The sequence below is a fragment of the Malus sylvestris genome, chromosome 5, assembly GCF_916048215.2.
Source record: "Malus sylvestris chromosome 5, drMalSylv7.2, whole genome shotgun sequence".
NCBI classification, from domain to species: Eukaryota; Viridiplantae; Streptophyta; class Magnoliopsida; order Rosales; family Rosaceae; genus Malus; species Malus sylvestris.
The window spans coordinates 8,634,036-8,706,124 of record NC_062264.1 but is presented as its reverse complement, the minus strand read 5'-3'; the positions used below and the strand labels follow the sequence as shown (position 1 = coordinate 8,706,124).

The 72,089-nt window shown below is 39.1% G+C and overlaps 1 protein-coding gene across 1 annotated transcript; it reads right to left on the bottom strand.

Moving 5' to 3' along the window:
• Positions 1-25,621: 25,621 nt before the first annotated feature.
• Positions 25,622-61,980, bottom strand: LOC126623714 (MADS-box transcription factor 23-like). Its single transcript, XM_050292697.1, has 9 exons — positions 61,893-61,980; positions 61,436-61,627; positions 41,167-41,245; positions 27,688-27,749; positions 26,882-26,981; positions 26,733-26,774; positions 26,553-26,636; positions 26,168-26,352; positions 25,622-25,973 (listed from the first exon to the last, which is right to left on the bottom strand). The coding sequence occupies exons 2-9, from the start codon at positions 61,615-61,617 to the stop codon at positions 25,958-25,960; spliced, it is 750 nt and encodes a 249-aa protein (XP_050148654.1). The 5' UTR covers positions 61,618-61,627; positions 61,893-61,980; the 3' UTR covers positions 25,622-25,957.
• Positions 61,981-72,089: the final 10,109 nt, after the last annotated feature.

Genomic DNA, 72,089 nt, shown 5'->3' with positions numbered 1-72,089 from the left:
ACGACTTGGACAACATTATGCTCTCCCACCTCCATGATTACATCCCTCAATAATTTGTAAATATACTTGTAATTCTTTATATGGTTTGAAGCATCAACAGACTTCAAAAAAATTGTCTTTCCCTTGGAGTATACCATGAAGTTGATGATAGACAATCTGGTCGGGCCAGTCTATTCGTCACACATGATTGTGCAACCATTAGTTTCCCATTTTGACCTCAACTTGTTAACATACTCGCCAATGTCTTTATACTCCATATCCAAATATTTGTTTCTTATCTCATAGGGAGTGGGAGGTTGTACTCTAACACCGGCCTGTTGACATCCCACTACCATATTTTTGAAATGATGTGATGATGCCTTCGCAGCAGGGACATTTTCATAGATAAAGAACTTGCTAATTAGACGCCCCATTCCCTCCTTCACATTACCTCCAATGAAATAACTCCAAACACTCTTTTGACGTGTTTTGGATGACTTATATAAACTTGGGGCTATTGGTGGTGTTGGTTGTGATTCTCTAAGACTGCCTCCCCGTCTCATTTGTGCACCACCACTTGTCCCAGAACCTTGTCCTCTATTAGGAATTTTATGCAGGTGTTCTCTTTCCCATGCTGACTGTTTGGAGGCACGTAATGCTTGTTTCAAACTGCGTCGTTCTTCAGGTCCCATGTCATCATCACATTCGTCCTCATCGTCATCATCATCACTGTCAAGCTCTTGGCCATAGACTTCTCCCCGTAGCGCAGCTCGAATATTTTCCATTCCCTGTGTTATCTTTTCCTTCTGCTGTTTTTTATTTTTTTAACAATGTGCTGATGAATGCCTTCACTTCTGGGGGGGACATTATCGCATCGTTGGACATTTTTTGCTGGATCTAATCCACTAAGATGGTACTTAAGTCGTGTCACTCCACCACTCTTCATTACCCGACCACAATATTTGTAAATTGTGCCATGTTTGTTTCCGTCTATTGGGTATCCATGTTCCCAAGCTGGATCACGTTTAGTAGCTCCACTGGACATCGTAAATGTACCTACATTTATTTTTCATGAAAATTAGACAAAAGAATTAAATAATAAAGTTATTTAAGAGAACCTAAATAATAAAGTTATTCTACAGAAGAATTAAATATGAAGTAAAGAAAATGATTGTAAAAATTTAAGTAATTAAAAAAATAATATGGAATAATAAAACCTAATATTAATGAATAATAATCCAATTTGATAAAAAAATAATCATAATATAAATGATGAATAATATTCCTTTTTGATAATAATCCTAATATAAATAATCCTACTATAAATGATGATAATTATGTTTCATGAAAATAATCCTAATATAAAACATAGTGATGAATAATATTCCTTTTTGATAATAATCCAATTTAATAATAATCCACTTTAATAATAATAATCCAATTTAATGAATAATCCAATAAATAATAAAAAAAACCTAATATTAATGAATAAAAAGCCAGACACCAAGTGAGACAATTTTGGAGGATATTTGAGAATACCCATCTGTTTTATTTTATTTTTTTTGCCTAAGTTTTGGACCTTTTGGTTCAACCCAACCCAACCCAAGTGTGGTTATATTTGAGATTTGGGCCTAAGGTCTAAGTTCAACAAACTCAAGTTTGGAGACTACATTGAGTGGGCTTTAATGAATAGTCCAATTTGATAATAAGCCAATTTAATGAATAATCCAATTTAATGAATAATAATCCAATTTGATAATAATCTAATTTAATGAATAATAATCCAATTTGATAATAAAAAAACCTAATATTAATGAATAATAATCATATTTGATAATAAAACCTAATATTAATAAAATAATAAATAACATTAAACATATTAAAATTATCCTAGGGAATAATTATACAACATTACTTACTTAAAAAAATTAACATGTAATTGTTAACATTACTTAACTACTTACAAAAATTAACATGCAAGTATTAATTACTTAAAAAAATTAACATACGAATCCACACAAATTTATTTGTTGTTGTATAAATTACAATAATATAAATATAAGTTTGTAAACTTACATTAAATATGGAACCCTTTGTGTTCAAGCTTTGGAATGGATCTGGAATGGCTTTGAAAATGGTAAGGGAAATAAAATAATAAATAACATTAAACATATTAAAATTATCCTAGGGAATAATTATACAACATTACTTAATTACTTAAAAAAAATTAACATGTAATTGTTAACATTACTTAATTACTTACAAAAACTAACGTGCAAGTATTAATTACTTAAAAAATTAACATGCAATTGTTAACATTACTTAATTACTTACAAAAACTAACATGCAAGTATTAACATTACTTAATTACTTACAAAAACTAACATGCAAGTATTAATTACTTAAAAAAAATTAACATGTAATTGTTAACATTACTTAATTACTTACAAAAACTAACATGCAAGTATTAATTACTTAAAAAAATTAACATGTAATTGTTAACATTACTTAATTACTTACAAAAACTAACATGCAAGTATTAATTACTTAAAAAAAATTAACATGTAATTGTTAACATTACTTAATTACTTACAAAAACTAACATGCAAGTATTAATTACTTAAAAAAATTAACATGTAATTGTTAACATTACTTAATTACTTACAAAAACTAACATGCAAGTATTAATTACTTAAAAAAATTAACATGTAATTGTGAACACGGAAAATTCCTGAAACGAAAGAGACAAGAACGACGTGCACAAACAAATATTTGTATTTAATAGTTTTGGGTTACAATCTCTCTCTATTTTGATCCTCTGATTCGATCTCCGTAAGGTGTTGATTTGTGGGATGTGCGATTGATCCAAGGGCCGTCGAGGCTTGATCTTGGATGAACGAGGATGAACGGATCTTTAAGGGCTTTTGGGCTTGATCTTGAAGAATGGTGATTGACGGATCTTCAAGGGCTTTTGGGCTTGATCTTGAAGAACAGTGATGAATGGATTTCCAAGGGCTTTTTGGGCTTGAACTCGAAGAACAGTGACGAACGGATCTTCGAGAGCTTTTGGGCTTGAACGGATCTTCGAGGGCTTTTGGGCTTGATCTCGAAGAACGGTGATGAACGATGAACGCTTTCTTCAAGGGCCGTCGAGGCTTGGACTTGATGAACAGAGATGAGCGGATTCGTTGATGTTGTCAATCCAAAGGGGCCGTTGGGGCTTGATCCTTGAGGATGAACAGTTGATGAACGATGAACACTTTCTCCAAGGGGCTGTTGAGGCTTGGGCTTGAAGGTGGATGATTGTTGATCCAAGGGCCGTCGGGGCTTGATCTTGGAAGAACGATGAACGAAGAACGAAGAAGGCTTTCTTGATTCTTCGGAAACCTGGATGCTTGAAAGCTTCGGAGTTTCAGAGCTTCAGAGCTTCCGAGCTTTAAGGTGTAATGTGAATTGGTCTTTCCTTATGAATGAAATGGGCTTGTATTTATAGAAATTTCCAAGGTCTAATTTTGAATATAATATTCCAGATGAAATAAGTCGTTTCTGCCAGGTGTTGACACGTGTCCTATTTGATGACTTTTCCAACTCATTTCAATTTTCGTTGAGTCACATGCTACGTGTAAAATTTATGTAATACATGAGCGTTGACACTTTGATTTATCGGTCAACATTTATGTACCGAAATTTCGATGTCTACAAATGCCCCCACTTCAAGGCACGTCGTATACATGTGCTTGTCACGTGTAAGAGATGCGTTTTGAAGTCCCTTACTGTAGATGTCGATCCAAGGGCCGTTGAGGCTTGATCTTGAACTTTTGTTTGAAATTTCTTCAAGGGCCGTCGAGGCTTGATCTTGAAGGTTGAAATTGGGCCACAAGGAGCTTCATGTGGTAGATGATATTTGGCTTTGGTAGTGGGTGAATCGGCACGTATTTTGTTGCGCTTGTTGATTTTCCACAGCTTTGATCTTGAACTGGGTTGGAGGGTTTTCTGGATTCCTCCAATCGTTGATTTTCCACAGCTTATTCTTGAACTAGGTTTTGATTCAAGAGTGGTAGACACTTGATCTTGAATCGGACTTGTGATTTCTTCCAGGGCCGTTAAGGCTTGATTTTGAATTTGGCTGGAAGCTTCTTCAAGGGCCATTGAGGCTTGATTCTTGAAGGTTGAATTGAACACATGGCAAGCAGGCACGAGGTAAATGTGGCGACTTATTGCTCTGTTCAATCTTTCTAATTCACACCTGAGCAGTTTGGTCAACGGTATGATCTTCAAGATTGACGGGCTATTCTTCCAGTTGGTGACTTGATCTTTTAAGGATTTGATTCAAGGTTGGTGAATCGGCACGTGTAGCCCACAACGCCTAGTAAGCCGACCCAAGAATTTGAGGGTCAAAACGAATTCACCGTCAGAGTGATTGCAACTTTGATGATATGAGATACTCTTGCTTTTGAAGAAGTAGCGGATGAATCAGCACGTGCTTGGTTGCACTTGTCTCCACATGCTTCAAGGTATCATCTTCATTTCCTTTATCTGTTCCTGAGGCAGATGTGGCATCTTCTCGAGTTCTTCATCTCAGACTTTTTCTGCTGAGTTGACTGTTCATGTTGCATTCTTCTCTGCTTGTTTCTTCAGGCAGATGTGGCAGCTTCTCGAGTTCCTCAGTTCGGACTCCTTCTGCTGAGTTGACTGTGCAGACCGCATTCTTCTCTGCTTGTTCCTTCCGCACGTTGTCTCCACATGCTTCAAGGTATCATTTTCACTTGCCTTATCTGTTCTCCGGGCAGATGTGGCAACTTCTTTGAAAGTACAGCAGCAGTGGGGGGGCGAGCACTCGAGAGCAGTGCCAGGTAGGCAATCAGGGAAGGGTTCCAAGCAGTCGGTTCCTTACCCGAGTTTGAGTGGAGGTTCCGGCATATTGTTTTCTTTATCCTTGTCTTTGTAAGTAAGAACAAGGACAAAGGAAAGGACAGGGAGAACGCATGATATGAGATACTCTTGCTTTCTACCCTAGTGATATGAGATACTTTTGCTTTGGTGTCATTTGTTTGCCGAGGTACCCCAAGGAATAAGGAACACTGAGTGACTCGAGAGGCTTCGTTGGGAAGGCATTCTCGGAGATGAAGAAAGGCTCTGTATGTCTGCCTTGCTATGGAAAGTGAAGGTGGACAGTTATAGGAAGTTCTTTAATACCTGTAGAGGTACTATTCTTTTACTCGTGTCGGCAACCGTTGGATGATTGAACAGTAAACTTCACGTGCTTTCTCCTTCACCCAAAAATCTTTCGACAAATTGTCCGTGATTTGCGCAAAGTTGAGTGTGCATATGACAGGTGATGACACGGCTGAAAAAGACTGGCGCCTCTTCGATATCTGGGATTGGCGATTCGACAAATTACCCGTGATTTCCGCAAAGCTGAGTTTGCGTGTGACGGGTGCCGACGGGTCTGGAAAAGCAAGATGCTTTTCCGATTTCTGAGCTTGCCTCTTCGATTTTTGAATGGCCGCTTCGAATTCTGAGCTCGCCTCTTCGATCTCTGAAATCCCGTCGAGTGCTGATTTTTTATAGAGGCACGCTGTTCGTTTCAAAGCACACTTGAATTTTCGCTTGTGAAAACTCCTTTCTTGCACTTCTAAGATCTTGATTTGTCCGATCTCTTCCTCCTTCAACACTTTGAAAATGTCTGGACCCTCCGACCGTCGTTTTGACTTGAATCTTGGTGAAGAGGCAGTTCCGCCTTCTCCAGACAACATATGGTGCCCATCATTCATATCCCCCACTGGTCCTCTTACCGTTGGGGATTCGGTGGTGAAGAATGATATGACCGCTGCGGTGGTGGCCCGAAACCTTGTCACTCCCAGAGATAACAGACTACTTTCCAAACGGTCTGATGAGTTGGCTGTTAAGGATTCTCTGGCTCTCAGTGTGCAGTGTGCAGGTTCTGTGTCTAACATGGCCCAACGCCTATTTGCTCGAACCCGTCAAGTTGAATCGTTGGCGGCTGAAGTGATGAGTCTCAAACAGGAGATTAGAGGGCTCAAGCATGAGAATAAACAGTTGCACAGGCTCGCACACGACTATGCCACGAACATGAAGAGGAAAATTGACCAGATGCAAGCATCTGATGGTGAGATTTTACTTGATCATCGGAGGTTTGTGGGTTTGTTCCAACAGCATTTGCCTTCGTCTTCTGAGGCTGTACCGCGTAGTGAAGCTCCGAATGACCAACCTCCGATACCTCCTCCTTCTGTGGCCCCGCCGACTGCTGAGGCTCCGCCCGAGCAAACTTTGTGAAGGCTCTCTCTCGTTTGTTTGTTTTTTTTTTTTTATTTTTTTATTTTTTTTTATTTTTTATGTCCATGTATATATTTGTAATTTATTGGAAACATTAATAAATGAGCTTTATTTCACTTAGTGTCTATATGCTTTTTTTTTTTTTTTTATTATTTTTTTTTATTAATTATTATTTTTTATTTTATTTTATTTTATTTTTTATTTATTTTATATATATATTTTTTTTTAATTTTATTTTTTGAAACTTTCTTCTCCTTGTTCTCGTCAAACTCTATCTCTTCTTGCCTACAATCTTTACTGCAAAATGGTGTGTTACCCGTGGTGATTATTCCGTCTCAAACATACAACTAAAGCTGTTGTCCATTTTCTCTCCCCAAATATGCTACTGGCAGTGTCAGGCGAATATGGGCGTTAAAGCTTCTCGCTTTAACAAAAGATTTTTTTTTTTTCTTTTCTTTTGCAGCTGCATGTGAGTATCATCATTCACGGCAAACATGGGCATTGCAGCTTTACCCGGCTTTAGCAAAACACGGCGAACATGGGCGTTAAGGCTTTTCCCAGCTTTAACAAATGCAGTTGTGTATAAGTAAGCCTTCCTGCAAGGCTTTTAGACATGTATCTGCTCCTCTCCATCTGCTTGAAAGTTTTAACCTAACAAGTGTAGTTTCATTTGCACCGAAGCTTGCTGCTCCATGCTTTGTCAGCTTCTTTGCACCATAACTGCACAGCCACCATCCTTGCTGCACTGCCTTTGTCACCCTTGCTGGTTGCCGCACCGCCTTACGTCCTTGTTGCACCGTCTGCTGCACACCATCGCACTGCCTGCCATCCTTGCATTGGTAGCCGCCGAGTACAGCGGGTCTTCAAGCAGCTGGAGGGCCGACGATGAAATGATGCCGACGTACGAGGTGTAGCCAGTGGAGCTTGGTAAAGACAACTTTTGCTGTGGACAGTTTCAACCTGGCGGAGAGTGGTGCAGCTTCCTCACTTTATGTAGTTCTTTTTATCTCAGTGACAAACTTCTTTTCTTCTAACTGCAGTGCTCTGATTTCCTTTTCCATCCCTCTAGCAGCAGGGGTCACTTCTTGCTTGTTCTCCCAAAGAGCCTCTTTGGCAGTGGGTTTCTTACTGAAGCTGTTCCTCGTGCAAAGGCTGTAGGAATCAGAGCACTCGGACTCGAGCAATATTCATATCAAGCCATGTTAGTAACTCATGGATCTCTTCCGCATTTCTCTTGTTGCTGGTTTGTGATGCGGCAAGAACATCATTCGTGCACCTAGTGACCTCTTGCCTCATGAAGGATATCTCATCATCCTGTCCTTGCAACTGTGATTGAAGCTTTTCCACCTCAGCAAGGAGGCTTGCAGCTAGCTGATGTAGCTCATCAAACTTACTGACAGTGACGGAAAGCCTTTTCATAACCTTCCCGCGGGAAGTTTCAAGGTTCTCCAAATCGAGATTCTCTTGTTCCACAACCTTTTCCAGTTCCTTCATCCTGGAAGTGTGACCTTGCATCTGCATGCATATATATATGGCAGGTAACTGCTTGTCCCGTCGCTTGCATATATATATATATATATATATATTTTTTTATTTGCTTTGTCTGTCTTGTTATCTGCATACATATATATATATATATATGTACTTTTATTCCTTTGTGGCGTCTTCTGCATGCATATATATATATATATATATATATGTTTGTTTGCTTGTCCCATCACTTGTCATCCGCATGCATATATATATATATATATATATATATATACATTTATTCCTTGTCCCACATTTATTCCTTGTTCCACCGTCTGCATGCATATGTATATATATATACATATTTGTTTGTCCCAGTCTGCACATATATAAAATTTCTTATAATGTGCGCACCTTCACTGATGGATTTCTTTGTCGTAATGCTAGGGATCTTTAATTACGAAGCTTTCAGAGGCGTGGTATTTGGAGTGCGCAGGGCGTGAGCATATTTGTGCCTTCTGCTGCCTAGGGTTTGCACAAGGGACTGCAACGGGGTTTCGTTGTGTAGTGCCTTTTGCTGTCGCTTGGAAGGACTGTCTTGTAGCTACCTGCTTTGCCGTGTTGCTGCTGATTTATTTATTTATTTTTTTTTTTCGAGGTCATGGTATTTTTTAAGTGCTTTAAGGGCGGCACCCTTACCATTCTTGCCCAGGCCGGTGACTTGCAAGACAGAGGAACGACGTTGAAGCTTTACGAGCCACTGACCGGTCCTAAAGCGCTTGCTCTTCCCGCGAAAGATAACTCCATGCATATTAAGTCGTGGTCTTCCGAAGTATCTTGGGAGGTGGTGGATTCTGTCCAAGCATATACGAAGAAGAAGGCGCGCATCTCGAAGATTCTTATCTTGAATCCGTCGCACCATGCCGGTGACAATCATTCGGCCTCATTTAAGCTTCTTGGTGATCACATCCGCATCGGAGCCAAGGCTTGGAATGGTACCTTGTCTACTGCTGGAGAGGTCGTTTTTGATGAGTTTTATTGGGAGTGGCTCGAAGATGTTTTAAGCCGATCTAAGGATGTGCTCACTAAGGTGGACCTTTACCACGCTGTGTATGCGTCTTTGTTTAGTTACGATCGCCATCCTTCCGTTATTCGTGCGTTCTTAGAGTGTTGGTGTTCGGCCACCAACACACTTCACACAGCGCAATGGGAGATGTCAATTTCACTTTGGGATCTTCACAGGATAGGAGGTTTGCCGATCCAAGGCAAGTTTTACGACGAGGTTGTTCCCAACGCAGAGGACCTTTCTCTTTGCAATAACCGAGGATTGCCTGCCAGTTGCCGCTATTTGTTTTGGGCGTATCACAGGCTTTTCCAGGATGCTCGAGGTAAATCAGGCGTGAGGATTTCCTCATGGATCCGATTCTGGTACTGGGAGGCCATGAGGTATAAGAAGCCTTTGAAGAGAATTGGTCGTAACAAGACCACTAGGCCAAAGGGCGACTCAGACCCGTCCGGTGTTATTGGCGCAACCAGGCGTCGCTCTTCTGACGAGTTGAGAGCATTTGAGGATCTCGGCATAGCACCAGAGCATGTGGAGGAGTCTTACCTGGCTGCTTTCTTAGCTTGTTGGCTTTGTAAATTTGTTTTCCCCGCAGGCGACGTCAACTTAGTTCGCCCTGGAGTTTTCAAAGTTGCTAGCAAGATGGCTGCAGGTGAATCTTTTAGCCTCGCTATTCCGGTCTTAGCCAGCATTTACAACGGCTTGAGCATGGTTTCTGACTCGGCAAGCACTGAAGATCGTGCTGCGGTGCTTCCTTACCACTATGTGTATGGTTGGTTGGGTGAATATTTTGGCACTCATTTTTCTCTGTCGACTTTGGATAAGTCAAGACCTTCCTCATCGACCGGAGCCAAGCTAGGGCCTTTGATGACGAAGTATTCTGGTGTGCTCTCCGCGAAGAGCCTTGACGATTTGCAAGCGCGAGCGCTATTTAAGAGTTGTGAAGATTTGAGGATGGACCCCTTAGTGAGAGTTGGCTCGGTGCGGCGAGGCATCGTAGACAACTCGCATCTCCGCTTCTCGGACTTGTCTTATCTTATAAGCCTTCGCTCGGGGTTTGTTTCTTTGCGGCAAGAAGACCGATGTATCATCCAGTCATATAGCCCCCACCGTTTCAGCAGGCAATTTGGTTTTGTCCAAAGCGAGCCAGGCAAGTTGAAGGAAAGGAACCCATCGGTATCCCTGCAAGCCGTGTACATGCATTGGGAGTCTTGTACCCGTTCATGCACAAATGCTGTTATTACGCTGCCGGCCAATGATGAGTTCAGAAGTAATCCAGTGACCCGTGTTTACGCACGTTGGTGGTCAAAGACACATTATGAGAACTCGGGGACGGCAAGTGGCGCCAATTCTTCTCACTTAAGTGATGATACGTCGAGAGAGGGTTGTCCTGTGGTTTCTATGCGAATGGTACTCCTTGGTCGCGCGAGTGCGGCTCCCTTACAAGATAGACCTGTAGCTTTAACTCTTCAACGTCCATGCTTGTCTCCTCGACATCCGGATGCTTCTGAAGAGGTGGGGGATGAAGGTGACTCGCACGAAGATGAATTTATTTTGCAGCAGCGTCCACGAGTTTCAAACAAGCGACCACTTGAGGATGCTCAGGCTGACAGTGATGTCAATTTCCGTCACAAGAAGAAAAAAGTGTTTAGAACTCCTCAATTCGATGACCGTGAGCCATTTGAGAGAGATGTATATCCTTTATTTTCTCTCATGATTTCTTCTGCTTTTTTCGCTTTGGCTTTTTATTTCTAACATCTTTCTTTGTCTTCTTTAGGTTGGGCCTTCCCGTCATTTTGATTTGGCAACTGCAGATGTTTATTCCTATACGGAGATGCTAGTTGCAGGTAACCTACCTACAGACGGGGATATCGGGGATCCTCCTGGTGTAGAGCTTGTTCCGAATCCGTCAAACTTCCCGAGTTTGCCACGTGTGGGTGGGGGTATGCAAGAACCCGTCATGCGTCCAACGCCTTTGCCAGCTAGCTCTGAGATCTCTTTGAGAGGACCGAATCTTAGCGGTACTGAGCGACTCATCCATCGCATAAGTCTTGGTGCAGCAATGGAGATCAAGGGCCATATTGAGGCGAGGATTTCTAAGTGTCCACTGGAAGACCTCCCGTTGCTTAATGAGGATTTGTCGAAGTTTGTTTCAGTGATTGACAACCTTAACGTTGATTCCTCCTCCTTGAAGATCAAGATTGCCGAACTTATGGCCGCCTCGACTGAATATTCTTCCTTGCGTGCTATTTCCTTAGAGAAGTTGAGTCCAGATGTCAGAGCTCATCAGCTAACCATGATAGACTCATCATTGGCTCAAGTCTGGTCATTTCAGCAAGCTGTTTCAGGAGATTATCAGGCCACGGAGGCTTCGTTAACTTCTGTCCAAGGGCGTCTAGATGCATTGGCGCGAGAGCGAGAGCAGTTGGTAGTCGAGGCATCACAACTCGACAGCGTCCTCGCAGAGCAGGGAACTGTACTTTCTCAGTACCAAGAAGAGATTTCACGCCTAGAACGAGAGAAAAACACGACTATAGAGTTACCCGTCTTGTCTCCCACCGAGGTAGAGACTTTGAAGACCTTGGAAGGCTCGCTTGGAGATCGCCTTGGTAGTTTTAGAGACATAGTTTTCAAGTAATATTTCTTGTAATAAGGCCTTGGAGCCAACTTCTTCTTTCAAAGAAATAAAGCATTTATGTTCTTGAATTTGCTCCTCGATCCTCAAAGTGTTTACTTATTATTATTATTATTTCTTTTAAATGATGTGACTGTACTTGAAGTTTTGACACTTCGAGTTGCCTACGTACCCTTTGTTGAGGAGGGATCAAGTCATAACGTAGTTCAAAATACATTTATTATTATTTTTTTTTATATATATATATATTTTTTTTTTTTTGCCGTTTGCAGTTTCAGCTCATGCAGACCAGGAGCGTTGTGCCATGCAATTTAGGCTCGTGCAGGCGAGGAGCCTTGTGTCCTACAGTTTAGGCTCGTGCGGACAAGGAGCTGGAATTTGTTGCCTTTCAGGGGTAGTAGCGCTTCAAGAATCTACCGTTGATAGGGCCGATCTTCAAGCCGTCCTCCGCCATGATTAAGTAGGCGCCATTGGTGTAGACTTCTTGTACTACGTATGGTCCATCCCATTTTGACGTGAACTTGCTTTTTGTCTTGTGAGTTGTGATGATAGGCCTACGCAATGAAAGGACGAGATCTCCCATTTGAAAAGACGAGGGAGAACTTTCTTGTTGAAGGCTTTAGAAAGTCGCGCTTGATAACACTCCAGGTGTTGCTGGGCTTCGAGTCTTTTCTCATCCAGTGCCTCCAGTTCTTGAAGACGTAGCTTTGCATTCTCTTCATCAGTCAAGCTTTCTTGTATAGCCATCCTTAGCGAGGGGATTTGACTTTCGAGCGGTAGAACAGCTTCTACGCCATATACAAGGGAATAAGGTGTGGCTTGGGTAGGCGTTCTATATGTTGTCCTGTATGCCCATAGGGCTTCGCCTATTCTTTCATGCCAGTCTTTCTTTGTTCTACCGATTACCTTCTTCAGGAGGTTGCACAATGTCTTGTTGAATGCTTCTGCAAGACCGTTGGCCGGAGCATGATACATGGAGGATTTGTGCTGCTTGAACCTGTATTTCTCGCAGAGCTCGTCCATGAGTCGGTTTGAGAACTGCTTTCCGTTGTCGGTGACAATGTAGCGCGGCACCCCATATCGATGGATGATATGTCCCTTGATGAAACAAACGACAGTTTCCTTCTTGACTTCCTTCAGGGGTATGGCCTCAGCCCACTTAGAGAAGTAATCTGTTGCAGCCAGGATGTAAGCCTCTCCTGTAGATGACTTTGGCGCAATTGGTCCTACGACATCCAATCCCCATGCATCGAACGGCCATGAAGTAGCTGTGGGGTGTAATGGTTCAGGCGGTTGATGTATGAAGTTGGCGTGAAATTGGCAGGCTTGGCACCTTTTGGCGTATTCTAGGCAGTCCTTTACCATGCTTGGCCAGTAATAACCCATTCTTTTGAGCTGGAAATGAAGCTTTGGTCCGGACTGGTGCGCTCCACATATTCCTGAGTGTGCTTCTTCCATGGCTTGATTGGCTTCTTCCTCGCCTAGGCATCTCAGAAGTACCCCTTCAAACGATCGCCGGTAGAGTGTTCCTTTGTAATAGAGGAAGCGGTGTGCTCGTCGACGTATTTCAGAGCGGTGTTTCGGATCATCTGGAAGCATTCCGTGCTCCAAGTAGTTGATCAGAGGCTGTCTCCACTCTTCAACGTTGACCGGAAGTATTGAAATAACGTTTGTATCACTTAATACCATTTCGGTGACAAGCGGGATTACCCATCTTTGGCAGACTGGCACGTTTGTAGCTTCGTCTTCTCCTAATGTCATGCTCGAGGCTAGGTTGGCGAGAGCGTCTGCCATTTGATTCTCTTTTCTTGGCACGTGTTCTAGTGTTACGGCCTCAAACCTTTGTAGCAACTGCGTTGCCAGCCGGAAGTATGGGACAAGGTCATCTTTCCTCACCTCATATTCAGTCAGGAGTTGATTGATTATGAGCTTGGAGTCGCCGTATATCTCAAGGGCTGCGATTTCCATGTTGATTGCCATTTGGAGCCCGAGGATCAGTGCTTGGTACTCAGCGACATTGTTGGAGCATAATTCGATTAGCTGGAATGAATAAGGTAGTACTTGCCTTTGTGGCGACATGAATACTACTCCTGCCCCCGCTCCGTCTGCTCGTGCAGATCCGTCGAAGAACATCGTCCATGTCGGGAATATGTCGATGCAGAACACCTCTTCGTCGGGCAAGTCGTCTGAGATTTTCCAATCGGCCGGGATTGGATGGTCAACAAGGAAGTCTGCTAGCGCTTGTCCTTTGATGGCTTTAGCTGAGACGTAGATGATCTCGTATTGATTGAGAAGTAATGCCCATTTAGCTAATCGCCCTGTCAAAACTGGCTTAGACATGACGTATTTGACCGGGTCAGCTTTAGCAACCAAGTGGATGGTGTAAGCATGCATGTAATGTCTGAGCTTCTGGATGGAAAACATCAAGGCTAGGCACATTTTTTCTATTGGGGAATAGTTCAATTCAGCGCCGGTAAGCGTTCGACTGAGGTAGTAGAGCGCTCCTTCTTTCTGGGCCTCGTTTTCCTGTGCCAAGAGTGCTCCAACTGAACTTTCCTGAGCAGCAATGTACAATATGAGCGGTTTCCCTGGTACAGGTGCCCCCAGGACAGGTGGACTTGATAAATACTTCTTTATGCTTTCAAAAGCATTGTTGCATGCTTTGTCCCATACGAACGGAACATCTTTCTTCATGAGTCGACTGAACGGTTGACAACGCCCTGCAAGGTTGGAGATGAAGCGTCTAATGAAGGCTAGCCGACCTTGTAGACTTTTCAACTCGTGCAGGTTTCTTGGCTCGGGCATGCTTTGAATGGCCTTGATCTTTGATTGGTCCACTTCAATGCCACGATGCTTGACGATGAAGCCAAGGAACTTTCCAGATGTGACGCCAAATGCACACTTTAATGGGTTCATCTTGAGGTTGTATTTTCGCAACCTTTCGAACACTACTCGCAAATCCTTCAAGTGATTTGATCTTTTCTTTGTCTTGACCACCACATCGTCTACATAGCATTCTACATTCTTATGTAGCATGTCATTGAAGATCTTCTGCATTGCGCGTTGATATGTAGCTCCAGCATTCTTCAGACCAAAGGGCATTACCTTGTAGCAGTAAATACCTTTTGGAGTGCGGAAGGCTGTTAGTTCCTCATCTTCAAGAGCCATGCGAATTTGATTGTATCCAGAAGAGCCGTCCATGAATGATAGTGCCTCATGGCCAGTGGTTGCGTCCACCATGATCTCAATGATTGGCAAGGGGAAGTCATCCTTCGGGCAAGCATTATTGAGGTCTCGAAAGTCCACGCAAACACGTATTTGTCCAGATTTCTTAAGGACTATGACGATGTTGGAGATCCACTTGGGGTATTGCACCTCTCGAATGAAGCCTACTTCGATCAACTTGTCAATCTCGGCCTCGATTTGTGGGATGAGCTCGGATCGATAGCGTCTTTGAGTTTGCTTTACTGGTCGCGTTCCAGGCTTGACTGCAAGATGATGCACAGCAATGATAGGGTCGAGGCCGGGCATTTCCTTGTAGGTCCAAGCAAAGACGTCCTTGAACTCTAATAGCAGCTGGTAATACTTCTCTATCTCGCCTGCACTTAGTAATGCGCTTACGAAGATAGGCTTCGGTTCCTCACTTGTGCCTAAGTTGAGTTCTTTGAGATCGTCAACTGTGGCTTGCCCCCCATCTTCGAGTTGTGACGGTGCCGCAATGACATCTTCTTCGAGGCTTTCATCTTCTTCACCTTCTTGGATTGTGATGTGGAAGACGCCTTGGGCTTCTTCTTCGGTGTTAACCTCCCGAGCTAGTTGGCATGAAGATTGTCCAGTGTGAATGATGGTGCGCCTTTTCACTTTCAGTGATCCAACTGTGTCAACCTCCAATATTGCTTGGCGCTTCATTCTTGAAGGAATGGAACTTCGAACGCCATCCTTTTCTGCCAGGCGATCGATCTCTTCTACTTCTGGTGTCGTCTTTCTCCTTTTGGAAGGCTCTTTGGCTTCTCCAAGTCTTTCCATAACTGACTGTCGTGGAGGAAAGCTAGTCGTATTGCTTTGCTTTTTAGGTTTTGATAACCTTTTGAAAACAGAGCCTCGAGATACTAACGTGTTAAGCCTTTTGAAGACGGAAGTTTTGTTTTGACCGCCAATGAGTTTAGGTGCCGAAACTCTGGGCTTTGAACAATTCATTCTATCGAATACTGATGTCCGGGGGGCAGGTTGAGGCTTCTCTCTATCTTGTATAATGTGTACGCTGATGTGTTGGGCGCTAGCATTTTTTGCCTTGCTGGAGATTTTCACCGGTGCATTTGGTGTGAAGCCAAGCCCAGCTTTGTTGTTGCTAACCCCGTAACCATGCTTCTCTAACTTCTTCTGAGTTTTAGTGAGATCACGTTCGTTGTCTTTGACGGTGTTCAAATCATTCTTTCCCAAATTTGCAGAGGAGGTGAAGTTATACCCAGCTTTCGACATAAGTTTGTAGGCGTTTGGATCAAAACCTTCTTCGGTCCTTTTGGTTGGGAGAAAGCTTGGTTCTACCCCCTTTGGCAGGCCTTTTATGAAGCCCTGTGATGGTTTTACAACCTTAGTGTCGCCTAGCTGGGTCAGAGGCAAAACTGCATTCTTTTTTAGCAACTTTACATTATCTATGTGCCGCTGTGCATCGGCTTTGCTCGCTGCAGTTTCGAACGGGGATTGACCATTCTTTCTTCTCGAGGTCGGGATGTACCGGAAGACGGGTACGCTTGGTCCGTTTGAGGTCGTCCTACTTCCTCTGGTTGTTGCAGGTTTAGAAAGCTCGTCGTCATTTTTGCTTGAAGATGGCATAGCTTCTTCTTCTTGCTTCTTGGGCATAGCTTGCCACTCCTGTTTTTTAGGCGCTGCTTTGCTCATGGATTTAATCTCTTTTGGAAGAGTTTCGGGCACCGTGTCTTCATTTATGTAGAACTTGGCGTCTGCGAAATGTGATTCAGCTTCGGTGAATGGCTTGGTGTCGCCATAGATCACCTTCACTCGTTCTTGGTAAAATTTTAAACATTGGTGAAGGGTGGACGGTACCACTCCGTTTGCATGCATCTAAGGCCTTCCTAAGAGCAGACCGTAGGAAGTTCTTGCATCAATCACGTGGAACATCACGCTTGACTTGAGTTCACCAATGGTCATCTCCACTCGGATCATGCCCATCGCTCTTTGTCCTCCTTGGTTAAAACCTTGGATTAGTAGACGGCTTAGGGATAGTTCATCCACCTTGATGCCGATTGCGGTCATTGTTGACTTTGGCATGATATTTATGGCTGACCCGCCGTCCACAAGCATGCGGCTGACTTTATGCTCCCTTACGTACCCAGAGACGAAGAGAGGTCGGTTGTGAGGCTTGGATCCTAGCAACAAGTCTTCGTCGGCGAAGTGGATTGTGTCCTCGGTGGCATAACATGTGGCACACTCGTGTGGCCGAGGCCTCAAGCCTTCGTTCTTGCTTTCTTGCACTTCGTGGTCATTCGGACTCGCTAAAACCGTTGCCAATGCCCTTCGTATCTTCTTTGGCAATTGTAGTGCTTCCTCGATGCTAAAGTGTATTGGCAGACCTTCTTCAGGTGTCAGAGTATTTTCTCCCTCAGCGGCGACAATTTTGCCCTTTGAAGGTTCTTCCATTTCTAATTCGACCATGTGACATGCGGTGATAGTGCAATGTTGGAAGAAGTCCTCCGGGAAGTACTCGTGCAATGAGACGGGAATGCGTGGCTTTTGCTCCGCAGGTTCCCCAGCATATATTGGCTTAGCAGCTCTTATGTTTCTCTGAGGCTTCCTATTGCCGCGACGGCGGTGTTTTCTCCCTTGTTCCCCCTTTTGCTTTATAGCTTGCGGTTTTGGTTTCCTCGTCCTCTCATAGGTCACCAATGTCCATCCTTTGTCATCGTCAATAGGTGCGTCCTGGTTGCTTGCCCCCAGTGACGGTGGTGCAGAATGTGCAGTGTGGTTCGAGTATTGCCGAGCATGGTCAGGCATTTCTTGAAGAAACACGGGATCAAAGGATCCGAACACGACCGTAGTGGTGTGCGTCGCAGCTGTGTCTTCTAGGTCGAGCTCAATCCGTCCTTGTTGTGCCAACTTCATGATGAGTTCTTTTAGGATGAAACACTTGCCCACATGATGACCCACGATACGATGGTACTTGCAGTACTTGGGATCATTGATGCGATTCATTTCTTCAGGGCGTTTGCATTCGGGTAACTCAATCACCTTCTTCTCCAGTAGGTCGTCCAGCATTGCGTCCATGTCGAAGTCCGGAAAAGGGTATACCTTCTGCTCCAATTCCCTCAAGGTGTTTTTGTACCTATCTTGGGTGTGGGAAGGCTCACCTTTTTTCGTCTCCCTTGCCTTATTGAAAGAGATTTTGACGGGCACAGACGAGGTATTGATAGGGGTGGTATTGGTGGTAAAAGCTTCCTTGGCGGGCTTTTTCCCATGATTGTCTGCTCTTGAAGTGAACACCTTATCCCTTTTGAAATCGGTGATTGGCTCCTTCTTTCCATGGTGGGCGATGCTCAACTCCATGTCGTGGGCACGGGTGGCTAATTCTTCAAAAGTTCGTGGTTTGATACCTTGAAGGATGTATTGTAAACCCCATTGCATGCCCTGGATGCACATCTCGATTGAAGAAATCTCGGAGAGTCTGTCCTTACAGTCGAGGCTTAGATTACGCTATCGGTTGATGTAGTCCATGACTGGCTCGTCCTTCCACTGCTTTGTGCTTGTTAGCTCTAGCATGCTCACAGTGCGGCGGGTGCTGTAGAAGCGATTGAGGAATTCCCGCTCCAATTGCTCCCAACTGTTGATAGACTCAGGCTCCAGATCCGTGTACCACTCAAAGGCGTTTCCTTTCAGCGAGCGCACAAACTGCTTGGCGAGGTAGTCCCCTTCGGTTCCTGCGTTGTTGCAAGTTTCAACGAAGTGGGCAACGTGCTGTTTCGGGTTTCCCTTTCCATCAAATTGCATGAACTTTGGTGGTTGATAACCCCTCGGCATCCTTAGGGCGTCGATCTTCTTTGAATACGGCTTTGAGTACAACCCGGAGGTATATGAGCTCCCTTCGTACTGTGCCTTGATGGTGTTGGTGATCATCTCTTGCAGCTGCTGGATAGAAAGAGATCCCATGAGTGCCGCTGCTTGGTCTGGTTTCGGCTTCCCATCGATTTTCTTCACCGGGGGTTCTTCGTCTCCGCCAGCTCCTCCCTTTAGTGGATCATCCTCTGGGTCGGGTTTCTCGCTGTCCTGCGCCTCCAGTCGGTTGACTAATGCCGCAATTTGCAAGTTTTTTTCTTCCACAGTTCGAGTTAGTCTTGCGATTGCTTCATTCATTTGAGCAAGCTGTTCCTCGACTGAAGTTGCTCCAGCGGTCATGACTTGCATGGCTGAACTGCCGCTTGAATCGTCATCGGAGAGCATGGATTCGGAGTATTCCCTTGGTCTTTCCCCCCTTGGTGCCCTTAGTGAGGCTAAGGTGATCATAGGCTCGCGCCTGGGGTACTCTTGTCCCTTTGGCAGAGTTGATGCAGAGGTGAAAGAGGTGGCAGAAGTAGCTCTTGCCATGCTTCGAGTCGTGATGCCCAAAGTGACACCACTTGCGACGAGGATGCTCTTGTTCTTTGCGCCGGTTGCGGGAACAGTTTGAGCCTTCCTTGATGCCATTAATTTTCGAAGTGCGCTTGAATTTTGGAGAAAGAGATGAGAGGTAGAGATGGTCCCACTGGGCGTGCCAATTTGTGAACACGGAAAATTCCTGAAACGAAAGAGACAAGAACGACGTGCACAAACAAATATTTGTATTTAATAGTTTTGGGTTACAATCTCTCTCTATTTTGATCCTCTGATTCGATCTCCGTAAGGTGTTGATTTGTGGGATGTGCGATTGATCCAAGGGCCGTCGAGGCTTGATCTTGGATGAACGAGGATGAACGGATCTTCAAGGGCTTTTGGGCTTGATCTTGAAGAATGGTGATTGATGGATCTTCAAGGGCTTTTGGGCTTGATCTTGAAGAACAGTGATGAATGGATTTCCAAGGGCTTTTTGGGCTTGAACTCGAAGAACAGTGACGAACGGATCTTCGAGAGCTTTTGGGCTTGAACGGATCTTCGAGGGCTTTTGGGCTTGATCTCGAAGAACGGTGATGAACGATGAACGCTTTCTTCAAGGGCCGTCGAGGCTTGGACTTGATGAACAGAGATGAGCGGATTCGTTGATGTTGTCAATCCAAAGGGGCCGTTGGGGCTTGATCCTTGAGGATGAACAGTTGATGAACGATGAACACTTTCTCCAAGGGGCTGTTGAGGCTTGGGCTTGAAGGTGGATGATTGTTGATCCAAGGGCCGTCGGGGCTTGATCTTGGAAGAACGATGAACGAAGAACGAAGAAGGCTTTCTTGATTCTTCGGAAACCTGGATGCTTGAAAGCTTCGGAGTTTCAGAGCTTCAGAGCTTCCGAGCTTTAAGGTGTAATGTGAATTGGTCTTTCCTTATGAATGAAATGGGCTTGTATTTATAGAAATTTCCAAGGTCTAATTTTGAATATAATATTCCAGATGAAATAAGTCGTTTCTGCCAGGTGTTGACACGTGTCCTATTTGATGACTTTTCCAACTCATTTCAATTTTCGTTGAGTCACACGCTACGTGTAAAATTTATGTAATACATGAGCGTTGACACTTTGATTTATCGGTCAACATTTATGTACCGAAATTTCGATGTCTACAGTAATTGTTAACATTACTTAATTACTTACAAAAACTAATATGCAAGTATTAATTACTTAAAAAAATTAACATGTAATTGTTAACATTACTTAATTACTTACAAAAACTAACATGCAAGTATTAATTACTTAAAAAATTAACATACGAGTTCACACAAATTTTTTTGTTGTTGTATAAATTATAAGAATATAAATATAAGTTTGTAAACTTACTTTAAATATGGAACCCTTTGTGTTTAAGCTCTGGATCTGGAATGACTTTGAAAGGGGTAAGGGAAATAAAATAATCGAAAAGGCTCCTCTGATACTCCACCTCTTGAAATTTTTTCACAATGGCAACTTTGAAAGAATATCACAATGGCTCTGATACTCCACCTTTTAAAACAATATCGGCACACGGTTTTGAATGAAACCACCATCCATGGTCTGAAAAGAATACAAATTATAATTGTAAAAGCTGCATGAAATTGTCCAAATAATTGTAAAACTTGTCGGGAATATTGAGTGGGGCATGTGTCCTCCTGACAGGAGGAACCCACACACACACACACACACACACAAATGACACAACGCACGCACACAACGCACGCACGCAGACACAACCTCAGTCTCTCTCTCTCTCGATCCTTCTCGATCTCTCTTCTCCCTTCTCTTCTCCCACACACACACTCACACAGAGATCTCCACAGGTTGACATCCGATCCAACACACACAGAGATCTCCGATCTCTCTTCTCCCTTCTCCCAAACACACACACACACAGAGATCTCTCGATCTCTCTTCTCCATTCTCCGATCTCTCTTCTCCCTTCTCCGATCTCTCTTCTCCCAAACACCCACATACAAAGAGAGATCTCCGATCTCTCTTCTCCCAAACACACACACACACAGAGATCTCTCGATCTCTCTTCTCCATTCTCCGATCTCTCTTCTCCCTTCGCCGTTGATCGTGGCTCTGGCGAAGTCGGAGTTGGCTCAGTCGTCTGTGGTGGTGCGCCGCTGAGCAAGGAGTTGGCTCAGTCACTGGTTCGTCTTTGTCTTCGTCAGGTGAGATTCCATTGAAACCCTAAACCCTAAACCGACATCACATATGTTGAATCGTTTATTACCTCTTGCATGCGTGAAATCTGAAGTTTATATGTGAAATTGATGTTAAAAATCGTGTTTTTGCAAGGTTTTTGGGACGAAATCGGCTCGGGAATAGGCACACCATCTCCGGTGTTCTTCTCCGACGTCGGCTCGGAGTCCGATTGCACCAAACTCAAAAAAATTTCGCGATATTTCCAAAATATCGCGATATTATCGATAATATCGATAATATCGCGATATTTGGCCGAAAACCATTCAGATACCACTTAAAATATCCATCCCCCGAAAAACCGATAATATCGGCGATATTTCGCCGATATTATCGGCATTTTCTTCCATGCCCACAACAAAGAATAATTAGAATAATTTAGCAACTAAGAGCTACAATATTGATCATAGTTTCCACACAGGCAAGAATATTGGGTTGGCTGACAGTAGATTCTCTTATTGATTGCTGTGCAGTGTTTGTTTGGTATTCAAAAATAAAACCAATGGTTGAGATTGATTGAACAGATTTCATAGAAGACCAGAAAATCGATTATTAAATAAGACATGAATTTCATGAAATCATGATAATGTAGGCACATAGCCCCCTCGTTGATTTTAGGATAACAATAAATACCGACCATAAAGCATTTTTTCTTCAAATCAGAAGTGTTAGTAGCTTGTTTTTTTTTTCATGCTTGCAGCTGTTCTGGTTCATTTTATCTGTTAGGTACATGGAAGAAAATATCCAAAATATCGTCGATGTATCGGCGATATTTTCGTTTTTTTGAGTTACCGATATTTTAATGAGTATTCAATGAGTTTTCGTCAAAATATCGCGATATTATCGATAACATCGCGATATTAGCTATATTATCGTATAATATCGCGATATTAGCAATAATATCACGATATTAGTCCAAAAATTCCTGAAAATTTTGAAAAGTCACAATTTTGAGCACAGAGGGGTTCACAATTTTGAGCACAGAGGGGTTCGAACCCCTCCCACTTAACTCCTTAACACCTTAACCACTATACCACTTATGTTGTTGTGATAATATGCTACAATATTTATATATATTCTTTTTTTTTGAATTCTTTTTACAAGAAACAAATTTGCACATTTTCCAAATTTTTTGTGGTATTATATTTTAAATTGTGTCAATTAATTACTTAGTCAATGGCATGTGGTTTTTAATTTTTCTATTTTTTATTTGGTCACTTACATGGTAGGGCTGGAAAAAATTCCGGAAAATCCCAAACCAAACCGAAAAAGTCTCAAACCCAAACCGAAAAATCCCAAACCAAAACCATCCTGAAGTTCGGGAATCCCATCTCGAAAAATACCGAAATTTTCAATATGGGATTGGTTTCCAAATCCCATTTGTTTGGTAATCCCGAAAAATACCGAAGTATTCGGTTTTCTATTGACTTTTGGGTTTTGGTTCTTGAAAACCATTGTCATGGTTGCTAACTACTCTTCAAAATACACTCACTCTACACATAGAGATGATGAAGATAGTGACAATTTTGAACCTCATAGAAACTCTATGTGGTACTAAGTCACTCATGTATCTTACCATACAATGTATAAAGTGTAAAATATTGTACTAATTCATTATATATAAATGATTATGGTGTGTTTAGACTTCTTTAATTAATTTCTACATATTTTCTACACTCACAATGTTTGTCAGCTCGCTATATAATCAACTTGATAATGTTAAATCCATCATGCAATGCATTTCCTTCCAATTTTTTGTGATAAACTAATAGATAATTGACTAAATAAACATCCTGCAAAGTTTCAATAAAAATTTCCAAGTTTTTCTTACAATTTCCGTGGTTTCCATGTAATTTTTATCGATATCGATATTATCCCGATATTTTCATCGATATTTCCGTGTTTTCGGACTACCGATATTTCCGATATTACCGATATTTTCTTCCTTGGTTAGGTATAACATAGAATGGCAGTAGTGAATCTTGAGAAGAGTGTTACACTTTTAAAGTATTAGCAAGATTACCTTCTAGTTTATTAAATATCCACTGATTGCCTTCAATGTTATTAAATATGCACTGGTTGTGTTTTTTATCATGATACAAGTAAAACAGAAAGTTACTGCAAACCAACTCCAAATTTTATAGTAAAAAATCTTATTCAATCATTCAGGAGGCCTGTTTTAGACTGCGCAGTGGATAATAATAGAAATAGTTTCAATGTGGCAAAAATTATTGAGCCAGATGTTGAATCCCATATTGGTCGTAGTAAATAATAAGTAATAGTTTAAATATCTTAATCTCACTCTACTTAACTACGATGTTTTTTTGTGATAAAACTCATACCTGACGGATTGTGCAGTTGGTAATTACCAAGTTGAGAATAATATTGGTATTGTTGGAAGTGGGCCGTATGACCCGTCTCTCTGATAATTTTATATGGTATCAGAGCAAGGGAGCGGACCCTTACTCTACTGTCACGTGATGGGTGGGTCCCCTTGGCCCTGCCAGATGATGGTGGATCCATTGGCCCCGCGTGTAGGGTGAGTCCCCTTCGTTCCACGTGATTGCCGATGTGTGGATCTCCCACGCATGACCCACTAATTGGGTCCTACGCGAGGGGACGTGTTGAATCTTACATCGGTTGTAGTAAATGATAAGTAATAGTTTAAATAACTTAACCCCACTCTAACCAATACCGAGACATTTTGTGATTAAACCCCACACCTAATGAATTGTGTAAGTGATAATTACCAAGTTAAAGATAATATCGATGTTGTTGGAAGTGAGCCGTATGACCAGTCTCTTTAATAATTCTACACAATCTACAATTTAGATGTTTCCTTTCTGGATTGAAATCACATTGAGCAGCTTTAAAGACAGTACTGAATTGTCCTATATCTCAGAGTATGTCATAGATGCCTGCAAGCACTATTAATGCAATAAACATTACGAAGATTCTGGTGGTTTGTCTCATTATGTGCATAGTTTTCAATTAATAAATCAAAGTAAATGTGTTTGCTACATGCTCTGCACGTTGTGCTGACTAACACAATAATCCGTGCCAACTTGTTTTTTCTGTACTATTCGAGATTTGGGAGCAACTTCTCCATAAATAGGGGTAAGGCTAGCCGACATTCACCTCTTCCAGACCCTGCGTAAAGCGAGAGCCTTGTGCACTGGGTACGACCTTTTTTATTTGTGTGAGAGTGATATAGAATGTGAACATGGTGCACACTCTCATCGTGGTGTCTCAGATCTCCTATAATGTGCAGAGGAATTTTATGTAGTTTTGGGTGCTCTACTTCTGGGTAGTGTTGTGATTTACGATACAAAATTAGGATTATGTAGAAATTAGTTTTGTGTTACTTATGTTGTTTTGGTGTTCTTTTTAGGTTTGGATTTGACTTCTTAGATGGATTCGTTGCTTGGTGGAGAGATTTTGTTAATTACCTATTTGATTAGTATTTGATTGACTTCCAATTAGGAGAGACTACTCCGTTTGTTTTAGTTCTCTACTCGTTTGGTTTAGGGTTTGTAATGTGTTGGATTTGGGTTATGAGAGTTACACACTGTTTTGTAATCTCCCTTTGTTTAGTGAAATTACTCGTCGTGCTTCGTCTGTGGACGTAAGCTTTACGCCGAACCATGTAAATCTCTTGTGTTTTTATTTTGAGATTGTTTGTTTTTAGCTTTCGCATCCGATGTTGATATTTGGTACTTTTGTTAGCATTCGCTTCCACTTGTGCATAAAATTACAATAGGTAGTCTAGCGTCTGATATTCTGGCGCTCTGTCATTGCACTTTCAAATGCACTTTCGACAAGGGAATTTATGAATGGAACTCAACGAAATTTTTCCTTTTTCCCCTTCAGAATTATAACAAACTTCGTATCAGTGATCATCGTGTTCTGCTAATCTCATTAACTCAACTACAAATTGATAAAATTGTCAGAAATTATAGTTCGAAAACTTTGTTGGTTTATTAATGTTTCCTAGGTATACAAATATTTCCATCCTGTTTATAGGTACATGCCTTTTTGTCTCATCTGTTCTACGTGTTACTTTGTTAGTCTGCGTACGTTGTTGACTCGTAGTTTCAGCAGGTTGTCTATCTGTAGTTATCAGTACTTTGTTCTTGGAGGTATACGATTTATCTGAAATATTCAAATAAATAATTTGATTGTTAAGTACCAATTGTTCATGCAAATTATGTGTTTTTTCAACTTACATGTGAATCCTCAGATGCCTTGTCTCCATGTTTCTTATCTAACTATTTTTCCATCAGATGCTTCATTGAACTGTTCATAAACCAACTAAATGTTGCTGCTAGAATTAATAAAAACATAATGGTCAGTTTGATAGTCATCTTGTTCGAGATGCTTTTATTCATTAAAATAAAATATAGGTATAACAATTGACATTTGTTCTGTGATTGGTCACAACACATTTTTAATATAGATAAAAGTTGGTCCTGACACACAACTGTTTCCCATTATTGCATTAATTACACCTAACTTGTTGTCTAATACTTTTACAGAGATCCTAAATTTTGTTTTACAGAACATTTCATACCAAAGCCGTTGGTCCTTCGGTGGAATCCGTTTAGTGAAAGTATGACATTTCACTCTTAGATGCAAGTTTCTGCATTATGACATAGCCATCCACAGCTGTGAAGCAACTTTGCTAATGCAGTTGTAATCTGTTGCAGAATTTGAAAGATATGTTAATAGCATGATCAAAACAGTGAGCTTTTCTTATTCTTTCTTTTTGGGGGTTAGTCCACTTGTATCAATGTGGTATGCAATATTACACGTTTTTTTTTTTTTTTGGGGGGGGGGGGGGATGTGTGGGGGTGTGGTGTTATATAACATGTTAACAGTCTTTAGGAGATACCCTAATTTGAATGCTTTTGCTGAGACTTCATCTTTCTGAGGCCCAGGCCCAGGCCCAGGCTGAGTTTGAATATGTGGCTGACTTAGCTGCAGATGGATGGGTGCATGCAAATCATGTGCATTACTGATGCTATATGGAGGCTGGGAAGTTTTGTTTCCTCTATTCACATCCCTTGCTTCATAAATCTGAGATTAAAATATTCTGTGTTAGTGTTTGCTAGAGAAGACATCTTCACGTTCGCTGATGAGTATACTTAACATAATGGCTTTATGTTTTAGCCTCATTTGGTTCCTCTCATTTTCCCTTTACCCATTGCCTCTCTCCACCCTTTTGATGAATTATAATGTGTTAAATGGAAAAGTAGAGCTTAATGTATAGACAGTACCTTCTTTTGCAGTTCCTCATTCTCTTTACCTATGAGGTCTAGCTTGTTATGCATTTCTATATTCTCTTGCTGTATCAAATTTCCCTGAAAATAAAGTAAAAAACAAAATTAACAAGTATCAGTTAACCCCCAATAAAATGAGTCAACATTAATCAACTAGGGGAAATTAAGCCAGTTTACCTTCTGGTTCAGTTCTTTTATTTCATCATCAAATATCTGGTTCTGCAGAATAGAAAAAAAAAACCAAATGAGTGCCATGCATGTGCTATATAAAGAAGGGAACATGAAATTTTAACTGAGACTATAATCAGGGCTAAGGCTTTTGATACCTTTTTTGTCCGGACAACTTTCAAACTCATCTCCAGCTGGCTTTCCAAATTGTGCAGATCTTTGGCTTTCAAACCAGAAAGTTCTTGCCCCATTAACTGCCTGCATAATTTACGAAAGGTGTAGGGGTAATATTCTCTAATCGTTCTCACAAACTAATTCATATTTACGAAATGTTGCTTTGTGGTGTTCGTGTATGAGATACCAAAATTTTCCCATTAAATCATTATCTCACATTTCATGGGAAGATCTTTAGTGTTTTAGCAATATTTAAGTAACAGTATCAGATATTGGGAAGCGATTTTTAAAAGTTGCATTTCAGTTGGTTTAAAAGCTTGGTCTCTGACAAAGTCACTTAAGGAGGAAGCATAGGGAAGGGAACACCCAGATCATTTAGGCTTAGGACAACGTGTTGTTAGGCTTCATTGGGGACCTCAGTTTTTATGACATTTCATGTTTCCTTTAGTGAAGATTTCTTGAGATTGCATCTGTGTTTTCTATGTTACGGCTGAGCAGCTGGATGATAATTATTTATTAATTGATTTTTTTTTCTGTTAGCTTTAATGGACTTCATGTCCACTGCTACTGTATTTCCTTAATTGGTGCTAATTATTGTTCTGTTTCTTATGAATAATCAAGAAACCTCTTTTCATTACCTCTTCCTTCATGTTGAAAAGGTTTTCTGGGCTGGTACCATAATTAGTGATATCGTTTTGGATAAGCAACATGAAATATGAATTTTATGCTTTGGTACTTGAATCAAATTACTAGGCTATGTTGAAGATTCAATGTAAATTAATGGTTGTACCTGTGGCATTCTTCCAAGTGCCGCAATTGTTGCCTCAAGCTTGCTGCCTCCCTTTGCCAAAACTATTAAGTACAAATATATACAATAACTGTTGTCATGTATGAAATATGAACTCACTAGATGAGCATTTACAGGAGCACTAGAAAATAAAATGTTAGCCAATGTAAAATCACATGTGAATCTGAAGCGTGCATTTTATCCGTAATATTATTGGGAAATATCTCCTTGCATGTTTACATACACATGCGCTTGATCACATGCTTTCAAACACACACACACAAACAAAAACATGCATATCGACAGATTGGATTAGTTCTCAAAGTTCTCTAGCTTATGGCCATGCAGGTGTATCTCATATAGGCAGATATAAATTGTTTTTGGGACCATGCATGTATATCTCATATTTTTCAGTATGGGCTCTTACTTTTATCATTGGTGAATATTATTATTCCTTGTTTGATCCCAAACGTATCTTATGTCTGCTCTAAAGGTTGCCTTTTCACTTATTTACTAAGCTACTCGGTGACTACTAATGGTACAAAGTTGTTGAGAACAGGTATCTTCGTAATTCTACTGATGGAACAGCAAGAACATTTACCGATAACTTTCCCTTTATTGAAATTGAGGGATGTTACCTGCCATGCATAGTATCCTCCACACTAGGGAGCAAATGACGACAACATTCACTCTTTATTAAGATGTTCAGGTAGTAGCTCCCATGTTTTACTGAAACCCTAGGATACAACTATATCACCTTTTTCTCTTCATCGTTATTCCTGGATTTCACAAGATATGGAAATTGCTACGCTGAAGTTTTTTCATTACGTGGGGCAGGGCGAATTTCTCATTGCATCAATATATTAACTTCATTGTTGTTTTTCCAGAATTCTGACGCCCAAAAGCTTTGATTGTTGAAATTTCAGCCTGGATGGTATTACTCGGTTGTCTATCTTTTCGTAAATATAAAGCCCTCTAATTGGATACGGGTTGGAATAGTCTGGAACTGCTGGTTCAAGACAAACGAACTATTATTCAATGGATTTTTTCTGAAGCTTGGATCCTTCAACTCTTGGTGCTATCAATGCTTCAACACCAACATACTTTCTCTTGGTCTTTTGTTCTTTTCTTCTGCAAATCCAAACAAATATGCAGTAGCTCGAAGGCATTGCCTCATTGCAAATGGAATGTTGTACATTAGATAAGTTTAGCTTGTCCTGTCGTTGCATCTATGTTTTCCTTTTATCACAATCCCTCCAAGACAGGCTTCGTTGTTAACTCCACTTGTTCATGTTTGTATTCATTCCACCACGACTTCAGGTTCGTGTGGCGTTGCAAGGCTGTTAAATGGTTCCTTTGAGTACCGTGGCTATTTTAGATATAGCTACAATCTTTTCAAGAGTGGTTGAGATATGGGTAGTTCTCTTCTCATAAGAATAATCTAGGCTTCACTCAGGTACTTTCTTAAGTAGCATCCCTGAAAGGAAATTGCTACCCTTGCCTAAGTAACGTTGGGTTTTTTGTTCGTATATATAGAAGAAAACACGGGTCTTGGGCATGAATTATGGGGGTATTAAGCTAATGAGTCATATAATAAAGCTCTGGGAGAGAGTCATCGAGCATAGATTGAGGCAAGAGACACGGGTCTCGGACAACCAATTCGGGTTCATGCTGGCGCTCAACCATGGAGACAATCTATCTCTTACGAAGATTGATGGAAAGATATAGATATATGAAAAAGGATTTACACATGGTCTTTATAGATTTGGAAAAAGCGTATGATAGGATCCCAAGAGACATACTTTGGAGCATTTTAGTGAAGAAAGGAGTATGAGTAACATATATCCAAGCTATAAAGGATATGTATGATGGAGCAAAAACTGCCGTAAGAACTCATGAAGGACAAACCGAAAGCTTCCTCATAATGGTAGGGTTACATCAAGGCTCATCTTTAAATCCTTACCTTTTTGCATTGGTAATTGATGAGTTTGCATTGGTAATTGATGAGTTAACGGGACATATTCAAGATAATATTCCTTGGTGTATGTTTTTCGCAGATAATATAGTTGTTGATAGATGAAACTTAGGAAGGGGTAAATGCAAAGCTTAACCTTTGGAGAGAAGTGTTGGAATATAAAGGTCTTCGCCTAAGTCGGTCAAAGACATAATATATGGAGTGTAAGTTCAGTGCAAATGGAGGCCCAAATGAATTAGGGGTGAGGATCAGAGACCAAGAAGTACCAAAGAGCGACCGCTTTTGCTACCCAGGATCTATCTTGCAAAAGAACGAAGAATTAGATGAAGACCTCAACCATAGAATACAAGCTGGATGGATGAAGTGGAAGAGTGCATCTGGCGTGTTGTGTGTTTGTACCATACTTGACCAATCCCGAAACTACTGAGCACCGGTCAACGTTATACCGTTAAGGACCCAGAAGAGTTTCCTTCCAATCAGAAGGCCAATCACAGCGCGACACGTGTCGACATCAGAAGCCAACATAGCGCGACACGTGTCAACATCAGAAGCCAATCACAACACGACACATGTCAATGTCAGAATGAAACTAGAAACTCTATTCTATAAATAAAGATCATTCTCTCACAATATTTCCGAATGTCATTTGTACTAAATCATTCACTAGTACTCACTAAAGGAGAGCTTGAACCTATGTACTTGTGTAAACCCTTCACAATTAATGAGAACTCCTCTACTCTGTGGACGTAGCCAATCTGGGTGAACCACGTACATCTTGTGTTTGCTTCCCTATCCCTATCCATTTACATACTTATCCATACTGGTGATCGGAGCAATCTAGCGAAGGTCACAAACTTAACACTTTCTGTTGTACCAAAGTCCTCACTGATTTTGTGCATCAACATTTGGCGCCGTCTGTGGGAATCGATACGAAAAGTTGTGTCGGTTCTCTTTCATTTTTTCACTTCCACCGTGAATATGCAAAATCCAATTCAAATCTCCAAACACCACTCAAACATAACTCAAGAAAACCTCAACTCATCGTTGTTTATTTCACAATGAACTTCTCTGCTGCTTCAATCTCTGTCGTCCATCAAGACGTCATCACAGTAATAAACTCACACATCACAGTTTACAGGGTCGCAGTTTACAGAGCCAATCAGCAAATATCTTTTCTTCTCTCTAAACCCACAATCTCAGATGAAGCTCGTTGCTTTTCCCTCTCTCAGATTCTCCTGTAATTTCAAATCTGCACTGCCTATGCAAATCTCTCCAACACCGTCCTCTGCAACCCCTCCGACATCGCCACCTGGGTCGGCTCCCTCATCTCCGGGTTTCAGTTAAATACGGATTCAACCCGACATAAGCTGCGGGAGAGCGGAACAAAGCATGGGACTAGGCCTCGAAGATGATTTGGAGTTTAGGTCGGGTTTACATTTCATGCAGCTTGGGAGCGAGGTTGGGATCCTGAGCACCAGCAGAATTCGAAGCCGCGAAAGTACTGACAGGCTGGGTGGTGGCAGCGATCTCGCCGACAACTGCGTTGACAACTGGTGCTGCCTCCGACGACCCTTCCGTCTCGATCTCACTGACAACTGGTGTTGCCTCAGCTACGACGGTGACCAGTACCACTAAATTGAGTCTGATTGTTCCTAACCACATAAATTGAGTCTGATTATTACCCACCGACAAAGAGGAATTGAATCTCAATTTTAACACCCAAAACCGAAGCCAAATTCAATTCCCAAATTTGTATCCAAGAATTTGATCCACAACATGTGTCTGTCTCAGATTTTTGAATCTTTGATCGATGTGGTCGCATTTTAAAAACCACACTTTGAAGCTTCGACCTTGACAGCGAAACCAAGGATGCAAATTTACTGATGAATGAGTGTTACTATTAACGTGGGCCCTCATCATCTTCGTATCAGTGCTGGGGCAATTTGTACATGGCGGCTCTGAGAAATCTGGCGGGGGACGCTAGAAGGCTACCGAGGGACGAGGAGAATGCTAAGGAGGACGATTGGTCCATCGGCAAGAAGCTCAAGTCTGAAAGGTTTCCGCTTTCATGGTGGGAGCTCGCGGCGGCTCTCACCGGCTCTCGCCGTTATCGTGGTCTTCTCTACCGGCCTCTCATATGTCTACGTGACCATGCCCGCCGCTAAGTACGGGTTTTGGGGTTCTCGGCTCCGTCAAGGCTGACAGGGATTCCTCGCAGTCCCAATAGAGAAAAGGATGATTGGTATCACTATCACTGTCACAGACGCCAAGGTCGAGCGATAAGTGGGTGCGAGATCTACGATCCGGGGACTTGAATTTGACAAACAGACATGATAAGGAAAAGGGTGTTAGTGTGCAGGTCTTTGTGCGTTGCAGGCCATTGAGTGAAGACGAAGTGAGGGAGTCTTTGTGCGTTACAAGCCATTGCGTCACAAGAGCCTCTGGTATGCTTGCTACCTATGTCATCGAGCCAATCGATATGATCAAAGTGAGAATTCAATTGGGTCAGGGATCAGCTGCCCAGGTTACCAGGACCATGATTAAAGAGGAAGGTGTTGGTGCTTTGTCAACAGCCGTCCATGACACGCGGTGGCATCAACGCTGTCGATGAGGCACGTGTACGAGATCACGAAGGTGAAGCAATCTGACTCGTATTGCCTGCACATGCCATTAGAGCCCATTTCTGCTCAGAATCAGAAGTAATGGGGTGGTGTCGAAAAGGCTGTCAAAGCAGCTGTCACTTTAAGGAATATTGCCCTTAATCATGGCATCCAGCCACATATCCAAAGCAGTCACTCATGGAGAAAAGCCGAGATAGGAAAGCAGAAAACAAAAGTAAAAGAAGAAAGCAAAAGCAAAGAAGAAAAAGAAAGCAAAAGCAAAGCAGAAAAAGAAAGCAAAAACAAAAGCAATGCACCAACGACCTACAATTGTTTAAGCTTCTATGTCAAAACTTTTGTTTTGAATGATGTAATTTATTTTTCTTACCTTTTGCAAACATTTGTATAGACCCCATCAGAGGGTTAAAAAAAAACGGCAAAACCCAAAATAAATGGGTTGGAATGTTGTGTAGAGGGCAAAGGCCCACAAGCCCAAAATAGCTCCAACTAGGCGATTAAAAGTACGCCCAGTACTCCACAATTATTCGGCAATCTGCCGCTATTACCACCAACCAGGTGATCAAAAGTATGATCAGTACTCCATAATTATTTGGCAACCTGCCGCTATTACCACCAACCAGGTGATGAAATGTACAACCCGTACTCTAAAATCATTTGTCAACTAGCCATTCATGCCACCAACCAGGTGATGAAATGTACAACCTGTACTTTCCTTCATGCCACAAACCAGGTGATGAAATGTACAACCCGTACTCTAATATCATTTGGCAACTTGCCATTCATGCCACCAACCAGGTGAAGAAGGAACTCATCTTCATGCCACCAACTAGGTGATGAAATGTACAACCCGTACTCTAATATCATTTGGCAACTTGCCATTCATGCCACCAACCAGGAGAAGAAGGAACTCATCCTCGTGCCACCAACTAGGTGATGAAATGTGATGAAAGGTGATGAAGGAACTCACCTTTGTACCACCAACCAAGTGATGAAAGCAACTCACCATTCATTCCACCTACCAAAAGACGAGTGGTACAACTTGTACATGTGAACTCCTAGCATTCACAAATAATCAAAAACCATCAAGCTTGACAACTCAACTAGGGGAGCACTTATGCCCAACAAGAGTTATAGTCACCAACAAAGTCTTATTGCAAGCCAACGACAACTTCAGTGCATGGCATACGAAGATCAAGCTATTCAGCCTTCTTGCATCTAGTTCAGAGATTTCCTTTCTGTAACAATGCAAACACTACAACTTGTAGAAAGCTTCACATACTCTTGATCAAGACAGTGTGAAGTAAAACCAATTTATGGTGTCAACAAGAGCTTCATCAAAGGAGTTCAACCACAAATCTCAAAAGCTTCACACTCTTGATCAATACAGTGTGAAGCAAAACCAATTTATGGTGACAACAAGAGCTTCATCAATGGAGGGCAACCACAATTCTCAAAAGCTTCACACACTCTTGATCAAGACAGTGTGAAGCAAAATCAATTTATGGTGCTAACAAGAGCTCCATCAATGGAGGGTAACCACAATTCTCAAAAGCTTCACACATTTTTTATCAAGAAAGTGTGAAGCAAAACCAATTTATGGTGCCAACAAGAGCTTCATCAAAGGAGTTCAACCACAATTCTCAAAAGCTTGACACACTCTTGATCAAGACAGTGTGAAGCAAAACCAATTTATGGTGCCAGCAAGAGCTTCATCAATAGAGGGCAACCATAATTCTCAAAAGCTTCACACACTCTGGATCGAGACAATGTGAAGGAAAACCAATTTATAGTGCCAACAAGAGCTTCATCAATGGAGGGCAACTACAATTCTCAAAAGCTTCACACATTCTTAATCAAGACAGTATGAAGCAAAACCAATTTATGGTGCCAACAAGAGCTTCATCAAAAGAGTTCAACCACAATTCTCAAAATCTTCACACTCTTGATCAAGACAGTGTGAAGCAAAACCAATTTATGGTGCCAACAAGAGCTTCATCAATGGAAGGCAACCACAATTCTCAAAAGCTTCACACACTCTTGATCAAGACAGTATGAAGTAAAACCAATTTATGGTGCCAACAAAAGCTTTATCAAAGGAGGGCAACCACAATTCTCAAAAGTTTCACACTCTTGATCAAGACAGTGTGAAACAGAACCAATTTATGGTGCCAACAAAAACTTCATCAATGGAGGACAACTACAATTCTCAGACCTTCGAAGCAAATTCAATTTATATGGTTCATCCAAACCTTCGACTACTACAAGGTGTGGCTTGCATCACAATCTCTTGCTCAACAGTGTGAAGCAAAATTTGTATATGTTGTATCTTCCACATTTTCAAATTTCTAGTTTCCCAAAAAAGAAAAAAAAAGGAAATTCAACAAAGCTTCGTCAATGGAGGACAACTACAAATTCTCAAAAGCTTCACACTATCTTGATCAAGATAGTGTGAAGCAAAATTAATTCATGGTACCCAACAAAAGCTTCAACACTAAAGCTTCACCTACAAAGCTTCAACTCCAAAGCTTCACCTACAAAGCTTCAACACAAAAGCTTCACCAACAAAAGCTTCATCAATGGAGGACAACTACAAATTCTCAAAAGCTTCACACTATCTTGATCAAGATAGTGTGAAGCAAAATCAATTCAGGGTACCCAATAAAAGCTTCAACTCCAAAGCTTCACCTACAAAGCTTCAACTCCAAAGCTTCACCTACAAAAGCTTCAACTCAAAAGCTTCACCCACAAAAGCTTCAACACAAAAGCTTCACCTACAAAAGCTTGACCCACAAAAGCTTGACCTATAAAAGCTTGACCCACAATAGCTTGACCCACAAAAGCTTCATCTACAAAAGCTTGACCTACAAAAGTTTGACCCACAAAAGCTTGACCTACAAAAGCTTCACCCACAAAAGCTTCACCCACAAAAGCTTGACCCACAAAAGCTTCACCTACAAAAGCTTGACCCACAAAAGCTTCACCCACAAAAGCTTCACCTACAAAAGCTTCACACTATCTTGATCAAGATAGTGTGAAGCAAAATCAATTCATGGTGCCTAACAAAGCTTTAACCTCAAAGCTTCACCTACAAAGCTTCAACACCAAAGTTTCACCTACAAAGCTTTAAAAAAAAAAAATATATATATATATATATATATATATATATATATATATATTTTGGAAATTTGAAAATTAAAAAATTCGAAAATTCGAAAAAAAAAATTGCCTAGGCCTTATCTTCCTTGGGCCTAACAACTTCCATAACAAATATATATGAAGAAGGAGTTTTGGGCTACCACTTAGAAAGGAAATGCCTCATTCGTCAACTCCGTCGATCGGAAACTTGGGGGACTCCTACCATATGCTACTGCACCTTGATACTCGAAAGTCTCACGACCACTCAGTGACTTGGATTTTTCAAGTCTCCAAACGAGAAGTTTTCCTCACTCGGGAAATTAAGAGAGCACTACCTCAACCTACATGCTTCACTCACAAAGTTTCAACATACAAGCTTCAACAAAAGGAAAAATTCAAAGAACTTAGTGAAGAAGGCCTTGGTGTATTTAACACAATACGTTGAAATGAAGCAAAGCTTATTTATTAATATCTCCGATAAGTTACAAATATTTACATATACATGAATCAAAATAAACAAAGAGGGAGCTTTCACAAAGGTTGCTCAGGAAAAGTCTCAGCAGTCAGCAGAGCCCCAGAAAGAGGAGGCAGCAGAGGGTGATTATTCGGAGCCTCAGTACTAGGCAGAATCCCAGAAGGAGGAGGCACCGAGGGTTGATCATTTTGAGCTTCATTATGCGGTACAGCCCCATAAGATGAAGGCAATAAATACCTTTGGAACAAACCCACAAACCTCTGATGATCAAGTAAAATCTAACCATCAGATTCCTGCAGCTGGTCGAGCTTCCTCTTCATGTTTGTAGCATAGTCATGTGCGAGCCTGTGCAATTGTTTATTCTCATGCTTAAGCCATTTGATCTCATGTTTGAGATTTATCACTTCAGCTGCCAATCATTCAACTTGGCGGGTTCGAGCAAATAGACATTGGGCCATATTAGACACAGAACCTACACACTGAACACTAAGAGCCAGAGAATCCTTAACAGCCAACTCATCAGACCATTTAGAAAGTAGTCTGTTATCTTTGGGAGTGAGAAGGTTTCTGGCCACCACCGCAGCAGTCATATCATTCTTGATCACAGAGTCCCCAACGGTAAGAGGACTAGTAGGGGATAAGAAGGATGGGCGCCATATGTTGTCTTAAGAAGGCATGGCTGCCTCTTCACCAAAGTTTAAGTCAAAACGACGGTCGGATGGGCCAGACATTCTCAGAAATGATGAAGGAGAAATGAGGTGCAATAAATCTCTGAAGTAAGGGGAAAATTCCTACAAGTAATAACTCTCTGAATGAGCTCCTTGCTCATAATTGGTGCCCTTATAAACGAAAGGGCAACAGGGTCGTTAGTTCAAAAATCGAAGAGGCGCCACTCTCCGGATTCCGAAGAGGCACCACTCTCCAGATTTCGAAGAGGCACCACTTTCCACACGCAACATCAGCTCCTCGGGTACCACAGATAACTTTGCCAAAGATCTCTGACAAAGTTTAGACCCATAAATTTTAAAGGTCCAGCTACCCTACTATTACCCACAAGGGTAAAGGAACAGCACCACTACTTGATAACTAGAAAGTCCCAATGGGTGCCAACCTTCGTGCTTCGTGGCAAGGCAGACTGGCAAAAATGCCCAACCTTTACTCCCATTTGAGAAAAAACTCCCAACGAGATTGCTCGCTTAAAAATCGAAGAGGAACCACTATCCGAATTTCGAGAGCCAAACTCTCAATAGGATTACTTTCTCAAAAATCGAAGAGGCACCGCTCTATGAATCTCAAGAGCCAGACTCCCAACAGGATTTCTTTCTCAAAAAATTGAAGGGCCACTGTTCTCTGAATCTCGAGAGCCAGATCCCCGACATTATTGCTTGTTCGAAAACTGAAGAGGCACCGCTCTCCGAACTTCGAGAGCCAAATTTCCTTGGATAAAGCTTGTCTGCAATCTTCACACGCAACATCAGCTTTCTAGATACCATATACCACTTTTTCAAAGCGCTCTGACAAACTTAAAACATGTGAAGCTTCCAGCTCCCATTACATTGCTATGACCAAGAAGGGTAAAGGAATATCATTATTACTTGCTCAAAAATCGAAGAGGCACCGCCATCCGAATCTCGAGAGCCAAACTCCCAACAGGATTACTTTCTCAAAAATCGAAGAGGCACCGCTCTCCGAATCTCAAGAGCTAGACTCCCAACAGGATTGCTTTCTCAAAAATCGAAGAGGCACCGTTCTCCGAATCTCAAGAGCCAGATCCCCGACAGGATTGCTTGTTCGAAAGCCAAAGAGGCATCGCTCTCTGAACTTCGAGAGCCAGATTTCCTTGCATAAAACTTGTCTGCAATCTTCACACGCAACATCAGCTTTCTAGATACCACATACCACTTTTTCAAAGTGCTCTGACAAAGTTAAAACACGTGAAGCTTGCAGCTCCCACTACATTGCTACGACCAAGAAGGGTAAAGGAATAGCATTACTACTTGTTGTTAGGGAGACTCCTATATATGTTGACCTCCATTCTCCACGGACAGGCAAACCTGCAAAAATGCTCAACCCTTCCTTATATCTGAGAGGGCACTCCCAATGAAGCCTTTCGAAATACTCAGCTTTCTTCCCCCCAAATAATACTTATGCAAACCAGCCACACCAGAGTAAGAGTATCTCATATCATCAGGGTCAAAAGCAAGAGTATCCCATATCATGCTTTTTCCCTGTCTTTTCATTTGCCCTTGTTCTTACCTGCAAGACAATAAGAAAGAGAGCAATCAGTCAACACTTGGAATCAAGCTTCCAGTCAGGAATTGACTGCCTGGAACCTCTTGCCTGACTACTTACCTGACATTGCTCTTGAGTACTCATCTTCAACATCTTATGCTTCCAGAAAAGATACCACATATGCCTGAGGAATATATAGGGCAAGTGACAAGGATATAAGGAAGCATGTGAAGACAAGCGCAATAGAACACGTGCTGATTCATCCACTACTTCGTCAACAGCAAAAGTATCTCATATCATCAAGGTCGAACACACTCTTGATTTAATTAACTTGTTTTGACCCTCAAATTCTTGAGTCGGCCTTATACTCTGGAGGAAACTAGAAAACCCTCCAGCCCAATTCAAGAATAAGCCTGTAGAAAGTTACTTCTTCAAAAGCAAAAGTATCTCATATCATCTCTTCTCCATTTGCTTCTCCTTATTCTTGTTGTTGTTTACGACACAATGAGAAAGGGAACAATCAACCGGAAGCCAAAGTTGAACCTCCGATCGAGGTTGCTTGCTTGGAAGTCTGATTTCTTACCTTGTTTGTTACCGCTTTCGACAAATCTCCTAGCTCGGCGACTTGGGGGACTCCTACTATAGGGTTTTGTATCGCACTTGACCAAGCCCGAAACTACAAGTAAGCTTCAAGTGAAATTGATACATTACCTTGTGCATCTTCGTCGGTTAAAGATACCACCCCTGGATGGAGGAAAAGTACTTCCAGAGAAAATGCCACATCTACGTATGAGACAGATAAGGCAAGTGAAAATGATACCACACTTCGGTACTTAGAAGTTTCGTGATTACTCAATGGTTTGGATCTTGCAAGTCCCCAACAGAGGAGCCTCCCTCACTCAGGAACTTAGGGGAGCATTGTTTGTACCATACTTGACCAATCCCGAAACTATTGAGCATTGGTCAACGTTATACCGTTAATGACCCAAAAGAGTTTCCCTCCAACCAGAAGGCCAATCACAGCGCGACACTTGTCAACATCAGAAGCCAATCACAACACGACACGTGTCAATGTCAGAATGAAACTAGAAACTCTCTTCTATAAATAGAGATCATTCTCTCACAATATTTCCGAATGTCATTTGTACTAAATCATTCACTAGTACTCACTAAAGGAGAGCTTGAACCTATGTACTTGTGTAAACCCTTTACAATTAATGAGAACTCCTCTACTCCGTGGACGTAGCCAATCTGGGTGAACCACGTACATCTTGTGTTTGCTTCCCTGTCCCTATCCATTTACATACTTAACCACACTAGTGACCGGAGCAATCTAACGAAGGTCACAAACTTAACATTTTCTGTTGTACCAAAGTCCCCACTGATTTTGTGCATCAACATTGTGTGACTGTCGTATGCCACTGAAGCTCAAGGAAATTTTTTATAGGACGGCAATAAAGTCGGCGATGTTGTACGGCACGGAATATTAGGCGGTGAAGCATTAATATGTACATAAAATGGATGTAGCGGAGATGAGGATGCTCCGTTGGATGTGTGGGCACATGAGAAAGAATAAGATTAGGAATGAGGATATCCAAGGTAATGTAAGAGTAGCCGAAATTGAAAGAAAGGTGAGAGAAAATCGGTTACGGTGGTTTGGACGTGTGCAACGAAGGCCGACTAATGCTCCGGTTAGAAGATGCAACTACGGGACAGAGGTCCAAGGCCGAAGGGGTAGAGGAAGACCTAGGAAGACTTCGAGTACTTGGATCTAACGGAAGACATGACATAGAACCGAGCGCAATGGCACTCTAGGATTCATATAGCCGACCTCACTTAGTGGGAAAAGGTTTTGTTGTTGTTGTTGTATTTATAGAAGAAAACACCTTGTAGGGAAACCCTTAAATTATTACCACTACCAGATTTTTGCTTCTGATGGAAACTTCGAATTGTGATATCAACTTGTAAACTTGTGTTTCTATTTGCTAGAACTTTAGTTAAATTTTAACAAGTTGTTTGAACTTATGTCAGATAGATAAGATAGAAGCTTTCCCAAGGCAGTCTGTTGATCGTGAAAATTATAGTGAAACTCATCTCCCTTTCCTTGTTGCGTTACAGTAACAGTATTTTACATTGAACCTTCAACCAGGAAAATGACTAGTTGCATGGCATATCTTATAACCTCATTAAACACCTTGTTTCACGAGTCTGTGGAAGGGCAAGGTCAGTAACATAAATCCCATCTCTTCCAAGTTTCTTTTCCTATCTGGACTTCACATTTGATTATTCTCAGCGTCGCAAGAGCATGCATCTGCCTTTCCTGAATGATCTTGTATTTCCATGCCTCATATCGTTTTTCCTACCGTTTTTCCGATCTACCTGAGTTTTTCACTTTTTGATACACAATTTTGTTCAGGCTTTCAATCTCATGTATTTTAGACCTTTAGAAAATGGTGCAGTTGTTTAATGGTTTTGTTAATGTTTATAGCTTCTTTTCCCTAAAATCCTTTATGCGTCTCTTAATGAGTTAAGTGCCAACAATGCGTTGAGGAGGATAGAGCTCTATGATTGTCTCAGAAGGTTTCTAATGAAAAGTGATAGTAACATCTGAGTCGTAATTTCTTTGTATGGATACATGTTTGTCCATAATGCTATTTCGAACTCTCTAGACTAATCCTATCGTGTACTTTTCCGTACAGTTAAATTTGTGACTAAGAAAGACTACTTTCTCGCCATTTCTATGTTTGCTTTTCTATAATCTCTCCGAAAGGATGTAATCCAACATTGCTGAGGACAGATTATGTTTGCTAATGTTTATTACTATACATAGGCAAGACCATAAGCTACGTAATTATTCAAGTGGTATGCATGCGTAGGAACTTATATGAAAGCAATTCTGGGTAGCAAGTATGCATTGTTGAAGAAGCTTATTGCTTAGTGTTTAACAGTATCATATATATATATAATGCCTCTATACAGTATAATTGCAGGTATTTAATTGCAGGTATTCAGCAAAAAGAAAATTGGAGCTGTTAAGTGGTTACCTTGACTTCCGAAGCAGGATTCAGCAGCTGACGATGCTCCTCTCTTAGTTTACTCAACCGATCGATAACTGATTTCACGCTGATAAGAAATTCATAGCGCTATGGTCATTAGATGCAACATTCATGTAACTTGTGAATATTTCGTAGTAAATTCATAGCGTTATGGTCATTAGTTTATCGAGCACATAGGGGAAATATTTGTAATCCTTGTTAACATTTGTTTTGAACGGGTTTGGGGAAATCTGTAAACCTGCTTTTTCTACATAGACAATACTGTAGGAGGGGCGAATGCCATAAGTCCCTTTGAGTATTAAACAATCTGGCAATGCTTTTTCATGCTGTTACATATTTTTGTCATTCGGTCATTTTAGTTGCTCAAATGATTATATCAGTTGGCCCTGATTCGCATTCACCTTCACCTTCATAACTAACTAGTAGCTACTGGTTTAGTGATTTTTCTTCCCAACAATAGAAGAGGCCCCATGTTAGAATCCTCCTAGCTTGATTAAAGAGAAAAACAAGAGGAAATAAGTCATCTTTTATTCGGGGGCGGACCCATTAGGGGGAAGGGGGTAAACTGACCCCCGAACAACAGTGAATTTTTATGAATGATTTGGGGTGCAACACTTTTGAACGTACCCTCTAATTGTTTGATAAAATACTTCAAAAAATGAGTTTCCCTTATTAATAGTTTTTTTTTTTTATAAATATTATCTGGCCAAAATATCGTTTTGGGCTAGGTTACTTTATAAAATATAAAATTAAAGCAGACAAATAGCAACTTAAAAAGAAAAGAAAAAAAAAAAAAAAAGCAAACCCGCACGCTGCAGCAAATTCGGCACAATTCAATTTCAATTCCAATTCTCAAATCTCAATCCCTAACACCCAAAACTCCTACCACCCCGCATTGACTTTGATTCTAAAGGCTGCTATGACTTCAGTGGAGAGAGACTTTTCTACTGAATATTATGAAAAGTCTATTGTGTAACTGAATGGGAGATCATGGTAATTTATATTGAGAGCAATGCGTACTTTTTTGTTGAGAATGAAGTTATAATGTAGTATTTTCAAAATATGAAAACGTGTCTAGACAATTATAACTTATATTGTCATTTGTTCTATAAATTATGAATGATGGAATTATGGTTTAATTTTGAAGGTTAGTATATGTCTAAGAAATGTTTGTGAACTTTTACGTGAACCTTGGGATAATTTTGCCTAAATCTGCCGCTGCCTATATCAAATCTGAGTTGATAGCCAAATGTATATATATCCAGTAACTAAGGCACTGATCTACTAGCATATTACTGAAGTGAGAATCTGGTTCGTAAGTTTGTAGCCTTAAAATAGTTAAATCGAAACTCGTCTCCTTTGATTTTGTACCCTTAAAACCCTAACCCTAACAGTACCAAGAAATCTCGTACAGACTCATTTCTACTTAAACCATCATCTTTCGGTAACTCTTCGGAGCCTCAGCCTCTAGCTTAAGGCCAGGTGAACGGTTATGAGTAATCGAACTCTGTGTGAAAGTGCAACAAGGAAGCAAAGAGAGAGAGCAGATGTGTAATGCTTTATGTGCGCAGCTACGCTCCATTATCTTGGGTCGGCTAGAATGAATAGTGTCATTGGCTTTTTCATTGGCCCCTTAAAACCCTCAGAAAATAGGAATATGTTTAAAAACATCAAAAAGTGGCAGTCATAGTGACATTGCATTCTCTCCTATAACGTTAGACATGTCAAATTGTTGGAAACATCTACACGAAGAGATCTTCTGAAAACTTCAGTAATCATTGCAAGAGTACTCAAACCCCTCCTCAATACCAGATCCGCCTAACCCCCTTCAAATAGACTTTTATACGTACACAAAACTGTTGGAGGCCTGCACACGCGCTCGCGCGCGCACACACACACACATATATCAAGAACTTTGGTGACTGGCCGGCGAAGAGCGAGTACTCTCTTAAGTTGATACCCTTTTGTTCTAACAACCAATACAACTACAACACGAAATATAACTGAAGCAAACAAGTATAAAGAGTTACATTTTGGCTTTATCGGTGAAATGGTTGGGGATGAGGCAAAATCCCTACAAGCTGATGTGCGGCTGTCATATTGTTAACAAATCAAAGATACAAAAGAACTTATTGCAAACTCTAATTCTTATTCCATTGTTTAAAAGAAAGAATAACGCTATATATTTGCCAAGACTTAATTTTCTCACTTAGCAAAGAACAATAGTTATCCTAGTAGATAAAAGGTAAAGAAACATAAAACCACAACCACGTATGCATCATCCACTTTAGTCAATGTGGCTACAACTACATCATAGTTCTCATCTAACATAAGGTAGAAAATCCTAAGATGTAAAATACTAAATATAGTCCTAGTATAACCAAATTGCAAAGTTTTTCCAACACCTCCTGTGAAACTCATGAAGGTACACAAGATCATGAGTTTACTAACAAAACTTTGCTATTGGTGCGAATGTCAGTGCAATTCCAATGTCAATATGATACCAATGCAAATGCCAACCGATGAAAGAAAATAAAGAAAGAAAGAAAGAAAAAATCCAAAACTAGAGAAAAGAAAAATAGAAAAAAAAACCAAGAAAACTTGAAGCCCAACCAAATTGTAATTCTTACTCCATTCACTAAAATTAAGAAAGAAGAAACTTGAGTGCAACTTCTGTTCTGATGCTTCCATAATTCCAACATCTGGAATTGAGTACACTCCGGATCTATGTCCGAAGTTAGCAAACTTAGATATCCAGACCACTTATTTTGACGCAGCATGAAGTACGAGGGAAAGACATGTAAACCCTCGAAGAACAAGTTTTCTAGAATCCACTAGAGTTTGAAAGCAAAACTGAATGGTTACATTGAAACATCCAAAGGCTTTCAATAAACTGATTACAACTCCTAAAATAGCTCAAAGGACTCTAGTAATTAACATTTCAAAGTGGTCTCAAACATTCTCCACAAGGTAGTCCAGAAATGGCTCAAGAACTTGGTTTCTCGATCGGAAGTGATGAACTTAAGTACTCCATGCAATCGAACCTCCCTGAAAACAGTTTGGCTATGTTAGATGCATCAGTAGTCTTCTTGTAAGCAACAAAATGAGCCATCTTGAAAAACCTGTCAACCACACCAAAAGCCGAACCCACTTATCTTTTTGTGTTCAGGGTAGCTTGAGCACAAAATCCATAGCAAGGACCTGCCAAATGTTTTTTGGAATAGGCGATGCCATTTAAAAGCTAGTGCTTTGGACTTGCCCTTTGGAAACCTGACAAGTATAACATTTCCGCACAATTACTCCAACATCCCGCTTCAAATGCGACAAAAAATATCTTTCCTCTAGACTTGCTATTGTTTTATCACGGTCGAGATGACCGCTTAATCCACCTTTATGCAATAAGTTTCTCTCGTGAGGAAGAGACAGGAATACACAACTAATTGCCTTTGAACAGAAAACCTTCATTGATAAAGTAATCTATCATAGGCTCATGACTAATGTACTTCCTCCAAATTTCCTGAGAAACACAAATCCATCAAGCACTTGAACCCCACAACTTCTTAAGAAAGGATGATCAGCAAGGACACTTGTCTACTCAAGACATCGGCAACACGATTTTGAACTCCAAATTTGTGCTTGATAACAAACAGGAATTTCTGAAACAAAGTTACCCATCTAATATGCATTTTATTAACATGTCTCTAATTGTTAATAAACTTTCGTGAATAGGAAAAACTCCTTCTTAGGAAAGAACAACACCCAATCCTACTTCACTTACATCACATTTGACCTCGTATACCTTCTCAAAATTCTGAAAGGCCAACACCGGAGAGGTACAAAAGCTTATCTTTGATTGGGGCAAAGCTTTGTTCCTATTTCTCTCCCTAATTGAACTTGTCTCTTTCTATAAACATTCTGTGATAGGTGCACTGTGTAAAGGATAGTATTGTAAAAGACTCAGCTAGTGATAAAACTTAGAGTTGGTTAATTTGTTGAGTTTGTTGTAATAGGTGGCAAGTTAGTTAGACGGTTAGAGTTATGTGAGAGAGTGAAGAGTTGTATATAAACAACTATAGTGTAACTTTATTATTCATTCAATGAAATTCAGCATTCCTAACATGGTATCACCTGCCATTTGTCCATCGACTTGATCCAAATCCCACGTTTTCCCGCTCAACGCTTCTCTGCTAAGCTTTCCCGCTGAAAGCTTCTTCACTAAGCTTTCACCAAAACCCTAATCTTCTTCCATGGCCGCCTCTACTCCTCCCTCCTCTGAGTCGGCAACACAGATTCATCCTTCTCCTTTCTCAAATTTCCAGTTCTTCTCTCTCTACACCTTCAATTACGATCCAGAATATTGGATCTATGGTGCCAATCAAGCTGACCACAACCAATTACCTTACCTTGAATGCACTATTTGCTCCGATCTTCCATCGTTATAACCTCACCGGAATTCTTGATGGCCCGGTACCTCTTCTACCTCAATTCCGGTGAGGTTATAACGATGGAAGATGGTATCTAGCTTAGATTTGTCGTCAATTTGAGCATGATGCAATTGAGTGCCCTTAGTGCATGAATCCACATTATTCCAGTAACTCCAGCAATGTTTCTCCTTCTGCTATGGCTGTAAGCACACATTCTACTATGACTGCAAGCACACATTCTACTCAACCTACTTGGATTGTTGATTCTGGTGCTAGCAATCATATGGCCAATTCCTACAAGACTTCGCAAAATCTAGAGCCTTACTCCGGACCTAAGCAAGTTTACATTAGAGATGGCAAAGGTTTGCCTATTCTTCACTCTGGTTCCTTTACATTACTTACTCCTCATCACAAATTTCAACTTAGTAATGTGTTACATGCTCCTGATTTGAAACACAATTTGCTTTGTGCAAATCAATTTCTTGTTGATAATTGGTGTTCTATGCATCTTTATCTTTTTCACTTTGTTGTGAAGGATATTTCTTCGGGGAAGATGCTTTTTAAAGGTCCTGTAAGAGATGGTTTCTATTACTTTCAGCCATAATCTTCTAGCTTTATGCTCAATCCTCATAATGCTCTTGCTGCTTCTGTTCATGCTTCTAGAGATCTCTGGCATCAAAGACTTGGCCATCATTCTCTGAAGATATTAAATAAATAGGTTGCTAAGTCTTGTATTTCTATGTCTAGTGGTTCAAACCAGCATATTTGTCATAGTTGTGCTTTAAGTAAAAGTTCTAGATTGTCATTTACTCCTGTTTTTTGTCATACAAGTAAGTCATAAGAGCTACTTCACACAGATGTTTGGGGGCCATCATCTGTTACCTCTGTGAATAATTTCAGATACTATGTCATCTTTGTTGATGACTTTACAAAATATTGTTGGTTATATCCCTTGCAATATAAATCCAATGTGTTTCCTACTTTTGTTAAATTCAAAGGCCTTGTTGAGAATCTGCTGCATACCAAAATTGTTACTCTCAGATTAGACTCTGGAGATGAATATCTCAGCACTCAATTCTCAAACTTTCTTGTTGAGAATGGTATAAGTCATCAACTAAGTTGCCCTCACACTCCTCAACAAAATGGTTGTGCTGAGCGCAAGCACAGACACCTAGTTAAGACTACTAGAACACTGCTAACAGTTTCCAAAGTTCTTCATACCTATTGGGATCATGCCTTTTCTACAGCTGTTTTTCTTATTAATCGATTACCTACTGCCTCTAGATCATCTCCATGGGAACGTTTATTTCACATATCACCTACCTATACCACTCTAAAACTTTTGGGAGAAGTTGTTTTCCATGGTTACAACCCTATTCCAAATCTAAGCTAGATCCCAAAAGCAAGCTTTGTGTGTTTTTTGGCTATAGCCTCAATCACAAAGGTTACAAATGTCTGGATCTTACTACAAATCAGTTATATATTTCCAGGCATATGTTATTTGATAAAATCAGTTTTCCCTTTCATAATATTGTAGTTTCTCATTATCCTACTCTCCTAAGTGCATCTTCATCTCAAAATACCATTCCTACTCACCTCACTTTTACTCAACCTTATTCCAGTCCTACACCTTCATTTTCATAATCCTTACAACCTCATACCATACCCAATTCATCTTCTCCATCAACTTCATCTATTCCAATCCCTACAGCTACTTCATTATCTCCACCTTCCTCCATTCCTCTCAATACCCATCCCATGCAAACCAGGTCCAAATCTGGACCAAAAGCCTATTCTGCAACCAAGCATCTTTTCCCTTCTCATCTTTCCCGTGATTTTGTCCCCACTACCTATCTCCAAGCTTCAAAGTATCCATATTGGGTTAAGGCAATGCAGGAGGAGTTTCATGCCCTGCAACAAATTGGTACTTGATCTTTAATACCAAAACCTGATCATCAAAACATTGTAGGATGCAAGTGGGTTTTCATAATTAAAAGAAAACATAATGGTACTATAGATAGGTACAAGGCTCGCTTAGTTGCTAAAGGTTTCTGTCAACAAGAAGGGTTGGATTACACTGAAACTTTTAGCCCTGTGGCTAAACCTGTGACCATTCGACTACTACTCACTCTTACTGCTCAGTTTGATTGGAGTCTCAGTTAACTTGATGTAAGTAATGCATTCTTGCATGGAACTCTCTGAATCTGTCTTTATGCAACAGGCCCCTAGCTTTAAGGATGCAACTTATTCCACTCATGTGTGTCAGTTACACAAGTCCCTATATGGACTTAAACAGCCCCTCTAGCCTAGTATGAAAAACTGCATGGTGTATTGAAACATCTTCGATTTACTGAATCTCAGTCTGACCACTCCTTGTTTGTCAAAAAGGACCCAATGGTCTTTGTCTTGGTTTATGTTGATGATATCATTGTCACAAGACCATCCACTGCAGCTTGCACGCATGTTATTTCTTAACTCAGCTCCCTTTTTCCCATAAAAGACCTTGGTTTCCTTCATTATTTCCTAGGTATTGAAGTTAACAGATCTCCCAAAGGCATCTTTATTTCACAAACCAAGTATATCTTGGATCTTTTGAAGAATGCTCATATGGATAGATCCAAGCCATGTGTCATTCATCTCAGTACATCTAAGTTGGATCATTAATCTCCATTGCTTGAAAATCCTACAGAATATCAATTTTTAGTTGGTGCTCTATAGTATCTAACTTGGACTCGACCAGACTTATCTTTTGCAATCAATCTTGTATGTCAATTTATGCACAGTCTATGGCAATCCCATTTTCAGGCTGTCAAACGAATTCTCAGATATCTCAAGGGATCTATTGACATTGGTCTTTGGTTTTCCAAATCCTCATCTGTTCCAGGTCTCAAAGCCTTCTTTGATGCTGATTGGGTCGATTATACAATTGATAGAAGATTAACTGGTGGTTACTGCATTTTTCTAGGATCTTCTCTCATCAGTTGAAGTGCTAAAAAATAACAAATAGTTGCTCGTTTTTTCCACAGAGGCAGAGTACCAGTCTCTAGTAAATACTGCAGTTGAAATCACATGGATATGTCAATTGATTACTGATATTGGTTTCTCTCTTCCTTCTACTCCTCAACTCTAGTGTGACAATCAATGTGTAATCTCTCTTGCTAAGAATCCTTTGTTTCATGCTCGAACAAAGCATGTTGAGATTGATTACCATTACATTCGAGAAAAAGTGTTGTCAAAGGCCATTTCAGTCCATTTTATCTGCACCAAAGATCAGATTGCAAATATTTGCACCAAATCACTATCCAAAGACATATTTCATCTCTTACGATCCAAACTATCAATTTGTGCTCCTTAGTTTAGTTTGAGGGGAAATGTAAATGACAGTATTATAAAAGACTCAGTCAGTGATAAAACTTAGAGTTGGTTAATTTGTTAAGTTTGTTGTAATAGGTGGCAAGTTAGTTAGAAGGTTAGAGTTATGTGAGAGAATGAAGAGTTGCATATAAACAATTATTCATTCAAAGAAATTCAGCTTTCCTAACACGGTGATGGTGCTGAAATGCTGCATAAATCTCCGATAAAAAGTAGCCAGGTCATGAAAACTTCTTACGTCAAAGACAAACTCTGGAGTTGGCTAATCTTAAATGGCCATGGTCTTATAATCATCCACTTGAATTCCATTCTCACCAAACTTCTTACGTCAAAGACAAACTCTGAAGTTGGCTAATCTCGGATGTACAAAATATGCATTTCATAATATTCATATACAAATTATTTTCTTTCAACATGCTCAAAACTTGCCTCAAATGGATTAAATATTCTTCTTTGATCTTGTTATAGATCAAGACATTATCAAACCACAACAAATAGACCATTAAAAGGACTACAAACTTGATTCATAATCCCCATGAAGGTACTCGATGCTCAGACGGTCCAAACGACATTACTAGCCACTTAAACAACCTATTCTTGCTCTTGAACACCGTTTTCCACTCATGTCTTAGCCTGATATCCACTGCGAAGGTCAATTGTCGAAAACAATTTTGAACCTTCGAGGACATCTAGCATATCCAACCATGGTATGGAAACTCTGTATTTGAGGGTGATTTGGTTGATAGATCAGTTGTCTACACACATGTGCTGCGCTTTTTTCTTTTCTTTGGAACAAAAAGGACATGTACTGCACAAAGGCTCATGTTTTCTCTAGTAAAGGCTTTTCTTAGTAAGTCTTCAATCTGCTACTTGATAATGAGGAAGATTTGATAGACTAGCTCTAGGTACCAAAACAATTTGATGTTGAATGATTCTCGTGACAGGAAATTTGCTAGGCAACTCTTTAGAATGAGTTCCTGAAACTCCTTTAATAGTTGCACTTTTGGAGGAATTTGTTTATTTTCTCTGCTTTCTGCCAACAATCCCTTCATCAAGATCAGAAAGAAATAACTAGCTTCTTTTACAGCCCCCTCAATCTCATGCTCGTTACTAGTTTAGGTTAGGAAACTAGTACTCATTGCTTTCGGTGCATCAGAAGGCGAAACATGAGCCATTGCAATCTTCTAATTATTCCAAATGAATAACATAACATTATCCCGACCCTCAATTCTGAATTCACGTCAAGTTGCCGAGGTCTACCTAATAGTATATGGTAGGCATGCATAGCAATTACATTACATACTACTTCATCCCAAGTGAAAAGTGGGACATGACAAGTTTATGTGACATGAACCGAAGGTCCTTCCTTTCCCATCTAAGGGAATATGGGTGACGACTTTTTTAGCCATGAAATTCTCACAACTACTATTGTCTACAATCACCTCGCAAACTTTACCGTTGATGGAGGAAAGAGAGCAAAAAATGAAGTACCTTTGCCCGACATTTTTTGGTGCCAAGAGAACTCTTTGCAACACCAAAGTGAGGCATCTTATTCCTTCTTCAATGAAAAATCCAACCTCTACATAGTCATCATCACCACCAACTTTTTCCTCATACTTTTCTTCATTGCTCCTTTTAGTCTCTAGCAAATTGGGTTGTCTCCGTTCAAGACAAACATTGGACCGATGCACAGTTTTGTTGCACTGATAACAAATGTCTATTGTAGGTTTGACGTACGGATTTTCCTTTTGAGTTTGGTTTTTGTTCCTCCCCCTTTTAAAAGTTTTGTTAACTCATTCATTAGGTGTTCTAGAAGGAAAATTTGAAGGTTTCGATCCTCCAGAATGTTATCGCACAAATTTTCCTCTCTTTGCAGCCAAGGCAATAGGGATTTTAGAGTGCTTGCCACGTTTTTTCCAGAATGAGGTTTAACACCTCTCATTCTTCATCATTTCTGCCTTCAAAGCCATGCGAATGGCCTCTTACAAACTCCACATTTTTGCAACCCATTATTTTCCTGAATGCAGGGTTTTAACCCATTCGCATACCTCAAAACCTTCTGATTTTCTATCTCCTTCAAATGGTTATGCTCGGAAAGTCGCATGAAATCATCTGTATAATCTCTCACAGTTCTATTCCCTTGTAAGCAGCTAATGTACATGCGGTACAAAAGTTGTTCATATTCCGTAGGTAAGAATCGATCCATCAAAAGCTAGTTCGTCTTCCTCTATGTTCAAACCTGATTCATCCATTGCCTCTGTTAAGTGTTCTGTAATTGATCCCACTAAACAGCGGTAGTTGCTTTGAGACGGAAGGCAACCATCTTTGCCTTAAGAACCTCTATGATGTGGAAGAATATCTCTACTTCCACTAGCCAATTTAGGAAATCTTTGATCTTCAAATTTCCCATAAAAGTTGGAATGTCAGCCATAATCCGAAAATCATCAAAGTTGTTGTGATTTTGATAATTTAGATTATTATCCGAGGCTGGTCTACAATTCTTCTTCAGACTGTGATTCACTATCTTAAACGTGAGGCCTCATAACTCCCCAATTATTGCCTCCGATATCTCTTCTATTATTTGGCTCGAGGGCTTAGAGTAACAACTCGCTAAGTTCTCCAATTTGCGTAGTCAAATTTGCAATCTGTTTTTTATGAGCATCTAAATTTGCTCAAATGATAGGGGCAGGTTCACATTCGTGAACACTTATCAATTCATAGAAAAACTACTATGCCAAGACGGGATAAACCCTCTTTGGTACCGATTAATGCAACATGAAGCAAAAGGGAAACAAACGTAAACCCTCGAAGAACAAATTTTCTGGAATCTACCAAAGTTTTGTTGAATTATAAGTCTATAGCTGATTAGAAATAAGTTGTGATGTTAATATGTGTATGCACTTAGATTAAATACTAAGTGAGAAGGTATATAGATGTAAAGGCCATGAGTGTCATGTGTGATGATCTTAGCTATTGGCTAAATGAGTGGCTGAGATCTGTTTTTGAATGTTTTGATCCAACTCAGTTTTTTGTTGTAAAGCTATATGTCTCTTTGCACATTGTGTGCGAGTGGAGTGGCAATTAATGAGAAATCATTCCTCTGTGAAATTGCAGAAGGAAGAAACCACCACGTTCTTCTCTCCCTGTTTTCTCTGAAACTTCATCTTTTCTTCTCTCCTTCAAATTAACTCAATCAAACATTAACATGGCCTCAAAGCCGGTTTCGATCAACTGAGTCTGGGCGTGAAGCTGTGAAATCACTAAGCTAAGTCAAAGCTCGGTGGAGGTCGCTGAAGTTCCATTTAAGGAGAAAATCAACAGTCGGACTAAGATGTCTGGATCTGAAAGCTCGGAGGTGAGAACTCCAATTTTCTCCGGTGAGAACTACGAGTTCTGGAGGATTAAGATGGTAACGATCTTCAAATCGCTTGGGTTATGGAATCTGGTGGAGAAAGGAATTACAACCCCTGACTCGAAGAAGAAGGAAGCTGAAGGGTCATCGGACGATGCAGTTGATGAAGAAATAACTGTTGTGTTCATGAAGGATGCGAAGGCTCTAGGAATGATCCAGAATACAGTCTCGGATCAAATCTTCCCACGAATCGCCAATGCCGAGTCAGCTAAGATGGCATGGGATTTGTTGTACGGAGAATATCATGGTGGTGATCAAGTACGATCTGTGAAATTGCAGAATCTTATAAGAGAATTTGAATATGCTAGAATGTGAGATGATGAGTGTTTATCTAGCTATCTTACAAGGTTAAATGAACGAATTAATTAGATGAGAACATTTGGTGAATCTCTTTCAAATGAGAGACTTGTGCAGAAGGTTCGGATTAGTCTCAGTAAACCTTATGATTCTATTTGTTTGGTTATAGAAAATACAAAGAGTCTAGAGACTGTAGAATTGCAGGAAGTAGTTGCAATCTTAAAGACTCAAGAACAACGGTTTGATCTGCATACTGTTGATACTACTGGGAGAGCATTCTCATCTTTCTCAGTGAGTCCAAATGAGCAAAATAGGGGTGGAGTTCTATCTAGTTCATCTCAGTTCCAGAAGAATTTGAATCATAAGGGTAAGAAATGGGATCCAAAACTCAAGTTTCAACAGAAATTTCCTGCTAATTCTGCATATAATGCACAGTCAATGGGTCATATAGGTACAAAACCACAGTGCAGGGTATGTTCTAAGTTTCACTTTGGGGAATGTAGATAAAAGGGGAAGCCTAAATGTTACAACTGTGAAAAATTTGGACACTGGGCTAGAGAGTGCACAGTAGGCAAATCAGTGTAAAAGGCAAACAGTGCTAATCAAGTAGAGGTGACAAGAAATCTGTTTTATGCAAATAATACAATCACTTAATCAAAGGTGAATTGAGAATGGTATGTTGACAGTGGTTGTAGCAACCATATGACAGGGGATTCAAAATTATTAATAGACATGAAGACAAATGTGGTTGGCAAAGTTCAAATGCCCACAAGAGAACTCATGAATGTGGCAGGTTTTGGTACACTTATGATAGACATAAGCAAAGGCAGAAAAAATGTCGAAGAAGAAATGTACTTACCTGGGTTGAAGGAGAACTTGCTAAGTGTGGGTCAGATGGATGAACACGGTTACTACCTGGTGTTTGGGGGAAAAATGTGTAGCATCTTTGATGGACCTTCTCTGGATTGTCTGGTACTCAAAGTTGAAATGAAAAAGAATAGTTGTTATCTTTTGACATTGGTACCAAATGATCAGGTTGTACTGAGAGCAAGTATTTCTAAGTCTACTTGGGTATGGCACAAGAGACTATGCCATCTGCATTTTAGAGGTCTTCAACAGCTGAAGAACAAAGAAATGGTGCATAGACTGCCAGTTTTAGAAGAAGTGGATAAAGTTTATGAAGGTTGTCAGTTTGGGAAGCAGCATAGAGAGTGGTTTCCAAAGAATCAGGCATGGAGAGCAAGCAAACCTCTAGAGCTGATACATGTAGATCTCTGTGGTCCTATGCAAAATGACTCTCTTGCGGGTAACAAATACTTTATGCTTCTTGTAGACGACTGCACAAGAATGATGTGGGTTTATTTTTTGAAATACAAGTCAGATGCTTTGATCTATTTTAGAAAATCCAAATCCATGGTGGAGTTACAAAGTGGTTTTAAAGTAAAATGTCTGAGAAGTGACAGAAGGGGTGAATTCACATCCAGTGAGTTTAACAAAATGTGTGAAGATGCAGGGATTCAAAGACAGCTTTCTATGGCTTATACTCCACAACAGAATGGAGTGGTAGAGAGGAAGAACAGGGTTGTAGTTGAAATGGCAAAAGCTATGCTTCATGACAAAGGATTACCTTACTATTTGTGGGCAGAATCTGTACTCACAGCTGTCTACATATTGAATAGGTGTCCTACAATAGCTCTTGGAGATGTAACTCTATTTGAAGCATTCAGCGGTCGAAAACATGGAATTGCACACCTTAGAATCTTTGGTTGTTTATGTTATGTACACACACTAAGTGAGTTGAGACAGAAACTAGATGTAAAGAGTGTCAAGGGCATATTTGTAGGTTATGCAACCTGTGAAAAGGGGTACAGAGTGTATGACCCTCTTAATAAAAAGCTTATACTCTCAAGAGATGTAGTGTTTGATGAGAATGCAGCTTGGGAGTGGAAGAAAACCTCTGACAATTATGTAACTGTGTTAAGTCATGATGAGTTATCTGAGATGCCTAAAAGTATTTCATCAGAGACAACTCCAGAAGGTCGTGACTATGTTTTAACACCAAGTTTGGTATCTTCTCATGAATCAGTAAGTGATGTGAGTAGTAACATGAGAAAAACTCAAGCCTTTGATCACACTCCATTGAGATGGAGGAATCTGGATGATGTTCTAGCACAATGCAATCTCTGCATTATGGAACCTGAAAAGTTTGAAGAGGCAGCTAAAGATGAATCATGGATGAAGGCTATGAAAGATGAATTGTTAATGATTGAGAAGAATGCAACATGGGAGCTAGTGAACAGACCAAGTGATAAACCTATAATTGAGGTTAAGTGGGTGTTCAAGACCAAGCTTAATCTTGATGGGACAGTGCAAAAGAATAAGGCAAGGCTGGTAGCCAAGGGGTATGCTCAGAAACCAGGTGTTGATTATAATGAAACGTTTGCACCTGTAGCTAGACTTGATACAATTCGGACTCTAATTGCTTTGGCAGTTCAGAAGAGTTGGAAACTATACCAACTAGATGTGAAATCTGCTTTTCTAAATAGAGTACTTGAAGAAGAGGTTTATGTAGAACAACCAGATGGGTTTGATCAAGGGGAGTGAAGACAAGGTGTACAAGCTTCATAAAGCTTTGTATGGTCTAAAACGAGCACCAAGGGCCTGGTATAGTGAAATTGATACCTATTTTGCCCACTGTGGATTTGTGAAAAGTCAAAGTGAAGCTACTCTTTACATCAAGGCAAGGGGAGGAGAAATTCTAATTGTTTCAATCTATGTGGATGATATAGTGTATACTGGAAATAGCAATGAGATGTTGAAGGAGTTCAAGGAGGACATGATGATAAGATATGAAATAACAGATTTGGGACTTCTTCACCATTTTCTTGGTATGGGAGTCATTCAAACTCACACAAGCATATTTATCCACCAAAGAAAGTATGCAGCCTCTTTGTTGGATAAGTTTAGTTTGAGTGAATGTAAATATGTGTTCACACCTCTTGTTTCATCAGAGAAGTTATGCAAAGATGATGGCAGTGGTTCAGCAAGTGAGGAACAATATCGAAGAATTGTAGGAAGTTTGTTGTATCTTACAGCCACTCGGCCAGATATAATGTATGTCGCAAGTCTTCTAGCCCGATTCATGCACTGTCGTTCAAACAAACACTTTGGAACAGCCAAAAGAGTGCTTAGATACATCAAGGGAACATTAGATTATGGTCTGGAGTATGTAAAAGGAAAGAATGCAATGTTAATCGGATTCTGTGATAGTGATTGGGGAGGATCTGTTGATGACAGCAAAAGCACTTCTGGTTATGCATTTTCTTTTGGCAGTGGCGTGTTCTCATGGGCCTCTATGAAGCAAATTTGTGTAGCACTCTCTACTGCAGAAGCAGAGTATATCAGTGCCTCTAAGGCAACTGCTCAAGCTATTTGGCTTCGGTTTGTTCTTGAAGATTTTGGTGAGTTACAAACTGAAGCAACTCTAGTGCATTGTGACAACACTGCTGCAATTGCAATCACCAAGAATCCTGTGTTTCATCAGAAAACTAAACACATTGATAGGAGGTATCATTTTATCAAAGATGCATTACAAGAAGGCATCATTGATCTGATCTATTGTCCCACAGAAGAACAATTGGCAGATATCTTCATAAAGCCTCTCACCAAAGATCGATTTAATCTTCTCAGAAGCAAACTTGGAGTGAAATCAGCTTTAGACTTAAAGGGGAGTGTTGAATTATAAGTCTATAGCTGATTAGAAATCAGTTGTGATGTTAATATGTGTATGCACTTAGATTAAATACTAAGTGAGAAGGTATATAGATGTAAAGGCCATGAGTGCCATGTGTGATGATCTTAGCTATTGGCTAAATGAGTGGCTGAGATCTGTTTTTGAATGTTTTGATCCAGCTCAGTTTTTTGTTGTAAAGCTATATTTCTCTTTGCACGTTGTGTGCGAGTGGAGTGGCAATTAATGAGAAATCATTCCTCTATGAAATTGCAGAAGGAAGAAACCACCACGTTCTTCTCTCCCTGTTTTCTCTAAAACTTCATCTTCTCTTCTCTCCTTCAAATTAACTCAATCAAACATTAACAAGTTTGAGAGGAAAACCAAAAGGTTGTTTGTTTAATTGATAATTGAATGATTACAACTCCTAAAACAACTCAAAGGACTCTAGTAATTAAAATGACATTAATCGGACGACAACTCAAAAGTCAGATTTTTTTAAGGAAACTAAAATTGCATTTTGGAGGCTGAAACGACCTTGGATGGTCAAAATCTATCATATGTCACAGAAAAGCAGTGTGTTTAAGATATCATGGGCCAAAATGGAGCTTGGACGCAAAATCTGCAAATTCTCACAGCTTCATTTTGCCTTCTGATGGTCCAGTCCTCTTCAATCCATTCGGCCATTGGTTTCTACATCACACTTAAAATCCTCTGGCCCCCTTTGCCCATCCCACTAACCCACCTCATACAAAACAAGGTGCAGAGATCTCTCTCTCCCTCCCTTGAACAGCCAGATTTCTAGTTCAGCTAGCTCCAGACTTAAAGATCCGGATAAGATCTCTATCCACCATCTGCTTCATCTTTTCCAATTCTATATCCTCAACATTATTAGCTTTTTCTTTGTCCAATTGATACTTGCAAATTAACGAAGATACCACTTTGTTGCACGCTCAAATCAAAATGTTCTATCATTTCAAAAAGTTTTGACAGGACCAATGATACGTTTGGTACGTGGATTTGTTATTCGTGGCTTATTCGGCTTTGGCCACGGCCGAATCTTTCAAGCACGTACGTGAGTATCCAAGGCAAAGGAAGAGAGCTGGGTTGTGATTGAGGACTTTTAGTTTCTGTATTTTTCATTCTTTTGATGATCCTTTAACCACTTCAGATGGAAAATGATTTAAATGGTTTTAAGGCTTGCAATAATTTACAGAAGCTGCAATACTAGCTCGTGCTAATGAATTATTTATTATTTTTCATATCTTGAAAAAATAAAAAATAAATCCAGTATTTATAAATGGCAATGTTAGAATGTTCATACTAACTAAAAAAATTATAGCTTGTAGTGCTGGGAATTTTCTAAGCATCTTATTGATATAGCCTACTGGCCGACTCTCAAAATTTTGTTTATATAGAAAAGAACTTATTGCACACAATAATTCTTATTCCATTGTTTAAGAAAAAGAATAACACTATATACAGAACAAAATGGCTACATTCCAAGACTTAATTTTCTCACTTAGCAAAGAACAATACTTGTCCTAGTAGATAAAAGGTAAACTAACATAAAACTGCAACCAGGTAGGCATCATCCATTCTAGTAAATGTGGCTACACCAGTGTATGCATCATAGCCCTTATGTTAACATAAGGTAGAAAATCCTACAACGTAAAATACTAAAAAATAGCCCTAGTATAAAAGAAACCAAATTGCAAAGCTTTTCCAACACCTCCCGTCAAACTCATAAAGGCACACTAGATCATGAGTTTATTGTTTACTAAGAAGAAAGCTATGTTATTGCTAGTTTTGATGTTGATGTTGATGCGAATGCCAATGCAAATTGCAATATCAATACCAATGCAAATGCTAGCCGATGAAAGGAAAAAAAATGAAAACAACCCATAACTAGAGAAAAGAGAAATAGCAAAAAACCAATAAAAGTTGAAGACCTACCAAATTGCAATTCGCATTTCATTCACTAAATTAAGAAGGAAGAAAGCTGAGTGACTTCCTTTGATCTTCTGATGTTTCCCTTGATTCCAGCATCTGCTTCATCTCTTACAATTCTGGATTCTCCATTTCTTTCTAACATTATCATTTTCTGTCTCAATTGAGGCTCTACTTGCAAATTAACCAATACCATTTTGTTGCACCCTCAAATCAAAATGTTCTATCATTTCAAAATGTTTTGACTGATGACTATTGATACATTTGGCACATTGATTTGGTGTCCGTGGCTTATTTGGCTTTGACCATGGCTGGATGTTTCAAGCACTTATTAGGTGAGTGTCCAAGACAAGGGAAGGGAGCTGGGTTAACTTGTAGTTCCTGTGTTTTTTATTCCTTTTGATGATCCTTTAACCACTTAAGGTGGAAAATAATTTAAATGGTGGAGATGAAATATTCACCGAATCTACATTAATATTCATGAGACTTTATTCCTCTTAAATAAATCAACAGTTTTCACAAAATATCAACTAGCTCGGGCAAATTAAATATTATTATTTTTATATCTTGAAAAATAATAAAAAAAATCCAGTATTTATAACTAGCAATGTTGGAGATGTTCATCCTAAACCGACTAGCTATAATAGATTATGACTTATTTTTATGCTAACATAGAAATTTATAGCTTGTAGTGTTGGAGATTCTCTAAGCATATTATTGATATAGCGTACTGGCCAACTCTCAAAATTTTGTTTAGTGCTTATATAATTGCACGATCCGATATAGGTAAAACTTAAAAATAACCCAATGCAACTACAATATCATGTTTCAACTACATCTTAATTTGTTCTGGAACTACAATAATATCATGTTTCATCTACAACTTAATTGCTAAAGGCTCTCCTGACAAGTGATTAACACGGCTACAACAATCAAATGACGTTGAACACGGTTATGCTATTGCACTGTGTTTTTCGACGATATAAACGTAGTTATGATATAATAGCACTAATTACCATATATGCTCCATGACCATTGTCATCCCTATCAAACTATCTCTTCTGTTTTTATTTTCTTGAACTCAAAACATGATAATTAAACTTCTCTAATTTATAACTTAATATGTGTGTGTGTGTGTGGGAGCGGATTTGTGACACCACAAAAAAATAAAAAATAAAAAACGCATCTTAGACCATTAGACGATCTATACATTTGTAATGGTTGTGATGTAATCTAATTAGTCCAATTAATTTTATTTGTTCAAATAATTATGAATTGGAAATGCATGCAATTCTAAAATCCTTTTAATTAATATTTTTATATAATGTTTCCTATCTCATTAATTGTTTTTCGTTAATTTTCTCCTTTTTCCTCTGACTCATTCTTCTCCCTTCTCCCTCTTATCGTTCATCCTATGTACAGATATTTCCCCCTCTCTTTATTCACCATTCATCCTAGCTTCCATGGCCATGCTATCTTGTTTTCAAAGCTTTTCGTTTTATTTTTAAATTTCTTCTCCATCTTGATGATCGTATCTTTAATTCTGCACCAGCCAAACTTGTGCTGAACACAAACAGATTAGTGAGCCCAGGAATCATTAATTTATTGAATAATTAGATTTCCTAACATACGTCCTGAACTAAAATTTGAATTCAAATATTATGATATCCAGTTTTAGGCTCATTACTTAACCTGCGGAAAATAGACATTGTGAACGAAGTATTCATTTTTTTATAATTTAAATTATTCAATTATATACTCATCTTGATGTTTGCTACTGAGCCCTAGCGCAATGAGATATATGTGATTATAAGGATAGAGAAAAAAGTTGTAAAGGAAAAAAGTAGAGAAGAGAAAGTATGCTGGGAGGAGGACAAATGGAGAAAAAGATAGAGCAAAAAATGTGCAGAGAATGGAAAGATAGGAAACAGAAGAAAGAGATTAGGGGAGAATAACTTTTTTTTTTTTTGTCGTTTTTATGGTGCCGCAGAACCGCCCGGCCCTATATATATAATTATGCACATGAGTAAGAACTTGTAGCTTCATTGGTAGAGAATTCTAACATCTACAACTCTGCCTTCCCCAACATGCATCCCCCTTCGTACCAAGAAAACTGTCTTTCCTAAAGCTCAAGTCTGCACACTGTTCCTCAGTTTAGGCCCTAAAGAAATGTGATATTCATAGATGACTTATTTTTCACGAGAATTGACAAACTAGCTACAAACTTCTCATTTAAAACTTAGATGAAGGGCAACATGGAGGTGATTCCAGTTGAAGGAGGTACGATCAAGTAACTTCGTCTAAGAACTTTTTAATTTTAAGAACTGTCTTCATGTGGATAAACAAAGCCAATGAGGAGACAACATATCTCATGCAACACAATGTTAAGACGTCTAAGTAAGGAGAAGCATGCATCTACTTCTTTACAAATTCTCACCGTCCATGCCTCAAAAACCCCTCTTCGTTGAAGATTACTAAATAACTAAATCCAATGTACTTTTGTATCATGCATTAGCTCCCTCTTATCTCAATTTATCATTATACGTAAATAATCAGCTCTTGCCTATATAGATGATAATTGAATCCTATATATATATATATATATATATATATATATATATATATATATATATATGTATGTATGTATGTATGTATGTATGTATATATGTATGTATGTATGTATGTATTTTTATATATACACATATATATATATATATATATGTATGTATGTATGTATGTAATACACTGTGAGAAGCGTTCAGACGTTTTATTTGTAACTTTTTTTTCGTTTGGAAGTTTTTAATAGTAATTTCTTATCAGGGATAATATGACTTTCTGAATGTTCTACACAATCCATGACCGCAAGACAGGAGGCAACAAAATAGCCAAATAACATCTTCGGTTAAGTAATTTCACATGCTATATATAGATTCATAAAAAAAATCAGTATTTTATGCAATAATAACATCTTCGGGTATGCAAAAATTTCACATGACAACAATATTTCTCTCCAAAGAAAATTCAAAGGACGCAATAGAGAGAGAGAGAGAGAGAGAGAGAGAGAGATCTAACCTAGTGCTAGCATAATCGTAAAGCCTGCCGGTGCCTGAGAAGACAATCAATCCAACCTCAGCATCACAAAGGATTGATAGCTCCTTAGCCTTCTTAAGCAACCCACTTCTTCTCTTCGAGAAGGTCACTTGCCTGCTTGTTGAATTGTCAATCCTTCTAATCACAATCTTTCCTCTCCCCATACCTTCTTCTCTTTAAGATTGGTAGATACATAGAGAAATTAGTTACTCATGTTCAAGAAAATTGTCCAATTTGCCTAAATTGGTAATCAAAACCTAAAGCATATAAAACCAAAGTATGCCAGAAATAACCGTAATATAAAGTAAAAGGAGATCGTCAATAAGAACCAAAAAAATCCAAAAAAAAAGGGTCATATTTATCTCAAAAGAGAAGTCTTTTTCCCTTTGGATTTTTTCCTCGAAAAAGCAAGGTGTATAATAAACTGTAGAGAGCTTACATGGAAGAAACAAGTAATGGAGAAAACAGTAGCAGCTCCCCTCTTTCCTTAATTTCCTCAGATGTATGTGGCTATATATATAATTATAAATGTTTTACATGGAAAGCTGGAGAGTCTTTTTTGTACAAGTAGAAACCCTGTTTATTTGAGGAAATATGCTATGCTGTGGAGGGAAACCGCCTTGTGGTTTAATGGCTGGACCGGGCTACCCACTCGCTAGAGTAGAAAAGGACCACTATACTCGCTTTTTGAGGCCAACATTTTGTCTGGTGAATCAAACAAAGGTCTGTTGACCAGCGTGAATGGGCACGTTTAAGAAGAAGAGAGAGAGTGTTGGCTTCACAAGGGCCCTGGGAGACGTATGGATGATGAGAGACGGAGACGTATAGATGATTGACACGTTTTGTTTGGGAATCCAAAGGGCGCTCTCTTCCTTTCTGGGAACTGAGGTTTGGCTTTCTCAATCCTCATTGGTCTGCTTTCTGACCAGAAAATTTCTCATTGGTCTGCTATTCTTATTGTCGTCTATGCCCAAGCTGTTTTTGAACCCTGTCTCGTAAAGAAATTAAGGGACTTATGTTTATTTATAGTATTTTAATTAAGTAAATTAAAAGAAAATTAAGATACACAAATAAATAAGTATGTATGAAAATTATTTTGCTAAAATTAATATGTAATTCTACTATTGTGATTGGATTTCTCATCTTTTCATTGTTAATGACATGTACACTTAGATCTTGTATGTTTCGGTTGGTCAATTGTTTATGTAATTATGTATGTGAATTCTATATAGATGAACGATCGACAACCCTATAGCGTGTGAAAGAATATTTAAAATAGAGATGCAAGCAAGAGTTTATTTTTTGGGGAAATTTTATTTGGACCCAATAAACCTATTTTAACACCCATTGATTTTTTGTTAAAATTTATATTCCAATTATGCCCTAAAAAAAAGATGTGTGTAGAAAGATATTATCAATTGTTGAATGGTTGGGTCGAAATGGCCTTGAAAGCCACAATTGGCTGCTGTGTGGGTTGCCGGAAATCGGAAAAGGGATTGCCGAAGGGTGGAGAAGAACAACAAAAATACAGTGGAGGAGGTTGTGCTCTTCAACGACATCAGGAGAATATGTCGCCAGAGCTGGGTTGGGTTCATTGAAGAAATATATAGGCTGTGATGTTGAAATCAACCACTCTTTCTTTCAAATTTTGGTTTCTCATCAATTCTCTCTTCACCCAATTTCAAATGACTACGAGCTTTGTCATCCTTGAAAGCATATATAGCTTTTTAACTTGTCCACATATGGAACTTCATCTTAATTTCAAGATTTGCAAGACTGCACCGGTCTTTTGACCTACAATTTGCTAGGTTTTTTTAATTAGTTCATTAAGGTTTAAGGAGATAATAGTCGGACCAAAATCCAACCCCATGGAATTGGGCACGAATAATTGAACAACGACGAGATAAAGAGCAGGTCGGTGGCGACAGTTTCTGGAATGATGACCAGAATCAAGTCCTGTTGTGTAATTTTTTTCAAGTTTGTAAATTTTGTATTTGAGGGTTAAATGGTAAGTTTGTGGGACAAAATTTCTAAGTTGGGTGTGAAAAGAGAATTAATGGGTTTAAATAAAATTTCCCTATTTTTTGTTCTCTATGTTTACTATATATGTACGAAATTAAAGAACATTTGCATACGTAATTAGGTTATGTGTATATGTATGGGTTTCTTATGTTTTACTTTTTTTTCTTTTGAATAATATAGTTCAAGCAAAGGCTGACGTTGGTATCAACTAATTTTAAACATGAAATCATTTTTAACTATATGCATATATAAGTAATTTAGTTTATTTGATTATAACTAGATGATTATTGTTGCCTATGTTGATGTGTTAGATTATATATATGATTGCTTGAATTGATTTGTCTAGCTTACCATTGATTCATACTAAATTATGTTTTGAATCGAGTTTATTATGTTATTTATTTAGAATTTTGTAAATATGAAGATATAGGCTGTCTCTAGATTGTTATAATTATTATTAAAGAAAAAAATATAAAGCTAGGATCTGAAGAGATAATTTTAGAAAATAACAACACTATATGTATACGCGCATGTGTGAGTTTGGATGTTTGTCACCGTTGATTAGTTCGTTTCTCATTAAATAATTTCATATATATTAATGGTTGGCAGCTACTCGCATTAATAGAGCGTGAACAACCACTAACTTATGTAAGATTCAAGCTTGAATCCACTTCTTATCGAATTATTTAATGCCATACTCACTAACATTTGAACATAAAGGTTGAATCGCACATAAGTAAATAATAATACAAGAATATTAGGAGGGGGAAGAAAGAACCTAACTAAGAATCTTATCGTCAGTGTTCACAACTTTGTCTATACTGTTCAAATACTCTGACAAAACTATTTGTTCAATGTGAAATTGATATATGTGCAGTGAAGACTTTTTGTAATACTTTCCCGTTCACACAACCTGTTGTTTAATTAAGTATGTTTGAAGAATGATTTGTTTTATAAACCTAGGATTTGACTTCTAAAATCACGCGACCCATCTTTTAATGTATTAATATCGTTACAATCTTAGGATTTGATTTATTATTTCTTCTGGCTTCTGTGAACACTTTTATCAAACTACTTTTCGAGATGTGTATTGTTCTTACAGAAAAATTTATAAAAATATATATGTTAAAAAAAAAACCCTCTTGAATGGATAACAAACCTTTTCATCGATCATACGTACAACTCTATGATATATATATTCCTCTTACTCCATCCTAATTTTCTATAGCACTTGAACTCGACTCTTATTACCAAGGATCGAAAGGAGGAGGAGTGCACACTTGCTTTTGCGGCTTTTAATGCCAGGATTTGCGTGTGATTCGGTACAATTTGTCAAATTCCATGGAGCCACTCGCCTCAGGTGAAGCATGCGCAAACAAAATTGATGAAATGAAGCTTCTCTCAGAGGGCAGGTAATTGTGATATTGCTAGGTATCTTTCGATTTAGTTAGAAATTCATCTAGAGATGTCTCCTTGTATATGAATATATATATATACACACACACACACAATCTGGTTAATGGTATGGATAAATATTCACAAACAAATAGATGTGGACATAATCATTAAATAGAAAACTTCATTCTAATCATTGGTAAAGATGACTTTTAGACTAAAACCATAAGTAAGATCAAAATATAATTTTAGTCCTTTGATACATTAATAACCTCATTTATTAATTACATTTGCATTTTTTAATTATTTCTCTTTTTCTTCCTAGTTTTAATGTATTAATTTTATTTCATTATAATTATAATTTTTATTTCATTTATCGTAATATATTTTGTTGTAAACATTTAGATAAACTAATTTTTGTTATACAATATATTTTGATGTACTTTGTCTTCTTCATTTAGGTACATTAAATTCATTATAATACATTTCGATACTAACATTTCGGTGCATGCATTTCGGCACACACATTTAGGTACATTAATTTAATATAATACATTTCGGTGCATAGATTTCAATACATACATTTCGGTACTAACATTTAAATACATTAGTTCAATACTGTGGATGCAAATTTCTTCCTTCTTGTTCTTGGACGAAAATGTACCTGCAAAAACAATTAACACCTTAGGTCAAGGCCAAGAGCCTCACGCGTCCACGATGAATGGGGGGGTGCTTTGGCCGAAGAACCTCCGGTGCCAAAGTTAGAATTTTGAGGGAAAAATGTTTAGAGAATTTAGAGAATCTTGCAAGAAGCTTGGAATTCAACTTAGGTTTTTGGAGAAAATGAAGTGGTATTTATAGGGGTATGACTGGCCCTATTAGGAGAATGAGGACCGGCCATATGAGGTATTTTTTGGTGTTAATTACCATCAATTAGCTAATTAATAAATTAATTGAGTAATAAATTAATTAATCAGCTAATTAATATAATTTGAAAGAAATAATTTGGGAGTTACCTTGTGGGGAGGATTTGATGAGGATAGATGAAATAGGTTTTGATTAAATACCTATTTTGATCACTTTTGACCTTGATTGAGTGGTGATTGCTCGTTGCTCGTGCGTAGGAGTTCCTGTGTGCCTCAAGGTAATCTTGTTTTTTTTACCCAAAAATCCACGTGTTGTCTCCATATTTTTCTTGATTATTTTTTGCTCCACAAATACTTTTCGATACTTAGGTACATTAATTGAGTCTTTCAAGTTTGAAGAATGTTAAATAAAATTAAAAAATTAAAAAAAAACTATTTTTTTGGTCAAAAAATAAATTAAAATTTGTATGTTAATAAATTTAAATATTTAATGGGAGACATTAAATAAAATGTAAATTAATTATTTTAAATTAATAACACATCAAGGGACTATAATCAATATGTAATCTAACACTAGGTTTATTTTAAATTTCAATATTCTTAAAAGATTAAAGTTAAAAAATCCCATTATTAAATTTTGAAAGGGTTGGCGAATAGTAATTCAATGCCATTGCCTTATAGGAATAATTAACCATATATATATATAATTTACGGTTGAAAAGGAAACTTGAGCTTAGACAAGCTTGATTAGCTACTCCAAGTGGGAGTCTTAATAAATGATTAAAAGTTTGTCTTCTCTCAAAGCTTACCTTCTAACTTTGTGGAATTATATTTGAGGGAAAGCATGAAGAGATTCGATTGTTACTTACATATAAGAATTATAACATCGAAAAAAAAAATTTCAGAATGATGTTTGAAGGTTCTTCAAACAAATAAAATAACATCATACTAAAAAAATAAATGAAGTGGGAATCGAATTATTCCAGTGCTTCTCAATAAAAACAAACTATTGTGTGTGACAGTCAAATATACCGCCTGGCATCTTGACTACCTAGATAATGTTACCACAAAATCACTTTAACCAAATTATAATACAGGTATTTATTTAGGGATTTGTATATGCTAATATAAATACTATTTTTAATACATTTAATATTTATCTACACAAAGAAGTTAGAGAGTGTGATAAAACTCATACTTGACTAGTCATAATTTTGTTCGAATCTCTTTTGACAAGGATTAAACCTAATAAAACCTGTGGAGAGAAATGTCTAAATGCTATTTAACTACTCAAATCACAAACCCAGATTCAGGTTCAATACTTTGACTAGAACACTTGAGTGTTATTTTGCCCATGCATCTTTTGCTACTTCCAAATATATGAAGCTCGCCAACCAAGTTGGATTCGGATCGATTGTAGCTACCAGTTAGCTAGCTGACCAATGAGGGTTTTGAAAAGTGGGTGAGCAAGTGGCTATATTATTATACAATATGCCCAGACCGATAGTACTATGTAATGACCAAGTTCCAATTAGTTAATGCGGAGGGGAGTGGATGACAAAGAATAATAGGAAAGAAAGTAGTAAGGTTTCCCAAATAGGCAGTCATACGAGGATTGGGCACACAGACACCCTCGACCGTAAAAAGGACATCTCCTCTATCTCCTCTACTTTGCTTCAAATAGTCAGCTAATTAGATGGAAGTTGTAACTGTCACCTCACCTATATATTATATACGTCCACCTCAGTTCTCCACCAAAACAAAGAAGATGGGTAACCAAAACAGAAACAATATATATAGTTTCAATACCTTATCTTTTAATTAGTTTACTGATTATTAATCTCGTACCACTACGGTATGCACTTCCTTTTCTGAATAATTTAAATAATAAAAAGTATATTAAGTACAAAGGCTGCAGAGAGAAACTATTGAATATGTATGTGTATCAGATGGCAAGAAAGAGATTCTTTTTTCAGAAGGTTTCAATACTTGAAGTGTTTCATATCAAGTGGAGTAAGGGTAAATAAATAGTTATATATAAAAGAAAATATTCTACCACTATCAGAAAATAAGGCTTGCTCTACAAATATTGCCCGACAAAGAAGATTTCATCAGGTAACGGATTTTTCAGTTGGTAGAGCAAAGCTTGTCAACATTTAGGGATTAATTAAACCCTTTACTAGACGAACAAGTTCATAGGGTAAGGTTACATTTGTCAAGCAAGTTCTCAATGCCAAGAGAAATAAAATGGCATGTAATTACCTGAAGGTTTGTGCAACGACAAAATGGATTGTCGGCTAGGTCAACTTTAACCGACGGACAGTTTTGTCATCTCACTGTTTCCCTGCGTTGCACATAGGCTTAATTAGGTTTTAAGCTTAATTACAGTTTAGGGTTTAGGGCGACCAACCTTTCCCAATGAACTTGCATCAAACTGCCCATACTTTTTGCTTCAATTATGGAGGACTAGAGAGTAGTATTTGTGGTAAAAACCCAAGGAGTAGGTGCCATAAGAGGAAGGAGTGCGGTAGCCAATTGTGGGGTGTGCGGCGCACATCTATAAGAATTCTAATGGTAATATTAGAACTAGTAGTTGGAAGGGATATAAACATGTTTGTATATACTTCGAGATCTCCTATGCCAAGAATTTCCCAAAAAAAACATTCGGAGATTAGGTAACGAGAAGAAAGAATTCAACGGTTAGAAACGAAAAATCACAATTTAACGGTCGTTTTAACTCCGATTTCATTTATTTTTTGCAAATACAATCCTCAACTCTAGTAGAATATGATGAACGAATCCGACCATTAATTCAAAATATTTAAACTAGTGGATAAAACAAAAGCTTACATTCTACTTAATGGAAGTCTAGAATAAACTCTAAGTGCTTTGGAATACATTCTTTTGATGGGACACGCATTGTACGAAACTAGTTTCCACAATCCAACCATCAAACATGTTTGCATATCCTTGGAGATCACCTACGCCAATAATCACCCCAAAAAAATGCTCGAAGATTAGGTAACGAAACAAAATCACTCAACGGTTAGAAACAAAAAATTATGATTTAAGGGTCATTTTAAGTCCCATTTTGTTGATTTTTTCAAAGACAATCTTCAACCCTTGAAGAATATGATGAATAAACTCAATCACCAATTTAAAATATTTAAACTAGTGGATACAACAAAAACCCTAAACTTTACTTTATGGAAGTATAGAATAAACTCTAAGTGTTTTGGAGTCCATTCTTTTGACAAGACACGCATTCTACAAAACTAGTTTTCACGATCGAACTGACAAACATGTTTGTATATACTTCGAGATATCCTACGCTAAGAATCATCCAAAAAAAAATGTTCGTAGATTAGGTAACTGAGACAATATCATTCAACAGTCATGAACGAAAAATCACGATTTAACGATCGTTTTGACACTGATTTTGTTGATTTTTTTTCAAATACAATCATCCACCCAATAACATGATGAACGAATCCGATCATCAATTTAAAATATTTAAACTAGTGGATACAACAAAAGTCTACATTCTACTTAATGGAGGTATAGAATAACCCCTAAGTGTTTTGAAATCCATTCTTTTGACGAGACACGCATTATACGAAACTAGTTGTACGATCCAACTGTCAAACATGTTTGCATATACTTTGAGACATCTTACGACAACAAATGTTCGAAGATTAGGTAACTGGTCGATCATTTGTTGATTATAAATGAAAAATCACGATCTAGTGGTCGTTTTTAACTCTGATTTTTCTTGATTTTTTACAAGGCCCCAAATTGAGAGTAAAAGCATACACTAAATTGACTTGATAATTAGGTTCAATGATTTTTTTTTTTTAACTGTTTGAACTTAATTAATGTTCAAAACTAGAAAATTGATTATTTTTTAAAAAAAAAAATTGGCCAAAAGAATATGGGCTTGCTTGGATGTGCTTTTAAAATAACTAAAAGTGTTTTTAGAAAAAATATTTTTGGGTTCCAAAAGCACTTAAAGTGCTTTATGCAAGAAACACCAGTTATGTGCTTCTTCTAGGACACTTTAAGTGATTTTCCAGGATTTACTTGCATCTTTCCTAAAGATTGGTTCTAAAAATATTTTCACCAAAAGCGCTTTCAGTCATTTTAAAAGCACATCCAAACAAGCTCTATGTCTTTGCCGGGTCAACTTTCTAAATTACGTATTGAGTTAGACATTGTGGTGGTGGGGTGGGGGATGATGTAGTGAGGTGGCAAGGTGGTGGTGGGGTGGGGGAACAACATGCTGGGAAATTAATTAAATTTGTGAAGTTTGTAGGAGATTTATGAAAATTTATGAAATTAGTAATAAATGTTTAAATTTGGTCAAATTTTAGAAATATTTTGTGACGACCCGTCCCGAATTATTATATATTTTTCTCCCCGAGTGTGTAAAGTGACGATAATGCCCTCGGGGTTTAGTGATGTGGATGTACATGTGCATATTCAAATTATTATTTCAACCGTCATAATTAAATCGTACTCAACGTCACGAGCGCGTTGACGTGAGTTAGGGTCGAATCGGTTTTCTAACGGAAAAGTTACGACAATTAAATATCGAGATTGGGTAGAAATATGTTTTTGGGTTGGCTATACCTTACTCACCAATCACCTTAGCTCCTACAATCTTGAAACCAATCAAAAATTGGATTGGTTTTATTTATTTTGGGCCACTTAACATAACTATCTCTTTCCATTTTTCACGGCAGCCCAATTAGGGCCTTGTTTCTTTTTCCTGGGGCCAATCCGTGACTACACCCACACACACACACACACACACGTACCATACCCTCACCCTCTCCTTCTTTCTCGATTCTTCCCCGTTCGCACAACCCGTAGACCACCCGCGTAAAAACCTATCAAAACCTCACGAATCAAGCATAAGGATAACATCCCCGTGCTCCTCTCGACTTCACAAACTTGGAGGTGCCTTTTTCTCAAAGAAAGGATGTGTAGAACTCGAGAGACCTAAGCTCCGGCGAGCAGTCCAATTTCCTCCGACGTGATCGTGAGGGATTTAGTTGGTTTTGAGATTCAAGAGGTACTCATCTAACTTCCCTAGCATTTTGGAACAATTTTGGATTGGTTTTAATGTCGGATCACTCAAGGTCATGAAGTTACAGGTTTAGCAGAAGGTTTCGAATGTTTTTCCAACCACTTTCCGTCGATTTTAGGACCTCAAATAGGTAAGATAGTGTTCTTCTAGTTGAGAGCTTCAAATCCATATAAAATTTGTGAAATTTGGTTGAGAAATGAAGTAGTTATAAGCTTTAGAATTTTTTCCAGAAACCGACGACAAAGACGGCGGCAGATTCCGGCTAAGCCACCAGAGAATGAGGAGAATATTCCGTCAACTTTGACGGAATATACTGATGGCATCAGGTAACTCCGTTAGTTTTTAAACAGAATATTCTACTATTTAACGGAATATTCCTTAACGCCGTTAGGAATTCCTTCAGTGTGCCAAGCACGTGCCTCCGCGTGGCCAACGCATGTGGCCGTGCCTTGGCCGGCGCGTGAGACGTTAAGAAATTAATCTAAAAATATGGGGGTGTTCGTGTTGTTGAGCAAATCATGTTGGTATATTCAAATACCTCATTTGAGCAACGTATGAGAAGTTATTCCTAAGGTTTGTGTATGTGCTTTAAAATTAATGTAAAATTAGTTATTTCGCATATAGGTGAGACGTACCCTAAGGACGAGCATGGACAAGCGAGGCTAAAGGACTACAATCCTGCTACTAATCAGTGAGTGGACATTTTCTTTCTATATATATATATATGTATATGCTATGGTTTCCAAAACGTTTTCTCAAAATGGTTTAAGCTTTGAATGCCATGTCGTAATAAGTTGCACTTTGAGTATTGCACTGTTATACTTGTGAATTATATTGTGTAATGCTATGGAGATTCAGGTAAGCTTCATGTGAGTATGATGTGATTGAATGGGTTATGTTGCATTGGTATGCATATATTTATTTAGAGCTCAACAGGGCTGCACCTAGTATTAGTACTCCTGCCTGGGGATTAGGGCACAACCTTCATGCGATCATTCACCTCCTACACCGCACACTCACCTTAGATCCAATTCTGGTGCCAACCTATCATACAGACCACAATAGGTGGTTCCGACTCGTAGGTGACCCACATTTTATCGCACAACCTTTACGTGATCATAGCACTTGAGCGTACATATTTATACCTAACTTGTCGTACAGGTCACATCAGGTGACTCCGACTTATATGCTAGCCTAGGTTGATGAGCTATAGTCCAGTCATACAGGTCACATTAGGTGACTCCGATTGGCGTGTTATTTTACA

Coding starts and splice junctions, on each gene's coding strand:
- LOC126623714 (XM_050292697.1), bottom strand. CDS start 61,617: ATGGGGAGAGGAAAGATTGTGATTAGAAGGATTGACAATTCAACAAGC. Junction 41,246..61,435: donor TACGATTATGCTAGCACTAG/GTTAGATCTCTC, acceptor ATTTCTTATCAG/CGTGAAATCAGTTATCGATC. Junction 26,775..26,881: donor AAGTTGTCCGGACAAAAAAG/GTATCAAAAGCC, acceptor TCTATTCTGCAG/AACCAGATATTTGATGATGA.